The sequence below is a fragment of the Pinus tabuliformis genome, chromosome 1_2, assembly GCF_031772625.1.
Source record: "Pinus tabuliformis cultivar Carrire ecotype Pingquan chromosome 1_2, CPIR1, whole genome shotgun sequence".
NCBI classification, from domain to species: domain Eukaryota; kingdom Viridiplantae; phylum Streptophyta; class Pinopsida; order Pinales; family Pinaceae; genus Pinus; species Pinus tabuliformis.
In genome coordinates this window covers 95,675,739-95,747,827 of record NC_142298.1, presented here as the reverse complement: position 1 = coordinate 95,747,827, position 72,089 = coordinate 95,675,739, and positions in this window count along the sequence as shown.

Here is a 72,089-nt window from a genome sequence, read left to right as displayed (position 1 = left end):
ATGATATACTAATCTACAGCAAGTCTTGGAAGGATCATGTTGAACATGTTGACAAGGTGCTACAACTATTGGAGGAGAAACAATTATATGCAAAAAGATCCAAATGTTTCTTTGGAGTCCAGGAGGTGGAATATTTGGGTCATATTGTATCTCATGAAGGAGTTAAGGTAGACCCTAGCAAAATTAAAGCCATTAAGGAATGGAAAATCCCCACATCCATAAAGCATCTGCGAGGATTTCTTGGGTTGACAGGGTATTATCGCAAGTTTGTTAAGAATTATGGGAGAATAGCAGCACCTCTAACAACATTATTGAAGAAAGATTCATTTTCATGGACTCCGGAAGCAACAAAGGCCTTTGAACATCTTAAAGAGGCAATGTGCCAAGCACCGGTCTTAGCTACACCGGACTTCACAAAAACCTTTATTGTGGAATGTGATGCTTCAGGAAATGGAATTGGTGTTGTTCTAATGCAAGATGAAAGACCCATTGCTTTTGAAAGTCGTCCAATCAAGGGAAAGTTTTTAAGCAAAGCTATTTATGAGAAGGAAATGTTGGCAATACTCCATGCACTTAAGAAATGGCGACCCTACCTAATGGGAAGACACTTCAAGGTAAAAACGGATCATGATAGCCTTAAATACTTTTTAGAACAAAGATTATCCTCTGAAGAGCAACAAAAGTGGGTCACAAAGATGTTGGGTTATGACTTTGAAATCATCTACAAAAAAGGGAAGCAAAATGTGGTGGCAGATGCACTCTCAAGAAAGGATGAGGATGTGGAAGCATTGTTGTGTGCCATTTCTATTATCCAACCAGATTGGATAAACGAAGCAAGGGAGGAATGGAAGAATGACGAAGAAGTGTGGGCACTTATTCGAAAGCTACAACAAGATTCCAGTACTTCTGATACATTTAGCTGGCAAAATGATTCGTTATGGTACAAAGATCGCTTATACCTCTGTAAGAATTCCCAGCTAAAACAAAAGATTCTTATGGAATTGCACACTTCTCCCTTAGGAGGGCACTCAGGATTTTTAAAAACTTACCACAGGGTTAAGAAGGAATTTTTTTGGGATGGCCTTAAATCAGATATTCAAAAGTTTGTGGCGGAATGTTTGGTTTGCCAACAAAATAAAGTTGAAACAATTAAGACACCGGGTCTATTACAACCTTTATCCATTCCAAGCCAACGTTGGGAGGAGGTTTCAATGGATTTTATCACAGGTTTACCCAAGTCTGAGGGAAAGAGTGTCATCATGGTGGTAGTTGACAGACTTACCAAGTATGCACACTTTTGTGCATTATCACATCCATTTAAAGCCAGTACAGTTTCTACTGCATTTATGGAAACAGTTCAAAAGCTACATGGAAACCCAAAGATTATTGTAAGTGACAGAGATCCCATTTTCACTGGAAATTTTTGGACAGAATTATTTTCTTGTCTTGGTACTCAGTTAGCTCATAGCTCATCTTATCATCCTCAATCTGATGGGCAAACTGAGATAGTAAACAAATGTTTGGAAGGATATCTTCGTTGCTTTGTATCTGATAAACAGACACAATGGGTCAAATGGTTGCCTCTGGCTGAATGGTGGTATAACACTTCCTTCCATACAGCAACAAAAATGACCCCATTTATGGCACTTTATGGGTATCAACCACCATCCATCACATCATATTTAAGAGAAAATTCTAAGGTTCAGGCAGTGGAACATCACATCGAACATCAACAACAAGTCCTCCAACTCTTAAAGGATAACCTCGTGTTGGCACAAAATAGAATGAAACAACAGGCAGATCAACATCGCAGTGAAAGAAGTTTTGATGTAGGTGATTGGGTATTCCTACGGCTACAACCATATAAGCAAATGTCCCTAAAGCAAGCTAAGAAGGATAATAAATTATCACCAAAGTATTATGGTCCGTACAAGGTGTTGCAAAAGATTGGTACTATGGCATACAAATTGGAGCTTCCTGCAGCTTCTCGATTGCACCCAGTTTTCCATGTTTCATGTTTAAAGAAGGTTATAGGTGACAAGCTCCCAGTTCAAACAATATTGCCAGAACTTGACGAGGAAGGAAAAATTATATTGGAACCGGAAGCAGTCACAGAAACAAGAACTCGACAGCTACGAAATCGATCAATTTCAGAGTATCTTATCAAGTGGAAGAACTTATCCGCTGAAGATTCCACATGGGAGGATGAGAATTTTATGCAGAAGTATCCAGAACTACTCAAGCGTTGAGGACAACACTTTTTTGAAGGAGAGGGGCATGTTGGGTCCCTATAATACTAGTGATTACCCCATTACTATTGTAGTTATACCCCTTATTTATATTGTTGTGCCCCTATTACCCCCATATTGTTATTTCTGTGCCCCATAGAATCCCTCTATTGTTATTTTTGTGGCTTTATATTATTATTGTTAGGTCGGCTAGATTATATTGTGACTCCTTAGACTCCTATATATAGAAAGGAGGTTTTGTCATTTGTATCATCCAAGAATTGTTCATTTATGTAATGTAAAGGAGGTTGCCCCCTCGAAGAGGCTGAATTCTAAGGCGTTGATCTTTCTTTTCTATCTTTTCTTGATCTGGTTTCATAACACAATGTGTACACAACAGCACATGCACACAACACCATATGTACAACATATACACATCACCACATGCACACAACACCACATGTCAAATTACTGCACAACATCACATGTACACAGCACTAGATGCACAACATGTACGCAACACCATTTGTACACAACACTGCATATGAAACATGTAGATAGAACCATATGTACATCTAGAGACCATGTTGTCTCTACCAAGCAACCTTGCTTCTAGTGTATTTCCACTTTCCATGCATGTTCTAGTGTGCTACAGATGACACTGCTTTCATTATGTTGATGTATCCCTCATCATTACTTGCCGATAACATAAACATAGGCATAGTTGTAAGCACATAATATCAAACCATATCCAGAGGATACTAACCTTATAGATCTATTAGGGCTACTCTTCCCACTTGATTCCTCATACACTAGGAACCTCTTCATGCCCTTCACTTGCATAGGAAATCATTCATCTACAAGCATGATCCCTGATAATGCTGTCAGAGAACGACATACATACATACATACATACACGTAAAAGTTAGAATAAATAAATCATGACCCTTGGAGATTGTCAAACAATGGAATACATACATACATATATAAATATAAATATTAGCATCATCATGATCACAACACAATTACCAATGTTCAACAGATGAAGGTTAAGAGAACTCCCTTTATCTGTGCACAACATGAAAAACATTGAGAATAATAGTTCCCAAGATGGCCAGGGAATTCGATGCCTCAAATCCATTTACTTCACCTTTCTTGTTACCTTTCTCATGACTATCCTGCCACCATTCATTTACCCTAATGGACCCAACTGCTCCAACTAGCTACCATATTCTTTCCTTTAACCTCCATTATACATTCAATGGCTTCATCAGGGTCTTACATTACCTGATGAGTTTCATTAAGCTCTCCCTCAGCTCCATTAAAATTCCACTTTCCTCAACTAATTCCCAATTCCCATAAAACATAAAAACCAAGAACAAGAAACAAAAAAGAATAAAACCAAGAAAAGCCAATGACAATACAACACCACCAATAAAGTGGTATGGCCATGCACCATACATAAACAAAACTGCAAACCATGCATAAGGAAATCACAAGGCATCGAAAACATAAAACTAACCAAAAACAACATGAGCCAATCCCCATGGGTTCCCAATGCTTCCAAGGGAAATCTCAACCTGAGCCTTCTTCAAGATGTCATGGCAATCTCTTTTTCCATGCTACTCTTTGCATCATACTACCATAAACACACAAATGTCAGTGCATAAACAAATATACAATATACTAGTTACCTTCTCTTGTTGTGCCAATAGCACTACCTTATAAATAAACATGTACATATATCATCTCTGAAGGGACTCCAATTCCTTGGTGAATCTAGCCATAATTGGATATCATCGGTTATACCTATCAAATACATGTTCAAGAATATAGAACATACCCACATAATGTCACATAAAATCAAGGTTAAGAAGACTTCGTGTGTTCATTTAAAGCACTCATTGATTTGGAGTTGCAGTTCCCAAACATAGCCAAAGAAATTCTCACCCAATTCCTTCCTTTTACCATTTTCCATGTTGCAATTGAGTCTTATTATGTGTTATCACATCACCCAACTGTCATGCTAATACCAAGCATGTTTCCCTACAACTATTCAAACATGTTAGTCACATGTTCCAAAGATTAAGACATCACATCTACTAATTTGAAATCAACCTTTACTAAGACTAATGTCCATGTCATAATCAACTCACACTCATTAGTCATAATTCTATAACTATCCCCCACTTGCACTCAAGTACATATCAACTATTTCAACACATATTTTGTTAGTACAACAATGTTATAACAACATCATTACTTCATGCAACCTTATAAACACATACTCATATCATGCAATTAATCAAACATTCAAACAATTAGATAAACCAAATAGACAACATAATCAAATTCATACCTCAATGTATCTCAAGAGAGGCTATCAAATATGGACAAGTGAGTCCATATTAGCATGATATAACTCCACAAGAACATCAACTCATACATAAATAAGGTCATGATATCAATAAAAGTAACTAGTTAACATGTTCACGTGATAAACTCATAAATAACTGACATGCATGCATTAAAATCACATTTGCATAGCTCATTCCATATTAGTATGACACAATATCAAAAGTACATCAACTCATACCTGAATATCATAAACATAACCATATATATAAGTTACTCTATATTCCTCAGCTAAAATGACCATAATCATCATGCATATGGCTATAATGCATATAACAACAAGTTACTATCATTCATGACTATCTAATGCATGTGCATATGACCGCATTGATTAACTAACATCTATCATACATTTAATCACAACAATAATATAATAACATGCACATACATACCATAATGTATATAACAACCAATAACCCTCATATCTCCATACCAATCATACAAAATTGTATGACGATATGCTATTACCCCGAGGTCAAGTGTTGCAACCTTGCTCTGATGATTTGCATCTCCTGCATCATATTAGCCATGATATCGGCATCATACATGATAACCTAAACTGTGACACTAAATATATACATGACAACCGTAACCACTACCATGCATGCACATGACCAGCATGCATACATAAAAATCACACCTTGCCCATCCAGTCCAAGTGTTTGAACCATGCTATGATACCAATCTATAATGACCCCTCCCATATTTACCCACTTGAACTAGCATATCAGGGTAAACATGAAATGAGGGATACTATGACATGACCCAACATCCTAAGTACAGGTAAGGAAGTGGAGTCAATAAACTAAAACTTTATTTACCTTCTTCTAGAGAGACGGGACACCTAAGAGAAAAACACCTAGTGCCCAAACTTTGATTTGGAATGCTTTTTTAGTGAACTAGGCTCCCAATCACATGCATGAAAAGGACTCCATGTGGTTTAGGGCCTCCAACCACATGCACAAGCCTACTTGGGTGTGGTTGTCACCCAAATTCTTTAGTTCAGAGGTGTGGTCACGAATTCTAAGCCACCATTTCAGGCTAGCCTTTAGAACACTGCCCAAAACTGAGTGAAAATTTCTAGAATGATAAATAACATCAAGACAAAGTCATTCATACAAAACTTGATCAAATAATTGACCTAACTATGCCTAACCATGACAGTCGTTTCATCAAACATATGGTGAATAGGTTATATATAGGTTATGAATGAATATCTGAACATAATAGTCTGAAACTTATCCAAGAATCATGAAGAAGGTCTAATACCCTCTCATAATAGTTGTAGTAAAATTTGTTAGCTCATGCATTAGTTAACCATTCATCAACTAATCAAAATATATCAAGAGCTATAGCTAGAACTTGTTATGGAACCATGCTTATAACCAACATATAACCAGAATAATAACCATGATAGAACAACCATCAAAGCCACATAATAAAAAGTACAAGTACTTATAGAATACAACAAAAAAGTATCCCTTATTAAAATATGAAAAAACCAACAAAGTCAGGGACTTGCACGTACCACCTGACCATAGATTGAGCTAAACCAAATATTTCTTTCAACCAATCACCCTCGTGCCATATTCCAAGCATGAATGTGGGACTCAATACATAGCCAAGGAGGGCTTCCTGGAGATTAAACCTCCTCCACCCTGAGGCTACCGCGATCCCTCAAAAACCGGTTAAGATAGCACTAAGCCAAAAAGAAGCTTGGATACCTCATAATTTATTCACCATTACCTTGATGGTTTTTCCCATCTCCACCCAACTGTCGAGGTATTGCCAAAGATTAAACCACCTCCACCCAAAAACTTTGGGATTTTTCATGAGACCACCTCATCCGATAATCCAAAGCTCAACCAAATAACAAAACCCAATCACACCATGGCTATTTGGAAATTGTAATGAAAGGCTAAAATCACTCTCACACTCAACGAAATGCATGAAAATGGTAGCAAGAAAACCAAATACAAAAATATGTGTACCATGTATTCACATACTAGCTAAGAAATCACACACGCAACATGTTAGCTCCAAGTCTTCCTATTAAAGTTGTTTGATCCAAACTTCCTTGCTTGTCCTTTCCTTCCCTTGCTTTCCTTGTCTTTCCTTTTATTGTTTACTTTATCGTCTTCATGCTCTTCTCTCCCTTTCCGAAACCAATTCCAAAGAGAATTTGACAAAAGGATTTAAACTAATCCTCATAAGCCTTTTTATCATTGAGGCCTCTATTTTCTTCATTTTCCTCTATTTTTCCTTCAATTTTCCTCTCATACAAATATGTGACATTTCATTTCCATTTTCTCCTATTTTCCTTTATTTTCATAAATAAATGCAAATTAATTCTCTTTCCCTGTTCCAATTTCCTTAGCCATAATAAACTAAAATGACAACCACTAGGATGTTTTTCCTAACGTTCAACCTGGAATACGTGTCCCGTGACCTTAGTCTTACTATTTCACCTTTATTAATGTTATGACATGAATTTTTACCCTAGTGTTGTTACATAGCAGTTTTATGTTGATATCGTGAGCACCATTTTAAACAGTTGAGCAACAATGCCTTGGAGACTTGTTAACAATGTCAGGTCAGGTTATACCATTAGAGAAAATATAAAATTCATAGTAGAGGAAAAAATTAGAATCCTTCTGCCCCTACAAGCGCGAGTAAATGATTTGGAAATGGACCTAACCCCTCTAAATGGTGAGATGTTGTTTAAGCTTTATATTGAGTCATGACACCCACCCAGTGTGTGTTAAAGTTGGTGTCAAAACACAACCAACATCCTAAAACCTATGTAATACCACCCTTACTTCTATTGAGATGGTCTATCAAAATTCATGAGGGTTTTTCAAGGTTCAGATGATGGCCAAAGTCACAATGTTGAGGAAGGTCATTGGGGGTTGAAAATATACATGTTCAATGCAAAATAACACCAATTACAGTCTTTGTTGACTTCTTTCTTATCAAAATGTTGATTGCACGAGAGGTGGTGAGTTTGACCATCGACATAAAAGGAAGGAAAGGAGAGACATTGATTCAATTGATGGTATATAACCACTACACTCCCTACTTCTTCTTACATAAAAAATTAACCCCCCCCCATAATTACTATGAATAGTTATTTGGCCTAATGAATCATGGGCATCGATTCCATTGCGAACATCCCCCTTTCATTAATGTCAAGAGTAGATCAAATTGTAATCCTCTTGTGCCATGTAATTTTATCCTTTGATCATTTTTATTAAATGTGGAAGCTAACATAGAGTGAGAGTTCCTAATCCTAAATCCATAATAGTGTCAGCTAAGACTAATGTGAGGGGCTAGAGAAAGTAGGAATTAGGGTTGCAGTGGGAGCATCATCATGGGCTGGGAGGTCCCAGCTTCATGACAGGATATCAATGCCCCAAAAAAGATAGTATATGTAGGTGTCATACCATTCACGACTCTTAGAAGTGTGGTAGACTCATTGGGACTTAGTAGCTGGCACTCCCATTCCAATAATTGAAATGGATTAGGTGAACCTAGTAAATAACTATACCGCATAGAAGAATGACTTTCATGGCTAGGTTTATGGATTATAGCCCATGGTTTAGGTGTCCCCTAACACAATCTATTGAGTTTCATAAGGGAATTGGATATTAGTGAGTTGTTGGCCAAGAACCATCAAGAACTTTCCAGTGGGGTTTGAAGTTTGAGAACATAATCATCAGTTAGTTGCATCATAGTGGTATCAAAGAAACAGTTACACTCCTTCGTGATTAAGAGAAAAGGAAGGATCATAATATTTGTAGCCAATGAAAGAACTTGAAGATATTGTTGAATAATGAAGGACAAATATTAGTAGCAGAGAGTTGAGAGGGATTAGAATAGAATAGAGAAAATCCCAGTCAAGAAGCATTGCTAGAAGAATTGTTGAAGCAAGTAAAGCAAGATATTTTGTACTCTTAGTGTTGATTGAGACCTACCAAGTAATTTTTTATTTAAATTTTATTTTAAATTTATAAAATAAGTTGTTAATTACAGGTAGTATAAAAAGGAGGGAATTGTGATAAGAACCCTTGCAACAAAGAGAAAGATCTAGCTAAGGTTGGAAAGAGAAGAGGACAAAGAATGTTCTCAAGAAAGGTGAAAATAATCAAATAAGTTCTCAAGAGAGGTGAGAAAATTGAAAAAACTAGAAGATAAGAGGAGGCTCAACAAGTTCCATAATAGGAGAAATTCTAATAACAAAGAGCCAAACCTTGAGGATATAATATTAGCTAGGTGTCTTTAGGAGGTTGGGTTACAACTCACAATGAACATGAAGAAGCTCATGGATAAGGAGAAGGAAATGACTAGGAATAACCATGCTAAGGGTTTAGAGTAAACTCATACTAAGATGAGTGATGAAGAATCTTAAAAAGACATGACTGAGCTAGAGGAAAGGCTCAATCCAATGATTTTTATTCTATAAGAAATTGAGTGTGACGACCAAATATTGGGATGTGATATTAAGAATAAGATCAAATAACTTATTAGGAAGTCGTATGATAGGAAGTTAAGAAATAAATTGAGGCACATGTTGAGAGCTTAGTCGAAAGATGAAGAGCTTAGGGCCTCTGAGTATGAGGAAGAAATGTTTCACTATTGTGAACCATAGTAAGGAGGATCCATTGGGGTAGAGGATGATGAAGTTACTATAAGTTTAGAAAAGTAGGATGATGTAGAGATTAAAAAGCCTCATATTTTTAAAAATAACAAATTATGTATGAGTTTTACAGGTCGAAGGTATGGACAAATTGTCCCAAAACAGGAAGAAAACGTAGAAATTACTTCTCAAGAGTAGAGGCAAGAAGAAATACAATTGTCTCAGAAAGAAAATCAAGGAGAAATATATGCATCGATAACAAATTTAACCTATTGAGTGAAATTACAAGAACTAGTGAGTAAGACAATCTTTTCTTGTATTGATATCTAGAAGAAGAAAATGATCAAGAGAATAAATTGAATGTAATGATGTTTTGGAGAATTTGGTATCTATGGATAAATACTAATTCCCTAGATAAGTAGTTGTATCTAGAACAACAGTTTAAAGTGTTTTGGACTTTTCATATAAGAAATAGATAAGATGACAAGATAAGAAGACATACTCGTAGTTCCACTTTCCTCTCATCTCGCTTTTATCGATCATGTCACTCCTTCCTATACTTAATACGCTTGAGAAGTACCCTGTAAATACAACATAAAACAAAGAAATGATAAAAGCATACGATCTATTGAATATAAGTGAAAGGAATCAGATACAATTCACACATATAAGCATTATGAAACAATACAAACATATGGGAAAAAGGTTCAAACACTTTATTAGATAGGAGAAGGAATTACAACCATTGGTGTTTGATTCAAAGCCATTCCTCTAGCTTGGATCCCATCCACATCACATCAAAATCATGACAAAATTGTAGCATTACAATACTTGATTCAAAGCCATATCTCATAGCAGCATTATCTCCTTATAATTCAACATAATCCAGCCCCTGATCACTTAGATGAGTGGTCAATTTATAGAAAGATGAAGGAGGTTTCATCATCAATGGTGGCATTGAATGGCCTTCCATACTTAGAATTAATTCCATGGAGGAAGGGATGAGAGGATAGGATGCACCTTAACTCATTCCTCATCCATTTTCGAGCTCATAGGAGTTGATAAGTGAGGGAACCTTCTAGATGACTCCAAAAGATAAGAATATTCCCAAAACCCTATGTGAATTTCACTCATTCTCGCCCAACATAGGTGAAAGGAAGCCTAAGTTCTCTGTAGAGCACCCTGGCAGTGGACTCAATTGCTCTACAACGCACCTTTACAAGGGCTTAACTACACTGGACTCTCTATAGGCTATTTCTAGATGTCTTCAAGTCATGAAACTGTCTGGGAAGGAGGCATTCAAAGGGGCGACTTGTTTAGGGCATGAAGAAACTGAAATTAGGGTTTGATGAGCCCTAAAACACTGATTTGGATATTGGGATTTGATGTGCCAAATGGGTCTATAAAAAATGCTCATGAACTTTGAAGAGGTTAACTTACTGGAAAAGTGGATCAGAACATATATATTATTCAATTTCGAACCTAATTACATGTTTGGATATGCTAAGAGAGAGGAGGCGAGGATAAGAATGTCCCATAAAAATGGAATTTTATTCCATTTAATGACATAAGATAATGAAAAAAAAATTAAGTTTCCAGCATATGGCATGAGGGATAGTAGTGGAAATATAGATTTTGAATATGAATTAAAGGTGTTAGAAGAATGGCTAAATCAGTCGAAGATAAAAGATGATGCAAACATGGAGTGTGAAGGAAAAAATATTCATGTTGAAAGGGACTGCTTAGAAGTGATAAACAAAAAGGGTATAAAGGAAGAAGTATTTGACAATGGAGGATTTAAGCTGGACAATAAGGTGGTATTTGTTACCACATAATTTTTGTGAGTATAGCTGCAAGAAAGATTGGTTCAACCAAGATATAGGATAGATACTAAAATCAAGGAATTATGGACGTTGATGAAGAAGGTGCCTAAGGAAAGGTACAATAAAGGAAAGGAGGAAACAAACAAGAGAATATGGTTGGTTCAAAGGTCACACAACAAAAAATAGAAAGAAACAACAACAAATTTGAATAAACCACATATTTGAATGATGAAATTAAATAATTATGGATATTGATGAAGGGGATCTGAGGGAGAGGACAAAGCAAGAAGAAATGGATAGCCAAAAAAAATACAACTAACGGAAGGGATTTTATCAATAGAGCAAGTAAGAAACAACAATATAATATTTGGAAACTTGGAGGATTTAATCCAACAATACTAGCAAGCCAGCAACATCAATGGATCAATGGACAACTGCAACACAAGGTATGAGACCCTGGAGAGTTAAGGAAAATAATATGATAGCTATGTAGGCAACCTAATGGACATTAAAAACATAAAGTTTTGGATCCTAAAGGATGCACCAATCAAGGTACATGACTAGGAGGTCATGAAAAATTTCAACCTACGGATTCTAATGCAAGAGTGTCAACCCATAAATAACCATTTTTTGTTAGACCGAAGGGGGGCATGAAATTTTAAGAAGGGGAAGAAATTCCCCTAAATGTAATTTGTAAGAAAATCTAGAATAAGCAAATTCCATGTAATTACAAGTGTCCATACTCTTTAAGAATCATGGTTTCCAGGTTGTTTTAATCAATTAGTATTTTGACCAAGTTGGCCTTTGTAAACATGAAAAATTCTAGCCTAAGGTGTTAAATTATTTTCTAGAATTAGCACAAGTGTCCAAGAGAATCCTCTTTTTGTTTTAATAAATTTTGTCTACTATCTGTGTGTGTGTGTGTGTGTGTGTGTGTGTGTGTGTGTGTATTTGTGTGTATAGTAAATTTAGAGGACACCTAGGTATTAGAGCTAAAACAACGTGAGGAGTAGAGCTTCAGAAGCTTGGAGAGGGTAGCTTAAGGAGGAGAATGAGAGTTTAAAGAGAGGGCTCATGAAAACCCTTTGTGAATATCTTTCGTTTGGAGCAATAAAATGTGTTTATTTTTATCGACATGTTTTTGCATATGCATTTGTGCACTATTATTCCATATATAGTCCATGTGAGACTTAGAGAAATGAAGGTTTACGAGTCAGATTTTGATATAGTGAGCACCCTATTATAAAGTAAAGTGGTGGTGCCTTGGAGACTAGTTAGTAGTGTCAAGTCAGGTTATGCCAAAAGAGTGAATTTGACATTCAGATCATAGGACTAGAGTAGAATCCTTGTCCCTCAAAAATAGCGAGTGAAAATTATTTGGAATTTGTCGTAACCCATTTAAATGGTGAAATTTTGTTTGAGCTCAATATTGAGTCATGAAACCCACCTAATGTGTGTTTAAAGTTGTAGTCAAAACACAACCAAATATCCTCATACATACATAATACCACCCTGGCCATTTTAGAGAGGGCTTGTCAAGAGTCATGAGAGTTGTTGAGGGTTCACAGGGTGGCCAAAGTTGCACTACAAAGGAAAATTTCTTTGGTTTGACAATATACATATCTAGTGCACATTAACTCCATCGATGGTCACTGGTGGCTTATTGGTTACGAAAATATCAATTGGATGATAGGTGGAAAGTTTAATCACCAACATGAGAGGAGGGATAGTAGAATGTTTTATTCAATTGATGGTGTATAACCATTTCACACCCCCCGCCTACTCAAATGATAGGGGGACCCTCCCTACAATTCATATGAACTGTCGATTGACCCAACACATCATGGCTATCAACTCCATTGCAAACCCGGCTTGATTTTCACCGATGTCATGGGTAAATTCCACAAAATCTACCTACACTATAGAATTGTATGCTTTTATCATGATTGTTAAATTTGAAGGCCCACAATGATAGGGAAGACCTAGTCTCAAGCCCACATTCACGTGAGTATGAAAAATGTGAGGAGATAGAGAAAGAAAGTGTCAGTGCTATAGTGGGAGCATGGTGAACTCCAAGGTCCTGGTTTCATGAAAGGACAATAATCCCTTGACAATGATAGTATATTTTAGTGTCACACCATTGAAAATTTTGTGAAGTGTGGGAGACCCGTCTGGACTCAATAGTTGGCACTCCCAACCCAATAACTGAAATAGATTGGTTGAACCTAGTGGATAACTATGTCGCACAAAAGAATGAATTTCACGTACAAGTTTATGAATTAGAGACCACTATACATAAATCCCTAATTAAAGTGTATTAATTTTTAAGAAGGTCTTGGAGCTTAGTGAGGTGGTTAGCTCAGAAGCACCAAGAAGTTTCTAGTGTGGTTTGAAATCTGAGAATAGAATCCATAGGTGGATGTGTTAGACATTTTGGTGGGTTCCAATTGATAGATATCTCCAATAATATGAAATGATGAAATAAAAAAATATATATTGCCACCTAATATGAAATCAAAATTCTTCAAAATGCATATATTACCATGAAATGGATGGCTGTAGATCTATGCTCAAGGTTATGAACAAACAAACACTTAGTGTGTTTAAGGTGGTGAAGAAACATACACCTAGTGGAAGGAAAATTGTGGCTAAAGAAGAGAAAAGGGAGAAGCATATGTGTTGAAGAAGGAAAAATTGGTTAAGGAAGAGTAAATGGAGTAGGATAGGTGGTGGAGAAGCACATATAAACCAATCTAATTGAAAAGGGAAAGGGGGAATGTAGAAGATGATGTTCTGAGATAAATTTGAACTTTCTATTCTTATATACGATGAATAATATCCAGTTAAGGTTAAATACCAACCATACACCTATTTACTTTTTGTAATTTAATTAATAACCTGGAATCCATCTTTTGAAATAGGCAACATTTATCAATGTAAAAAATACATATTATTTAATATATAAAAATTTAGAAAAATTATTTGTAATACAATAAATTTTTCAAGTATTTTTAATTAACAATATGAAGTTATAAAAATTAATAAAATAAAGTTTAATAGATAAAGTTTGTGAAATTTCATTTATGGCGTAATTTTTTATGTTAATAAAGTCATATTAAGATTGAATATATTTTTTAAAAATAAATTCATTTTTTAAATAAAAGTATTAACTTGAAATTAATCTTCCAGATCCGTCACTTTGAGAATATTTTTGTCGATGTTTCAAACCACCAAGTGTGGCTCATATTTAGGACATGATGATGATGAAAACCTCATCAAGCCTTAGAGAATGAGTAGGGAATGAACCCTAAAATGTAAAACACAAAGTTAAATAACTTTTGACCATGTCCTCTATACTTTTAGTATTCTTCTTGTATTTATTTCCCGTGGCTTAATCATATTATTTTTTTTTAATGAACCACACTAAATTGTTTGAAATGTCGACAAAAATAATCTCAATGTGATGGATCCATAAGATGAATTTTAAGTAAATTGCTATCACAGAAGCCTATGAAATTTATTTATTACAATAATATAATTCAAATATTATAAAGATATGTAAAATCAATCATTAGCAAAGTAATTAATTTAATAAAAATATAAAATCAATTGCTAACCCATTCATATGGTGATGTTTTTTAGAATTCTTTTGAAAAAAAAAAATTATTGCAATTTTAGCAAAGCATCATTTAATAGGAATGTTTTAATTACCCTATATTAAACTATTCTCACCTACTCATACTTGTAAGCCTAGCTTAAAAATTGCTATCTTTCTTAAACATATAAGCTTCCATGTCTTTAAGAAACATTAGCATATAAGCTTCCATGTTTTTAAGAAACATTAGCATTAACAACTTCAAATGGCGACATGATCGTAGAAACATCATCATCTATTAGCCAATTAAGAAAGCTAAAAATTAATGAGCAACAGTATTGCAGCAAGAATCTTGCAACTCCTGCGGCTAACAACTTTACTTTATCATCCTGAGTTTCGTACAAACTTGGAGGTGACAGTGTTGTATACACAAGTAAATGTGATGGGCCTCCTCTTTGTCACTACTAAGCTGGCGATAGACCACTAAGGCTTTTCAAACCAAAATTCTATTCAATTAGAAGGAGCCTCATTACCAATGAGGAAAAGAGAAATCTACAATAAAAGCAATCTTGTCTATTGTGGTAAGGGGAAAGACTGAAATCAAATGCTTAAACACACCATTCTCCTAGCTAATTGCCAAGAGGTTTCTCTTCAAAAGAATGCTAAATTAACATGTATGCAATCCTACTATCCTAGGAATGCAAATTAAAACATCAAACATTCTACTTTTGTGCATGTAAATGAATAAAATAACTCTATTTTTCTTTTTGTATTTTTTGTGTGGGAAAGTGTGAAAGCTAAATTTTTTTAGTGATGTGGCAGGTGGCTTAGGGATGATGGTGAATGGTTAGAAGGATTGGGAGATGAGTAAGGGTCCTTTTATAATTTCCTAGGGGATTTATCCACAATTCGGCCTCAAAACATGCCACTACAGGCCAACCTACAGGATGTTCTAATGTGTTCTACAGGATGTCCTGAATTCCTACAGGATCCCCTGTATCCCTACAAGACACAACCGAGAGAAAAAGGAGGCATGTTGACCCCACAAAAATTTAAAATTTCAAAAAAAAATAATGAAAACATAAAATAGCAAAAAATAAAATAAAATAAAAAAATTAAAATAATGAAAAAACACAAAAAACAAATTGGTAAAAAAAAATTAACAAAACATAGATTAAAATATATATCAAAAACAAAAACATAAAATAAAATAAAATAAAAACAAAAAAAAATCAAACATTGAAAAAATAAAAATAAAAATCAATCATAATAACAAAAAAAAAAAACCTATCAAATAGTGAAAAAATCATATTTAAAAAAAATGGAAAAAAAAACAAATATGTAAACCAGCAAAAGAATTGGGAAAAGAAATAAACTATAAAATTAAGTAGGTAAAAATAGAAAACATTAACAAAAAACTAAAAGGAAAAAAAAAATTGAAAATTAAAAACAAACTAGATTTGAAAGAAAAATGGAAAATTAAGAAAAAAAATTAAAAACTACTAAAATTAAGATTAAAATGTTGATATCAAAGAGATTTAGAACAGTCGGTGAAGGAGCGTGTTGTTAAGGTGCCCCGTACGCAAAGGTCACTGGTTCTAGTCTCGCCGATACCAAAAATCCAGCATGGTTTCTACTGGTGCGGCTCAGGCCGGGTGCGATCCCCGGGTGACTTTGACGGTTTAGATGCCCCTGAGTCGTGGCTTCTCAGCCACAGGATAAACGTGATTTTCAGGATTCCCCCACTTATCAATAAAAAAATAGATTAAAATGTTGATTACTTAGAAAAACAGATATAAAAATATATAAAAAAAGAGACAAAAATGTTAAAAAAAATTTACTTATATAGAAGATTTTTCGGCGTAAATCACATTTAAAAAAACCTTTATCGACGCGTTTCGAACCAACTAGTGTGGTTCATCTTCAGGACAAGTTGAGGAGTCAGATCAAGGCTGTCAATTATATAGGGAGAGCAGATCCTCAAACGGTTAGGCTGACTGGGTTGACCATCAACGGCTATCTAAAACGGCTTAGACTAAAAATAAAATTAAAATATTAATAAGTCAAAGGTAACCAAATAAATAACCCCTTGAAATGCATTAGTTATTCAATTTTAACATATTAATATATTATACTTAGGTTGATAAATTATTCAATCCAACTCATTTATAATTTATTTAATCATATATGTAAAAAGGGGTTTATAGAAAAATATATTATCAAATTTTAATTATTATATTAAGTTAAACCACAAAAGAATTTGGGAAAAAAAACAAAATTAATATATATATATATATATATATATATATATATATATATATATATATATATATCTGTGTATATATATATATATATATATATATATATGTGTATATATATATATATATATATATATATATATATATATATATACACGAGTAAGTAAAAATAGAAAAAAAAATGTTAACAAAAACTAGGAAAAAAATAAAATAAAAAACAAATTAGATTAAAAATAAAATAGAAAATTAACCGAATTTTTTTTAAAAACTAGTAAAATTACTATTAAAAACATTTAAAAAAAAACTAAAAAAACAAAAATAAACTCAAATTATAAAATAAAAATCCTTAAAAAATATGAAAATTTTAAAAAATATGTCTCTTAAAAAAAAAATCATTTTAAACTTATAAAAAAAATATGTGTTTTCGATTTAAAAAATAATAATAATAATTTTTTAAAATTAACTTTCATTGTTTATTTAAAAATAAACAAATAAAAATGTTTAAAATTTAAATTTCTTTTTCAAACAATTTTTTTGTTTGTTTGTTTTTTTTTTTCTTCTTTTAAATAAAAATTATTAAAATTTTTTATTTTTTTAAACAATTTTTCTTTTATTTAAGAAAAAAATTTATTAATTTTTTTTTAAGCATCTTTAATTTTTTTATTTAAAAAAAAAATCATATTAAAAAAAAACAATGGTTCTTTAAAAAAAATAAAAAATAAAAATGCCCACAGCCCCTGTGGTGGCGCGGCCTTGGGTGGAGGGTCTCTATGTAGGCCCTCTGCCCAAGGCTACGCCACCACAGGGGCGGTGGGCATTGGTATTTGTGCAGGCGCTTTGCCGACCGCCACGCCACCATCGAGCGATGGCTGGGTTGTGGGGTGATTCTCAGAATCACCTCACCTTGACCACCACCCAGTGGTGGCCTGGCCATGGGCGAGGGGTCCGCATGCCCGCCCTTTGCCCACGGTCGCACCACCATGGGGGTAGCACGCATTTTTTTTTTAAACCATTGCTTTTTTTCTTAAATATGATTTTTTTTTAAATAAAAAAATTAAAGATGTTTAATTTTTTTTTTTTTTAATATTAATATATATATATATATATATATATATATATATATATATATATATATATTAAATAAAAACAAAATCGTTTAAAAAGAAAGTAAATTTTTTAACAAAATTTTGTTCGAAAAAAAAATGAATTTTGAATATTTTTATTTCTTTGTTTTTAAATAAACATTGAAAGTTTAAATTATTATTTTTTTTTTCTTTTTCTTTTTTTAATTTGAAAAGACATATTTTTTAATAATAATTTGAGTTTATTTTTAGATTTTTAAAATGTTTTTAATATTAATTTTACTAGTTTTTAAATTTGTTTTTGTTAATTTTCTATTTTTTTTATTTTTTTTTAATCGAGTTTGTTTTTAGTTTTTTTCCTAATTTTTGTTAATGCTTTTTTTATTTTTCTATTTTTACTTACTTTTATATATATATATATATATATATATATATATATATATATATATATATATAGATAGATATATTCAAATTCTTTTATGGTTTGTGAGATAATTTTCTATTTTTTTTAACATTCTTTATTTTATTTTTTATTTGTCTTATTATATATATATATTTTTATATTTTTTTCTAGTAATCAACATTTAAAAAAAAAATAACTTGGAAATTAATCATAATTTAAAAAAAATTAGACATAATAAATTTTAAAGTGTGAAAAATAAGTCCTCTAAAAAAAGGTATGCATCAACACGTTGCATCTACACGTTTCAAAATCAACATGAAAATCACTAATATTTAAAAACAAATATTTATATTTGATACATAAGAAAATTTAAAATCTTAAAAATATGTTCCCAACAAAAGGAAGTGTATTCTGCATAACCACTTTTGAAAATTGGGTCACATTTATACTACACCTACGAAACGGGTAGTCATATAGGTTATTTAAAGTGCCAAAAACTATGCTCTAAAAAAATATGTGTGTTCTGCATCGCCCCTTTCCAAAATTACGTCAATTTTTTTCTATCTCTATGAAACAGGTAACAGTATCAGTCCCCATTTCAAAGTTTACGTTGTTCGTTGGAGAAGTATTCTTGAAAATGATGAAATTGGTGAGGATTTTAGTGAAAGAAGGGATTGATCATGGATGGATGAAGTTGGGATGAGGTTGTTGATAGTAAAATCTCTATGTATTGCTAAAATTCTTGCACTGCATGAACCATTGATATTTGTCCATAAATCATGTAAACAAGAAGAATTTCAATTATCTAAGAAAATCAAAATTTCATGAGCTAGATGCCTATTTCATGCATGGGAAAACTTGTAGAATAATATGAAACATTGATGAGATCTAAAGTAAGACTCAAGATAACAGAAATGATAACTAAATCCTATTCTTGAAAACTAGCAAAATGCTGACCTAAGTAACAGAAAACCCTAAATTCCATGAGAAACTAGAATTTTGTCATTTTGGTGCTGCATAGGAGTTCTTTCCTCAAACTATGATCCCTAAAGGGAGGAGTGAGGCAAAATCCACCTACTGACAACTTTTGTGATATTCATTTATCTTTTCCAAGCTATTGCTAAGGTAAGGCACAAATGGAAGCAAAATAATCAAATCTACAACTACTTGCAATGAAATAATTCTAAAGAAAATTCAACCATTAATCTATAAAATCAACTAAGGATACAAATACAAGAAGAGGAACCTTTTCTTCTAGGTTTGGGCCCTAACCCAATATTTTCAGCCCTCTTATTCAACTCAGTGCTAGATCAAGGAAATTCTCATTCTCATTATCAAATAAGAAAATTACATAACAATGTCTTCCACGAGTCTTGAACTTGAAAATGACTAGTGTTTTTATAGAAAAATTTGAATCCGAATGAGGCTCGAGGCCTCTTTATTTATACAACTGAAGTCTCCAATGGCTTCCTTACATCTAGGGAGTCTCGGCTCCCAAACTCGAGATAAACTCGCTCTTTAGCTATCACTTTCTCAACTGCCTTTTGATCTCCATGGCTTGGTTGCTTGTACTCTGAGCTAGTGTGATTGATGGAGGAATATTTGAATGAGTGAGGAGTAAATGAGAAGGATCTACCTCCTACAATCTCTCCTCCTTGTCTCATTCGATTTTAAGCCCTTAATTAGCCAAGATTTCCACGATTATCTCTCAAAAACCTACAATCAAGGCAGATTCGTCCACTAGGCATAATATCTCACTTTGACTCATATCATTAAGTAAAATAAAATCAAAATATGTAATAAATTATCAAAAGAGTTTATTTGAATAAGGTAGGATGTGTATTAAGGTCAATATAGTTACCCAATGACAAGGCTCATCATCACCCCCTATTGAAAGTGTTGCTCATCCTTTGAAAAACTCAATCTATATCCATGTCTTTCATTGCTATAGTGCCCTCCCTAACATCCCATGCTTCTGTTATAGTTTCCTATTCCTGTGCATAAAATCCTAACTTCCTCTCTATCTACTGCCAATGCTTTCTTTCTTCCTCTTCCTTCCTTCCTTCCAACATTCCTAAGAGCAGTGGTGGACTTAGTCTTAAGCCAATCCAATTGACTTTTTGTATTTGGAGAGCTTGCTTGTACATGGGTGTCCTGTTTAGTGCTTCTCTCATTCTTGAGGAGAATGGTACTCCCTAATTTTCAAGTTGTACAGAAAAGTGTTCCATCCCCTTTGGAAAGCTTGCATGTTGTCATCCCATAACACCCTGAACATGTCCTCAAAGTGTGATTGCTTGATTTTGGGAAGCAAGGTACCTAGGTACAAGTTGAGGGCCATTTGAAATCAAGTTATGGGTGTTAATGACAACCATTGGATTTGACTACTCAGCTCTTATCACGAGAGGTTTTGTTTCTTCCCTTCCCATTATTTTCTTCATTTCTACAGCCCTTGCTTCATCATGGTTCATCCATGATGCCAAAGCCATGAACTGTAAGTCACCTAGTTTTGAATTAGGGTCCCATACATTCAGATCTATCAACGCTAAGTTATGTAGGTAGAACTCATACATTTTAGCCATATCCTACAATGTTCTTTGATCGCAAAGATCAATGAATTCGCTATAATCCTGGAAGGGCATAGCGCCTTTATGTGCTAAAGTCTTGATTTGGAATTGAAATCACTATTCCTTAAGGTATAATGCATAGGACTTAGCTGGCATGTTGTACTAGATTGCCTCCAAGGATAGACTGGCCATGGATGCTAATTGATTCTCTCTCTCTTGTAGTTGTCCCCTTAACCATCCATTTTTCCCCTCCAACTAAGTTCTCATCATTACCTCTGTGTCCCTCGGGCTGCTTAGTTCTCTGCCCATCTCTATAACTTTTTCCTCCATGTGACCTATGTCCTCCACTCCTTTGGATTTGGGAATTTGCATCCACCTATGTGTTCTTGCCTTTTATTTCTCAAGCTCAAAGAATAATGGGATAGAAAATTTATGTGGAATGACCCTACTCCCTTCAATGAAATTATAGTAGGAGTCAAGGTTAGGTTGAGGACTAAGTTCCTTCAGCTCTAGATCCTCCTTCTTTGTTTCTTGCTGCATACTTCCTTCTTTGCCCAATTTCTAAGTTTCCTGTAGGATTGCCTCTACTTCCTGTTGGTTCCTTTGTGTCTCTTATAGGTGGCCTTTTCCTTTGGATGAGGCGGATCTAGTGACAGGCCTCCTAACATAAATGATAGGAGACTTGGGAGAGGCTTGTCCTGATGATCCTTCTCCTTGATTTTTCATAAGAGGAGCTACCTTTTCCTGCTATTTAGGTGAGTCTTAAATGACAATAGGAACCTTGGTGGGAGTTTGACGTTTTCCTTGCCACATTATTCTACATTTTCTTTTCCTAAAGTACAATGGAGCTTTTCTCTGTCTCTTCCAGTTTTGTTTGATAGGGGTACTAAGGGAAGTGAGGGCAGCTGTTGCCTCTTTCTCAGTGGGTTCTGGGGATACCCTAGGTGATTCTTCCTTGTCTTATGTCTCCCCTTTTCCATTCTCCTTATCATCTTTGTATTTCTCCTCTTCTTCTCCCTCTTGTTCCTCACTTTGTTCATCATTTTCCTCCTTTACGTCCTCTTTTGTCTCTTCACCACTTTCCTTCTCCTTTTCTTCCTCTTCTTCCTCCTTTCTAGTTTCTTCTTCATCCCTTTCACTGGCAGTGGGGATTTTGTCATACTCAAGGGATTTTATGTCTTCCTATGTATGCATATCCCTGAAATTTGCCCATGTGATAGGGAGTCTGAGGTTTTGGAGGGCATCTTCTATGATAACTCTAATTAATCCATGACAGGCTAGATGTTTATGGTTTCCTTCTTGCACCTTCACACTCATATCTATCACTGATTGAATAAGAAAGTAGGATATGTTGAGTATGTTTTGAGGAGGTGTGTCTGCTCCAAACCTCAACTCTTGGAGAAGCCTAAAATGGTATCCATATACCACACTATACCTTCTTTCACATGATATATATTTTACAAGGTGGTAGTTAATTTCATTCCAAGGATATGGTAGGCTTGCTCTTCTAACTCCATTTTTGTCTTCCATTTCATCCTCTCCTTCTAAGAAGAATTTCTTCTTTGCAATTTGGCTATTACCATTATCTTCCTTTCTCAAAGGCATCCCTAAAGGAAGGGTGGTGATTCTTCCTATGATTTTAGGGGTGAGTTTTATAGAGAGGCCTTTCACCATAATAGTGGCATGGGTCATAGTCAATGGAACGAGGGAGAGAGAAAAATCTCTACCTACTTCATCATCATATCCCCTTAATTTTTCAAAGAGACCCATCCAATTATTCCTTGTGAATATCTCTAGTACAAGAGGGTGTTAATGAATCTTCACTGTGTTGATGGGTTACCTCTTATTAAATCACCCTGTCATTTTTCTCTGATGGATGGAGGTTTGTATATGTTTGATACCAAATTTAATGGATGAGGAATTTCAAATGAAAATTCTATGTATACAATTCCCTTAGACTTCTTGATGAATCCTACTTCCTTGTCACTTCTTGATGAAGCCAACCTTTGTTTTTCACTTTTAAAACTGCTCATTGCCAATCCTGTAGGCATTGTTCTGTATCCTATAGGATCTTGTACGGGCTCCTACACTAGAAAAAAAATGAATTATGCCTTTCCTGTAGACTTCTTGAGGTCCGATAGCAACTTTTCTAGTGTGTAACCTCGAGAATGTGTATGCCTCTATGCATGGGGATCAACATTTATTTCCTCATATGGGTGATTTGATTGGGGTGGTGTGTTGGAAGTCGAGGTACAAATATTTATTTTTGGACCGTTGGTCGCCTACCACATCATTATTCTCCTTACCTCGTAATCAACTGCCACATTGGGCATCCATAGCTTAACCGCTTTTGACCTCATCTCTCCTTTTCCTTGACTTAACTGTTGCCACATGTGTAAGGACTAACTGACTTCTTCTCATTGAGTGAGCGAACATGAACAAGTTAACTAGCCACCTTCGGGTTATAATACCAAATCTTTAACAACTTTTACATGTTTGATCATATTATGTTAATGAGAGAGTGGAAGTGAGATACATACCTGTGGTAATGATTCCTTGATGTTGTTTATCGAAGAGTGAAGTCTATGATGTCTGTTTGTTGCATGTGCTTTTCTCCTCTCTTTTTTTTTTAAATTGTCCTCTGAGGTTTTTCTTTGATGTGTGGGTACTTGGATGGTGATGTTGATGATCTTGATGCTACTACTTATCTTTGGAGGAGCTTATTTGACCTCTAGATCTCCATGCTTGAACCTAACTGCAACCTGTGATTAATTTTTTTGTGGGACAGACTGCTACAATATTTCCTATAGGATGTCCTGTAGCTACCTATCCCTCAAAAAATTTTAATCATTTTTCACTTCTGGATCATGAGGATGGTTGGCATGGGTACATAAGAGTTCTAGGGATTTGTGAATGAGATATATAGCCTTCAGGTGTTGTCCCCTTTTTCTCTGTCTTCATCCTCTTTTCTCTGGGTTTTTTCCTTTGAAAACTGTAATTTTTTGAAACTGACTGTATTAGATGACTACAAGGGTGATCATGGTGGAGATAGGTATGGTGATGAGATGGTGAAGTAGAAATTTATTTTTTTGACATGGGAAGGTCGTCCCCTTGCTCTAGGGTTACTTCCTTTGGGATTCCCATGACACTGTAATTCCTCCAGGATCATCCTATAGGTTTTGAGGGAATTTTATAGGTTTAGAGGAATCCTGTAGAAAACAAAAACCCTTGCCAACTGAGCTAAATGAGTGGAAAAATGAAGGGAATGATGGGATGATGAAGGATAACGAATGGAGAAATAAAAACATGAATTGGATAGGTCCCTTTTGATCCTCTCTTATTGTTCTAATCCTCTTCCTGCTAACCTGCAAACAATATTTTCAAAATTTTTTCTTCTCTTATACATATATACATATAGACACACACACACACACACACACACACACACACAGATATATATATATATATATATATATATATATATATATATATATATATATATATATATATATATAATTTTGTTTTTTTCTCTTTTTGAAAGCAACTAGTCTTCCTCCAAGAGGTTTTCACCCAGAGATCCTTTTATTTCTCTCTTTTTTTTACACCATTGGGCTGCCTCAACAGGTTTTCAACCCAACAGTGGGAATTAGGTGCATCATGGAGGCTTTTACCTGAGTCTCCTTATTTTTTTCTCATTTTTACTTCTTTTTCTTTTTTAGTGACTTGATGAGGTAGAAGTTAAGAATTACTCTGCCACCATCATTGTCTTGATCATACCATCAATGAATTTTTTCTTTGACAATGGCTTCCTGTAAAACTTCACTATCTTCCCATTAACAAGCAAATGAATAGCCTCTGCATCAATTTTTCTAATCTACACTGAACCATTGTCATGACGTTTGTCTATGATATAAGGCCCTAACCATCTAGTCCTTAACATGCCCTTAAAATTGTTGTATCTGGAATCATATAACAAAGCCCAATTGCCCTCTTGAAATTGTTTTTACTTGATGTTCTTATCATGCCAGATCTTCCTCTAAATTTGAGTCACCTCTGTGTGCAGGAGGGACTGCATTCTAAACTCATCTAACTCATTCAGCTAAAGCAATCTTTCTTTTTGTGCACTATTGAGATCTAGATCTAGTTGGGCTGCCATCCTCAATGTATTGTACCCAAATTAAATGACAACAAGGCTTTCTTCCCATAGGCCAACTCATAGGGAGTGAATCTAGTGGTGGTATTCCAGGTGGTGTTGTAGGCCCAAGTGGCCTCAACTAATCTAGTTGCCTAATATTTTCTAATGCTGCTAACCACTTTGGTTTGAACGCCCTTCAGTGCTTGGTTGTTCACCTCCACTTGCCCATTAGCTTGTGGGTGATAAGGAGTGGATGATCATGTTAGATGTAAACTAGATGCCTTGATCAATGACTAGTTCTCTACGGTACCCAAACTTATAAAATACATTTTCTCTTCAGAACTCAGCCACCTTCTCCTCTGTTTCTACCTTGGTTGCCTTGGATTCAACCCACTTGGTCAAATAGTCAATGCACACAATGATGTACTGATTTTTCTTGGATGGAGGATCAATAGTTCCAATGAAATCCATGCCCCACTTGTCAAATGGATCGAAAGTCACTTGAGGTTGTAGAGGAATTTCATCCCTTGGGGTAGTATTTCCCATCGTTTGGCACCGACCACACTGACTAGTATAACTTCTCACATCCTGATGAAGAGTGGGCCAATAATAACCAACTTGTAACATCTTGAATGTTTTCCTCTTCGTTGCAAAGTGACCTACACAAGGCCCATCATTACAGGTCAGAAGGATGTCAAAGACTTCCTCATCCCTGACACATCTTCTCATAATTCAATCCGGGCCTCATTTTAAGAGGTTTCCCCCAATCCAAGTGAATGGGATGCTTTTCCTCACAATCTTGCTTTTATCTTTGGAGGAAAAATTTGGTGGGAACTGTGCAGACACCGAGTGGTTTGCTATGTCAACAAACCATGGAGAGAGAACTAAAATGGATAATAAGTGTTCATCCGATAACTGATGCTCAACCATTCCTTCCTCCTCTGCAGGCAAAGTTAACCTAGATAAAAAATATCCAACACCATTTTCATTGCGAGGCTTATCAACAACAGTTAGATCAAACTACTATAATAAAAGTAACCATCTAATAATCCAAGCACATTAGTTTTATCCATCAAATATTTAATTGCAACATGGTCAGTATGTACAAATTTTTGGTAACCTATAATGTAATGCCTAAATTTGTTCAATGAATTCACAACAGCTAGGAGCTCCTTTTCGGTCATCGTGCAGTTTAGTTTGGCCTTTGATAGATTCTTATTGATGAAGTAAATGGCATAAGGTAACTTTCCATATATCTGGCCTAGATATGCTCCTATGGATTTGAGAGAGGCATTAGCATGTATATGAAAAGGAAGGGCCCAATTTGGGCCTCAAAGAATAGGTGTAGTGGTCAACTTGTCCTTCAAGGTATCCAAGGCGTCTTGATAGCTTTTTGACCATACAAATTTAGAGTCTTTGGCCAACAACCAAAATAAAGGAGAAGGTAACTTGTTGAAGACTTTTATAAGCCTCCGATAGTATCTAGCTAAACCTAGAAAACTTCTGACATCTCTCTGTTTCTGCAGAGGTGTGACACTTTGGATGATGGCTATTTTGTTTGGGTCCACCTACAATCCTTGTTGGGATATTGAATGACCTAGAATAGTCCCTGTAATCATCAAGAATTCAAATTTTTTAGGACTAAGGGATAGGTTCATTTCAATGCATTTTTTCAGCACCTTACCTAAGCTGGACTGAGCCTCCTCCAAATCACACCCATAGGGTGTAAAATCATCCATATAAATTTCTACTACATCATGGACTAGCTGAGCAAAGATACTTAGGACTGCTCTCTGGAAAGTGGCAGGGGAATTTCATAGGCCAAAGGGAAGGGCCTTATAGGTGAAAGTACCCCAAGGACAAGTGAAGGTGGGTTTTACCTAGTCTTCTAGGCTAATTTGGATTTGATTGTACCTACTGAACACATCTAGGAAAGAGAAAAACTTTTTCCTTGCTAGGTCATCTAGCACTTGGTCAAGGAAAGGTAGAGGGAAATGGTCCTTCCTTTTCCTTTGTTTAACTCTCTGTAATCAACACAAATCATCCACTTCCCTTTTTTATTTGGAACCATCACCAAATGAGATACCCACTCACTATTCGAGATAAGTGTAAATGAATCCTACACCTAGCAACTTTTGCAATTATACTTTGGCTATATTGTTGAGAGCTGGATTCATTCTCCTTTGGGGTTGTCAGACTGGTTTTCAACCTTCTTTGATATAAATGTGGCGAGTACACACTGAGGAGTGCACTCCATTCATTTCCTTGTAACTCCAAGAAAAGGCATCTAGATGTTCCTTTAGCATGTTGCAAAACTTTTCTTCTCGGTGTACAAAAAGAGATGGGTTAATTTTCAAAGTTCTCTTAGGGATGAATTCTATGGTTTTGACATGGGTAGGGTTTGAATTAGCTAAGAATAGATCAATCTGATGGTTGTTCTGTGTTCCCTTTACTACATCCTCTAAGGACAAGGTGTCGTGAGTTGGACTTTGGAGTATGTGTTCAATCAAATCATATTCATTTGATTGTCCTTCTTCCATGGATGTTTCTAAGGTATATAGTTGGGCTAAGTAGACTTCATCATCTTCCTCCTCTTCCAGCCATAAAGGTAAGTCATGTTCTATAAATGGCTAAGTAGTAGGGTACAAGACTAACTGCTTGGACATATGCCCATTTTTTGTAGTCATATTTCCAGCCCTGCAGCTAATGGAGGCATCGACAGTGGTTAACCAAGACCTCCCAAGGATGAGGGGGTAACTAGTAAGCTTTGCCATAGGTTGGAGAACTAGGAAATCTACAGAGTACTACCAAAGGTGATAATTTGTTATCCTTCTTAGCTTTCTTGAGGGACATTTGTTTATATTGATGTAGTCATAGGAATACCCAATCACCTACATCAAAACTTCTTTCATTGTGGCGTTGATCTGCCTGCTGTTTCATTCTATTATGTGCCAAGGCGAGGTTATCCTTTAAGGTTTTTAGAACTTGTTGTTGATGCTCGATGTGATCTTCCACTGCTTGATGGATGGTGATGGATGGTGGATGATGTCCATAAAGTGCCATAAATGGGGTCATTTTTTTTGCAGTATGGAAGGAAGTGTTATACCACCATTTAGCAAGAGGAAACCATTTGACCCATTATGTCTATTTATTAGATACAAAGCAATGAATATATCCTTCCAAAAATCTGTTTACTATCTCATTTTTCCCATTAGATTGAGGATGATAAGATGAGCTATGAGCTAACTGAGTACCAAGGCAAGAAAATAATTTTGTCCAAAAATTTCCAGTGAAAATGGGATCTCTATCACATACAATAATCTTTGGGTTTCCATGTAGCTTTTGAATTGTTTCCATAAATGCAGTAGAAATTGTACTCGATTTAAATGGATGTGATAATGCACAAAAGTATGCATACTTGGTACGTCTGTCCACTACCACCATGATAACACTCTTTCCATCAGACTTGGGTAAACTTGTGATAAAATCCATTGAAACCTCCTCCCAACATTGGCTTGGAATGGATAAAGGTTGTAATAGTGATGGAGTCTTAATTGTTTCAACTATATTTTGTTGGCAAACCAAACATTCTGCCACAAACTTTTGAATATCTGATTTAAGGCCATCCCAAATAGAATCCTTCTTAACCCTGTGGTATGTTTTTAGAAATACCAAGTGCCCTCCTAAGGGAGAGGTGTGAAATTCCCTAATAATCTTTTGTTTGAGTTCAAAATTCTTACATAGGTATACCCGATCCTTGACCACAACGAATCATTTTTCCAGATAAATGTATCAAATGTACTGGCATCTTGTTGTATCTTTTGGATGAGTTCCCACATTTCCTCATCATTCTTCCATTCATCGCTTGCTTCATTTATCCAATCTGGTTGGATAATAGAAATTGTGCAATGAAACGCTTCCACATCCTAATCCTTTCTTAAGAGTGCATCTGCCACAACATTTTGCTTCCCTTTTTTGTAGATGATTTCAAAGTCATAACCCAACATCTTTGTGACTCATTTTTTCTGCTCTTCTGAAGATAATCTTCATTCTAAAAAAGTATTTAAGACTAACATGATCTATTTTTACCTTGAAGTATCTTCCCATTAGGTACGGTCGCCATTTCTTAAGTGCACGTAGTATTGCCAACATTTCCTTCTCATAAATAGCTTTCTGTAAATACTTTCCTTTGATTGGACGACTTTCAAAAGCAGTGGTTCTTTCTTCTTGCATTAAACCAACACCGATTCCATTTCCTAAGGCATCACATTCCACAATAAAGGTTTTTGTGAAGTCTGGTGTAGCTAATACTAGTGCTTGGCACATTGCCTTTTTAAGATGTTCAAAGGCCTTTGTTGCTTTTGGAGTCCATGAAAAGGCATCTTTCTTCAATAATGTTGTTAGAGGTGCTGCTATTCTCCCATAATACTTAACAAACTTGCGATAATACCCTATCAACCCAACAAATCATCATAGATTCTTTATGGATGGGGGATTTTCCATTCCTTAATGGTTTTAATTTTTCTAGGGTCTACCTTAACACCTTCATGAGATACAATATGACCCAAATATTCCACCTCTTGTACTCCAAAGAAACATTTGGAGATTTTTGCATATGATTGTTTCTACTCCAATAGTTTTAGCACCATGTCAACATGTTGGACATGATCCTTCTAAGACTTGCTATAGATTAGTATATCATCAAAAAATACTAACAGAAATTTCTATGGAATGGTTTGAAAATGGAATTCATCAAACCTTGAAATGTAGAAGGTGCATTGGTAAGGCCAAAAGGCATGACCAAAAATTCATAATGACCCTCATGAGTTATAAATGTTGTTTTTGGAATGTCTTCAGTCTTCATTCTGATTTGATGATATCTTGAACAAAGATCCAACTTGGTGAAGTAAATTGATCCATGCAATTCATCCAATAATTCATCAATGATAGTAATGTGAAATTTTTTTTTAATAGTGAGCTTGTTGAGCTCCCCATAATCTGGAAACATGCACCATGATCCATCCTTCTTGTGAACTAATACTATTGGAGTAGAGAAAGAACTTTGACTAGGTTGAATTATACCATCCTCTAGCATTTATACAACCATACATTCAATTTCACTCTTTTGGGCATAGGGATATTTGTACGGCTTGATGTTTGGAGGAACACTTCTTTGAATCAAATGAATAGCATGATCATGATCACAATTTGGTGGGAGACCTTTCGGAGTCTCAAATACCTTGGAATGATTGTCCAAGACTTTTTTGAGATCTAGAGAAATAGATGATTTCAATGTGGGAACCTCTAGTGAACGTAAATGTGCAGTTACACCTCATTGTTCCTTCTTTAGAAGCTTTGTCATATTGTTAGAGCTGATTATCTTGCACAGTTTCCCTGCAATACCCCTTAATTCAACTTCCTTTCCTTCCACATAAAATATCATGAAAAGTTCTTGAAAATTAAAAGCTATTGTACCCAAGGATTGTAGTCATTGGAATCCTAGTACAACATAATCACCACCCATTGGAATGGAAAGAAATGGGCTATTAAATACATATTATCCCATGGATAACTTGATATTATGGCACTTTCTAGAGAAATTTATGGTTCCTCCACTTGCAACCATCACTTGACACTCTGGTGCTGGATATAGGAAGAAATTCAAGTCCTTTTCTATCTTACAATGGATAAAAGTATGGGTACTTCCCGAATCAATAAACACTATTACCTTTTTCTTCTTGATATGTCCTTCTATCTTGATAGTTTGAGGAGTGGTAATTCCAACCAATGAATTACAAGATATGGTCAGATTCATTTCTTCTTTATCTAAGGCTTGTTCCTAGGATATATCCTCTTCTTTTGACATTTCTTGTTCCTTTTCTTCCTCCTCTTCACAATCTATGTAGAATAATTTCTTCTCAGCACACTTATGACCTTTAGTGTATTTTCTATCACAACTGTAACAAAGCCCTTTTGCTCTTTTTACTTCCAATTGTTGTGGTGTCAGCCTTGTATGTTGTGGAAGGCTAGGGGTAACAAAACTTCCATCTTTATAGTTGTGAGTGGTAGGCTTCCTGGTTGCCACAATTTTGCTTTCCATTTTTATTTCTAACCTGAATGTCTTCTCCAATGAATCAGGTTCCCAAAGTCGAACCTCATGTTGGATATTATCCTTTAAAGTCCCTATGAACACATCAATCCTATGCTCCTCTGGAATATCTTTTACCCTTATGTTCAATTTTTGGAAGTCCTCAATGTGCTCCATCATTGAACCCTTTTGCTTGAGATTTATCAATTGGCTAAAAAAGGTGTTTCTTTTTTTATCCTCATAATGTGCTATCATTTCTTCTGTAAAAATTTCCAAAGTGACAATTTGTTTACGAGAGCCAAGCCATCGATACCATACAAACTGCTTTGGTTCCAAATATAAAGTTGCAATACTTACCTTTTGTGTGCTTTTCACATTATGGAGATCGAAAAATTGCTCCATCTATAGTATCCATGTTCCGGGATCCTTGCCATCAAACTTCCTCATATCAATTTTTTGAACACGGTGGGTCTTCAATCCAACATTAGATTCTATGAAATCATGATTAACATTTATTTTTTTCTCATCATGTGTTTCCTTTACTACCCTTTCACCATTACTGACCATTTCTTGTAGCAACTTATTCAAATTTATCTTCAATTCTTCCATCTTATTGTCCATGCAATTCATCTTAGCATCCATGCCATTCATCTTAGCTTCCATCTTACCGGCCATGACATCCATCTTAGCTTCCATACCATCCATCTTAGTTTCCCGTTGTCCATCTTAGCTTCCAAGTCATTAATATTAGCTTCTATGCCTTTCTTTAAACTGTCCATCTTAGCTTCTACATCTTTCTTTAAACCATCCATCTTATTTACTGTTACGTTTTGTGCGAGTGAAATTTGTTTCACTTGGTTTCGTAATATTGATATACCATGTTGCATTTCTTCCTCTTCTTCATGAGTCATGCTATAGCTTTCAGGTTGCTTACTAGGTGCTTCCATTCTCTTCCTTTGGGGCATCAATTACCGATAATAATGCTTCACTATGCACTTTGAATTTGTTAAAACTAATTTTTTAAACAAAGCTTATGCAAAAAATTAAAAAATACACACCTTTTTTCACTTGTAGGATCTCGATATTTAATCTGATGTACCTTTGTAATTTTGGATCTCCCAGTTTTGAAATCATGACTTGCAGTATCCCTCTATGTCCTCTTTCCAATTCCACTAGTTTGATAAAAATTGGATTCTCCAAGGAAGAGTTATGCTAAATCTCCCATGGTGACCTAATTATAGACTAGTTCAGTAGAGCAAACTTGTACGCGTGCCACGTGTCACTGTTTCGACCTTAGTACCTGAAACTGATATAGAGAAAACTATAATCCATCCACTTTCTGTAACTTCTTATGAAAATTCAATCTGATGCTTAGAGCGAAAGTTATGACTATTTTGCCAAGGTGACCTATTTGGAATGTAATTCAGGGGTTTCCAAAAACCCTGACTTCCTCAGATTATATCTCTGAAAATATAGCGAGACAAGATCTAAAATTAAGAGCCGAGATTGAAAATGATTTCTTTGCAAATGGGTGTTTTTTTAGCTTCCGAAATGTCGAGAAAAAAATGGTGTAGCGAAAATTCCATGATGACCTGTTTGGAGTAGCGAAACCCTAGAAGTCAAAGCTCTGATACCAAATGTTATGAAACCAGCTCAAAAAAGTGTCTATAGGCTCCTATAGTGCTTGGATTAAAATTATAGGGGATAAACCACCTAGATAGTGGATTGAGAGTCCCATAATTAAGAAATACCCCAACTGGGACTTGGGTGAATTCCTTGAGAAAGCATCCACTTAGATTTTGGATATTTCTTGGGGGTGGTCAATTACAATAAAGTTGTAGTGTAGTGGGCATATGGTTGGGTGTAGAGTATAAGTCCCTTCTCCCATCTTTAGTTGATTTAACTCATCCAAATAAGTATAAATATTTATGCATAGTTGATTTTTGAATGACGAGTCTTGCTTAATATGATACAAATTTAACAAATGCTTCTATATGACTCATGAAAGAATGCTTAAATGTTTGTGTATCCATAGTTGATAGCTACCTGATATGACCATGTCTATATGAATATCTAGTACTATTAATTATGTCGTAGAGCTAAAAAATTATAGAGTATGTCATATGTCGAGTGTTACAAAAATGTTTGTTTAATGCTGAGAATGGTTAGTATATTAATGATGAGATAATTTTGAGGGTCTAAGCACACTTTCATGCATTAATGTAATGTTATGAGATTAATTTTTCAAAGTAGAGCTTTTAGGCTACTTGTGAGAGCATGTAAATTGCATGTCTCCGTAATGGGGAATTGAGAAATTCCTATCTTATGAAAAAAATTGTCTCATATAGAATAGATAATAAGGCTAGATTGCATGAATGTATGTAAATGGCATATGGAACTTCCTGTTTCTTATTCAGGACTAGATGTACTATTTCTCCTTCTAGTACCCAACAATATATCACACTAGCCTTAGGCACTCACTTCCTCATCATGCATGGAATCATTGAGTGGCCCTGTTTTAGTGGCTACAGCCACCCTCCAAAATTTTGCCTTAGCTTCATTTTGGATCCTCCATACTGACCATCCTTAGTAGCATGTCTTGCCTTTCAAGCACATCAACTTCTACTATTTCATAGAGTCTTTTCAGCCTATGCATGAAAGTTTGTTCCACCTCCTTTACAAGTTTCTTTCTAGAATTAGTGTCAATTACTCAATGATTAGCTCCCTCTAGGAATTGCACAATTGTGGAGCGGAACCAACCTTTCCTCTAGAAATTGCACAAACCCAGTTGGAAACCCAACTAGGCTCTAGAATTGTGCAATTCTTCCTCACAGTCTTCCTCTCAAAAATTGTGAGATTCACCCCAGGAAACTGTGTATATTTTCATCCCAGACTCGTAGACCAATGCAAGTGCCTTCAGGTGGAGCAATTCTCTCCGGGACTAAGCAAAACGGATTTCCATGCATGGACTACTCTTCCCAAGGCAACATGCAAAGGAATCCCTTGATTTATGGATCCGTTTTTAGTAGATGTAAGTTACATGCAATGATCATTTCAGAAAACTCTCGCCAAGTTCCGTGTTTCCTAGATTTGTTGCATGCACGTCACAAACTTGATCTTATCAAAACTCATCAACTCGATGTTGTTGGCCCTCAGTTTTGGTCTATTTTTGCTTAGGGAAACCTACTTAATCTTTATATTTTCCATCCATTTTCCATCACATCCATCTCATTTTGATGTATTTTATGCATATTCAGGTGTTTAATTTTAATTTTTCAATTTCTAGAAGTTTTTATGAAAATTGAGTTTTAAGTGCAATTTTGGACTGAATCAGAAATTCCCGTAATAGCTATGTGGATGACATGTTTGCAGGACACTTGGGCTTGAGTTTGATGCATGGATGGACAGCTTGGGAACTAGGACTAAGCTAACTCCACTTGGTTCAGCCAGAACAAGCTTTATTAGGCCCGATCAAGGCTGGTCAAACATGACTAGTCACCAGAAAATCCCTAGGAAATAGGGCAGTTTTGAGATTTTATGGGATTGACCATATTTCTTGGGATGAATTGTATGAGTTTGACTTAGATAGGTGGATATGAGTAGATATGAGTGTTAGAGATAATATAGATCAGTTTGTTTCATTAAACCTCTATTTAAAGCCAAGACTTTTTTGGCTTTTGAAATGGAATTTGTATGTAACTTCTGTATAATTGAAGTTGGGAGCTAATTTGAAGAAATTTTTTCATTTCAATTCGTTGTTCATGCTTGGTTGATTTACTGAAGTTGTTGTAGCTGAGATTTCTTCAAGTGTGCAAGGCAAGGGTGGAGGGCCCCCACACCAAGCTAAGTACACTTCTTGGTTCAATTTTCATAGTTTTCGTAGACTAGTTTTTGTTTCAAATGTATTTAGATGTGTGATGATTTCTGAATGAATATTGGTTTAACTCAAATATACATATGAAGGGACACAAAGGAATTTAAGTTAAATTCCCCTTCTATTTGATCTTGAACTAAAACTGAATTTCATTCTCCATTTCTCATTTGAAGTTATTTCTGCATTTCTGGTTTGAAGCAATGGTGATTGTGATATAGTAGGATTGTGAAGAAGGACAATCTGGACCTCCTTAGTTAGGAGCCTCTTCTTTTACATCTTCTGCATCATAAGCCATTGTTAATTAGTGCTCTTAGATTTATCTTCATGAAAGTAGTATTGTAGGGAAGGGCAACATGGTTCTCCTAAGGTAGGAGCCTCTTCCCTCATATATTACATAAATGAAGTAGAAATTGTTAAAATAGGTTTATATTGGTAATATGTACTTCCTTAATTCTTCAAATTTTATCTTCTAAAATTGATTATATCTGATGTCCATATACAGTGGATTTGCCTCCAAGTTTTACAAAGCTGGATTGATAATTAAATACTTGTGTCAATTTAGTCAATAAATTAGCCCAACATTTTGGTGTTGTTGCTAGGGAGGTAATTATCAGCATATTCAAATAGTAGATAAACAAAAACACTAAAAAAATTTAGCTAGTATACATTTCTCTTAGTTATGTTTCTTTATGCCTAGAAATAGAAATCCTAAAATTAGGTTTCCAAAACAAAACCCCCCAACAAAAACATAAAAAAAAAAAAAAAAAACAAAACTACAAAATCCATTTACACGACAAGATCTAAAAACAATGTTAAAGAATAGGTTACAACACTACTCCATTCTTCAACATTCTTTCTCATCAAGTCCTTATGATCAAATAAATTTTCATGTCCAAAATTTCATTAAAGTATATTTTTCAAATTTGGATGAGTTTACTTATGATCTTGTTACGAAAATGGATGCAATAGAAATTCTCTTATACTTGAGAGAATGAATTATTTTTCTAAAATAGAATAGGATAGAATAGAATAAATAAACAAGTAGAATAAATTCGCAATAAGACTTCCATAAGAAATTTGTTTCAAACAATTTCTTCAAATCATTGTTCAATATTCATTTGAAAGGACTACATGGCAAAATGCAGTAAGAACAAGCTTATTTTGGGTAACCATATAGGATCATTATGAAATCATGTTTCTTTACATACTTCTTGAAATCTAGTTTTTGAATCCATTTTGAAATTCTCAATTTATATCACAAATAAAAATGTGATCAAAATCAAAACTAGGTCTTAAGTGAAATGTTAAGGATAGAGTTAGAACAACCTATATTTGAAGTGTCTAATGGAAACATTTTTATCTGAAATTCATAGGGAAGATATCCCTTGGAATCTAGTTTCCAAATCAATTTGAACCACTTCAATCAGGTATCATATGAAAAAGTAATTCTTGAAATACTAACTGTTTGTCGAAAAATCTGCAAGGTGACAATTCTCGGTCTTGACTGTTCATTGGCATATTTGAAATACCAAATCATCTTCTTTTCAAATATTGTTTATATGGGAGATATATATTCAAGTCTAGTTTAAGACACAATTTTAATCATCCCATTTGGAGGTGAAATGAAAAATTTATGCCACATTTAGTGACTGCATGTCTTCAAAACTATATAGTGAAACTATGCCTCCTAGGTCTGTTCATCACCAATTTTGTGATATCAAACCTAAGAATTTTTAAAATCTGTTTCTGCTGGAAATACAAAAATTAATCTACTTTAATATCCAAGTGGAATCACATTGATCGGATCTTTATCAAAGAAGTTATGCTTCAAATAGTGATTGTTGGTCTAGCTAAAAATTAACAAGCAACACTATCAAACATGACACTCCTTATAATATTTACCATATCATTTTAAACAATTTTGAAAACCTGTTTATACTAGAGGTAGCCATATGAATTCACTTCAACTTGTCTTTGGAATCACTCTAATAGGATATCAAACGAATATTTTGTAAACAAAATACCACTAGGAGGTCTAGGCCGGCCACCATTCCTCAAAGGGGTAAATAAATGCATTTTGTTTGTATATCATATTTGGACTTGTTTTCTAAGCAATGCTTGTAATGATTTACATGTTTATTGAAAGAAGAGAGACTGTACACCTCTCTTCCTCCATCATCTAATGTTGTATTGCAGGCAAGTGTTATGTTTTTGCAGGTCATAAGAAGAATGAAGGAGTGAACTCCATGGATGAAGTAATTTTCAAAAGTCAAATTCATATTCCAGAATATGAATACAAATGTTCAAGTCAAACCAAAGTGAAAATTCCCTGATGTTGAGTTCATTCAATGAAACTCAAACTCTTGAAGCTTGCTCTTCAATGTTGACCAACAACACCAACAAACCCTACAACATGATCGAGATCAAGGCAAAAAGACATGAAGACAATCATTAGAAGAAGTAGTCAAGTTCAGTACCATGTCAAGTCACATCAATCTTCAAAGAAGCCTTTAATATTGAATTCATATTGTTCATGATTTGATCATCATCATTTGTTCATGATTTGAATTCATATTGTTCATCATCCATATTGTATGTTAAGCTCCATGACCAAGCATGTTGAAGTCCAGCCTTACTACTACATCATGACTTCAATATAACCTATTTTCATAAGCTTTCATACTTCCCTACTCCATTACACCCCACCTCCATTCAGAAAAGAAAAAATATATAGAAAAAGATCAAAAATAATAAAGGAGTTTGGTTGTGAAAATCCACGAAGGTGGCACAATACAAACTCGAATTCATGTAGGAAAACCAACTTGTTTGGCCAATATGAATTCTCTATTTTTTTTTACCATTTCTTCAGTTTGAGTTTGCAGGAATCATCCTCCAAAATAAACAAGACTTGAGGACAAGTCTTCCCATCAGCAAGGGGAAAGGTTCACAAAAAGATACTTAGTTGTGCAGCTGAATTGACGATGGAACTTGTATTGTTGGCAGATGGGACCTGAAATATTTTTGAAGTCAATTGTAGAGGGACCTGAAATGTTAACAAACACATGTATATATTGCATAAAAATGTACATGACAGAAGGGACCTCAGTTATCATGAATCAATTGCAGAGGGACCTGAACGACATCAACAATCAATGGACCAGAATCAATGAAGGATGCTAGAATAGGAAGCAGAAATAAATTCTATGTTTCTATCTATCCACGATATTCAAACAAGACAACTTCATCCAATATTGTTAAAAAACAGTAGCATTCATCCAATACTATCAGGGAAGTACAAGTATTGTGAGTACGAAATTTTGCTCTTGCAAATTCAATTTTTTGTAGAAATTTTTAGACTTTGTTAAAATTGAGTTAATACCTGAATGCATATTTATATTCATTACATTTTCCTTCATCCTATATCCATTATTTTATGCCCATTATCCTATATTCTACATTTACCCTATACCTAATCCAATGTACATATGTACATATTTTTCATTCCATAACCCTTATATTCTACATTCCCTTCATATATTCCATATTCATTTCATAACCCTAACCCTAAGTATTTTTCCATAAAGCAAAAGGGATCAAAGTGAGGATTTAAAAAGTTGAACCTGCACAAACAAAGCAAGCATTAGTCCTATGGAAACAATTTTAAACATGACCTAAAAATGGTCATTTTAAAATTAAGGAAATCATTGCAATACATATGGAATATCAAACAAACAAAATTGAAATAATATGATGCAATAAGGTGAAGTTAAAATGGAAAATTGAATACAATATGATGGCAAACCTTATGGAACTATGCAATGATATCAAGCATATGGTAAAGGGTAAGAAAAATCAAACATGCGCATGGAGGTATAAGGTAGGCAGGCTTGCGATCATATGGAAATATAATATGATTTCATAGTATGGCACATAAAAAATAATACTATTAGCAATGTGATAATACGATGGTGTAAGATTGTTATGGTAAGCCAGTGGTAATACATTGAAATTCGATGGAGACAGTCACGGCATATCAATGAAACGATAAGGTGAGACTGGCCAAAAGAACCGACAATTAGCCAATAAGATTTGAAAACAGTCAAGCAATTGAGAAAAAATCCTTTGCTCCTCTCAGAAATATTTTGTTGGTTGCTAAACGCATTTTTTTTTACAGAATAGAAGGATGGCTTCAAAGGTGAATGCAAATAATAAAAACAACACAGTATAAATGGTCCTATTTAGCAGTCAAATGGAGACTATACACGACATAATGGACAAAACAGTGAAAAGGTCAAAACGTTTTGAACAAGCAGAAAAACCCTGTGCGTATTAACAGAGAAGAAAAACGTTTGATGCTCACAACCCTGTGCGTATTAACAGCTCTGCCACTGTTGTAGCTCAGAATCATAAATTTGCTGCCATCACAGCCATTGAGAGGCTCAGGAAAGACGATAGATGCGAGAAGCAAAACGTTTTGACAGCGGAGGATAAAAATAGCTGAGACCGTGGAGAGATACGTAGGTAAATTAATGGAGATAATGCCAAGCCGTAATTTATGCAGAGAATCCCTTAGATTATGCAGTGAAGTCTCAATGAAGGTAAGCATCAAAATTAAAATCGAATCCTAGATTTTATGTTCAAGATCTAGTATGCGTAAAATCCTCTGCCACTTGTAAGAGTTAATCCCGTAAATTCATCAACAGTTAGAGGATTATGCTACCACAAACTACCTTATTGTTTTGAAATGCCCGCAGAAGATTTTAAATTGAAATTGTTTTGCTTAACACGGTGAGTCAACAAATTCCAGAAAATCTGTAGAATGAAGAGGAACACAATTTAATAGCTCAGAAACGTCTTCAAGTCACTGCCAGATATAGAGGAATCGCGCCACTTCTTCAACAGCAGTCAGGTATTTTATAAAATCGCCAAGTTTTCATCTAAAACATAGTGTTTGCATACTGAAGTTGATTGTCTACATGATGACATGGCTGCAGATTAATTACACAATGAATTTGCTTGCATGCATGAGGAGGTAGCTTCAGGTTAACATGTGATTTGTTAACATAGGATAGAAAAATCAAAACAAATCTTGGCCAGGGTGTCTTCACAGATCAAATTTTCCACGAACAGGGTGTCTTATTGAAGTTTGATTGCAAGTTGAGTAATGAAACAAAAAGTTTGAGTGCAGTTTTGAAAACATGGAGTTCGCTGAGCCTAAACGCTACACCTGTACATGTGGACAAACAGTATGATGAAAAAACCGAGTTTCAGTTTGATGCATGAAAAGATTGGTTAATAAAAATAGCGTTTTTTGACTATATTGCGTGGGTTGTGTATTGCAGAGGAGTTTTTTTAAATGTTGCTACAAGGGTTATATTGCAGGCATTATAATGTGCATTTTTGCATAACAGGTATTGTAGATTGCCGAAACAGAGGTGTTTTTACGTGCTTAAAGAGATTGTATTGCGTGAACAGATGAATTCTTAAGTGCTGTCACAGGGGACTGTATTGTTCTCCTTTCATACAATCCTGAGATTAGGTTTGCATAAAGAATTATACAGAGAAAAGTGAATGAAAACTTATGCTAATGGAATCCTGGTTTGCATGATGAATTGTACAGAGAGCAGGGAAAAATATTTCTATTTCAAAGCAACACTAAGTTTTTTTTACAGGGGTGTTTCTTTTCTACAAAGGGTAATGCTTAAAAAATAGTGACTTATTGTTGCACTGAAACAGAAATTAAACAAACATGAAATTCAATTGTTTTTTTAAGAGCATCAGAAAGAGGTAAGCAAGATATTGGAAAAAATTTGAAGAGAAAAAATTGATTTCAAATCAAATGAGCATTCAATCTCAGGAATGCATTTCAATTTTGAAAAGCCATTATTTTTCGTTGCCTTTTTCTGAGTAAAATAAAATGAAATTTGAAAAACGAAAACATGGGTTTTCTTCAAAACGAGCCTAATTACACTCCATGCGAACAATTTTCTCAAGTTCATTTCTATTTCGGGATATTTTTATGGTTCTTTCAACCTCTATTTCGTAAATTTCCTGAAAAAAATGCTGAAGTCAACTTTGAGCTTAATGGCCCCCCTGGTTTGGTTAATGGAAGACCATATGATGGTGGATGGACTGAAAAAAAACATGAATTATGTTGCAAATATGGAATCATTGTTGGATGTAGATCAGTATATGACATTCTGTGAAAAGGAGGGACTCTGGTCATTAAGCAACAACTTCTCTCTTTGAGGAGTCATAATGATTTTTGAAAGTCCTTGTTTTAGTGGGTTAGAATCCAAAATTAAAGAATATTGAATTGGGAATGCTTTTCTGAGAAGAGTTTGTTAAAATCTCTGAAGGCAAAATAAGATTTTATTTGCAAAAGCAGAGAGGATTAAAATTCAATTTTTGAAACAGGTATGGTTTTGATTTTTAAAGTTTGAAGGCATAGATATCCTTTTTATAGGTAGCTTCATCTTCAAAGGGATAGAGTCACAGGTACATTAGTACACCAGTCAGCATACAGAGGCAGAAGATCAATGAGACAATGACAAGCATGAGGACATGCTTGAAGATCAGCAAGGGGGAGATGTTGGCCCTCAGTTTTGGTCTATTTTTGCTTAGGGAAACCTACTTAATATTTATATTTTCCATCCATTTTCCATCACACCCATCTCATTTTGATGTATTTTATGCATATTCCCGTGTTTAATTTTAATTTTTCAATTTCTAGAAGTTTTTATGAAAATTGAGTTTCAAGTGCAATTTGGACTGAATAAAAAATTCCCGTAATAGCTATGTGGATGACATGTTTGCAGGACACTTGGGCTCGAGTTTGATGCGTGGATGGACAGCTTGGGAACTAGGACTAAGCTAACTCCACTTGGTTCGGCTAGAACAAGCTTTATTAGGCCCGGTCAAGGTTGGTCAAACATGACTAGTCACCAGAAAATCCCTAGGAAATAGGGCAGTTTTCATATTTTATGGGATTGACCATATTTATTGGGATGAATTGGATGAGTTCGACTTAGATAGGTGGATATGAGTAGATATGAGTGTTAGAGATAATATAGATCAATTTGTTTCATTAAACCTCTATTTAAAGCCAAGACTTTTATGGCTTTTGAAATGGAATTTGTATGTAACTTCTGTATAATTGAAGTTGGGAGCTAATTTAAAGAACCTGTTTCATTTCAATTTGTTGTTCATGCTTGGTTGATTTACTGAATTTTTTGTAGCTGAGATTTCTTCAAGTGCGCAAGGCAAGGGTGGAGGGCCCCCACACCAAGCTAAGTACACTTCTTGGTTCAATTTTCATAGTTTTCATAAACTAGTTTTTATTTCAAATGTATTTAGATGTGTGATGATTGTTGAATTAATATTGGCTTAATTCAAATCTACATATGAAGGGACACAAAGGAATTTAAGTTAAATTCCCCTTCTATTTGATCTTGAACTAAAACTGAATTTCATTCTCCATTTCTCATTTCAAGTTATTTCTGCATTTCTGGTTTGAAGCAATGGTGATTGTGATATAGTAGGATTGTGAAGAAGGACAATCTAGACCTCCTTAGTTAGGAGCCTCTTCTTTTACATCTTTTGCATCATAAGCCATTGTTAATTAGCGCTCTTAGATTTATCTTCATGAAAGTAGTATTGTAGGGAAGGGCAACCTGGTTCTCCTAAGGCAGGAGCCTCTTCCCTCATATATTACATAAATGAAGTAGAAATTGTTAAAATAGGTTTATATTTGTAATATGTACTTCCTTAATTCTTCAAATTTTATCTTCTAAACTTGATTATATCTAAAGTCCATATATAGTGGATTTGCCTCCAAGTTTTACAATCCCGGATTGATAATTAAATACTTGAGTTAATTTAGTCAATAAATTAGCCCAACAGATGCTACAAAACTCATTCCTCACATCAACCTTGCATCTTTGACATCCCACATGGCATCTAAGAGTTGTCGGCACATTCAACTCAGGTATTTCGAGGTACGCTCACCTTTCATGTCTTGTGCTGCATTTTTGTTTCTTTTTGTGTTTCTCTTTGTGTGAGTGTTGTCTGTTTGATTTTAGTGAGTTCTTATTGTCATTTTGATGTATGTTAGCTTGTAGAAGCACCATTTGAGTTTTCGCTCGCATCTCACTATTTTCGCATGCATGACATTGTTTTTTCAATGACAATTGTCATTACAATGACTCACTTCACACGCATGCATGCATCCCATTTTCTGAATCATGCACTTACTATTTGCATGCATAATCATACACTCTTGTTTGCACTCATCCTCATCATGCATTCAGACTTCTCATGTTTTCAATCACCTGTCAGATGGTCCAGGCTGCCTTGGCTGTGATCGTGCCTTGCCTGGCTAGCACTGTGCATTTCCAGAAGCGAAGGCTCTAGCTTCCCTCTAGAAATCGCACAATACTGGCCCAACATTGAGCTTCAGGCTTGCATTATGCAATTCTTGGAGGAAGTGTCTGACTGGCACGAGAAACTGCACAATGTAGTTGGCTGGTTGCATGTCACTGCTGATTGAAATTGTGCATTGCATAGTTTCAGTCCTTAGAAGGCCAGGTTGGACTGTGCATTCCACAATTCCAGTTGTCAATCAGCCTCCCGACAACTCAAACTATGCCTTGCACAGTTTTGGTAGTCAGTCTCCAGCCTCCCACTGAAAATTACAAAATCCTTACATACAGCCACACAGGTATGTTGCATGTTAGTCCTCCAGCTTGTTTTGGTTTTCTACTAACAGATTGCTTGTCATGAGTGTTTCTACGTCTCTAGGTATCACATGTGTTCTTCTACCTCTCAGTAGCACATGCACAATGTCCTCCAGGAGAGCAGAGGTGAAGACACCATTCAGAGCTTACTTGGGGATGCATCTGAGAAAATGTCTATGAACTTTCCTATCCATAACGACATCAAGTTGTTCATGGACAAGGAAATCAAGATGAATAGTAATGACATCACAATGAGAAGCATGATTAGCAGTAGCAAAAGGTAGCACACCTGCACACGATGAATGGAAGAGGAAGGTTGTTGACAACATAGAGGCAAAGCAATGATGCAAGTTTAGAGAAGGTCCACTCATGACGAAAACAACTTTGGAAATTGAGGCTATGAGCTGATGGCATGGCATGAATATCATGCAAAGGAAAAGAGAGAAATAGAGAAGGATTTGCATGTGCTGAAGGAAGCTAAAGGAAGAGCATGATGTGCATAGACAAGAGAATGAGTTGCAGTAGGAACAGGTAGAGTAGGGGGCACACCATGCACAGACGGATGAAACTATGCCCCTACAAGTTATAGATCCATACTAGTAGTTGGCACGGAGTAGAAAAGGTGAGAAGTGTTGTTGATCGCATGCAAGGGAATTTAGTAGCATTTATGTCATTGTGCACACGCATGCGATCCCACCCATTTGACACATTCATTGAGGTGGGGACAAGAAGCAAGTTTGACTGGAGTTGAACATGTACTTCCACAAGTTGATGTGCATGGTCACCAACACACACTAGGAGATCAACACAAACACCATGCATCAATATGTTTCCGGTCTAGCCACCCTCATGACGATGATGTGCATGTTATCAAGCGAGTTGGATAGAGGGGCCATATCAGTGTATGTAGATGCAATGGAGGCAAGAGTTTTCTTTCAGTAGTATGTCACCATTGGCCACACGAACACCATCAAGAACGACCAAGCTTGGCATCAATTCCCCACCGTCGACGATCATGAGGATTTCAAGGAGTTGATCTCACCATAACAGTCTGAGCGTTAGCGATGTCTTACTTGGCTTGCTCAAGCCATTTTGTCTCACATGGGTACATGTGCAAATTGTACGTAACATCTTGTCAAGTGTAAGTTCAAGTGTCGATAGTTGAATGTAACAGTCATAGAGTAGTTGAAGAGTCATGAGGGTAGATGGATGGTCACAAAGGGGAATGACAAGGGTCACCCCACCCTTTGCTATAAATAGTCCGTCATAACTTATTGTAAAGACTTTTGGTCAGCCAAGCTTCCAATAGGAGTATTTTAGAAAAGCTTGGACAATATTATAACGAGCCATGGCTTCTCCACCATGAAGAGCTACTATATCGCTTTGGAGGAGCTGGTGGTAGTGACTGTAATGTTTCGTTGTCTAAACTAGTGGTTGGTCATGGTTTTATTGTATGACTGGAACTTTCACTTCTTAATATAAAAGATCTAGCACGTTTCATGCATATGTCATATTGTATTTCAGCTATCTTGTTTACTCTAAATGATATATGTATCTGTTTGCTTACACATGCATGTGTAGCTATTTTCTATATATGTATGTACGAATCTTGTTGAAATGTGTTGTTAGTTTAACCATTACTTTGGATTGATAACATACTTGCCTTCCAGTTTGTGATGCATATTTCCTTGTGGGTTGCCTTCTTAACTTTATGCTTTCATAGGTTTCCAAGGGGTGCACTCACCTCACCCTCTATGCGGTAGAACCATTCATGCACCTTCCTTGACTTGTTGCATATGTCACACCCTTGCTACCAATAGTGACATCTTACTTGCCTCTGTGCACAAAAATGGTCAAGGAGATATGACACGAACCACTACTGGGACTCCTACACCAAATTGTCTGAGGTCTAGTTTGGACTTGTTACTAGGGAGATCCCCTTACATGTTGGCGGGTCTAGCACTGTCAACATTTTGGTGCTAGAAGAAATGCCGGATGACAAGCTTAGTCATCACAGTTATTTTTGAATATCTACATATCTATCATGGCTAACTATAGAGTTTCTCTTCTGGAGTGTATGTCTTATGGAAATGACTCCAATATATCAGAAAATCTCTCAGATAACTTCTCACATAAAACATACCATGATGGAGGCTACATAGCCTTGGTTAAGCATGTAGTGGGCATTGTAGGCTCATGTGAAAGATGTGGAATCTTTGAAGAATACATGACCTGCATTTTATTCATCTACACGCTTCAAGGGAACCTAATGCACTAGTGTGCCACACTTCCTTCATTCACTTTAACCGTAAAACTCTCGACAAAGAAATTCTGGAATTACGAAAAGAAGATGATGATTCCGAAGATAAAATTGATTGGGAATTTTTTGATGGAAGATTTGAGTATCTTCTTCGCATATCCCAAAATCTACAATTCTTGAAATCATTCTAATCCCACTTAGCACACTTCGATAATAGAGCTGCACAATCACAGGTAGGCACAGTTGCTGTCACAAGTGATTTTCCACCTTCATGTCATCAAAAAACTCCACAACTGTAGAATGATGTGGGAGATTATGCACATACATCTATTGAACTATAACATCCTCCCACCCCTTTTTCTCTTGATATCTGTGCAGATTTGGCTTGAAAGCCTGTTGGTTGTCACATGGACTGTTGAGGCACTTCAGCGTGAGCCGATGGTTATCTTAGGCCCTTATTGTCCTGAGCTTGGTTTCGCTTCTGATCAGGAAATAGTTGAAATATGCAAGGTCCCTCATCACTCTCTGCTTTGCATTCAAGATCAATCTAAAACCCATATTTCACTTCATCCACTCGAACTACACAATCCCATCACTCATGCATTGGAGGAATATTACACAGAAAGCACACTTGCACAACGTAAGTGGTCTACGTTTTTCATGTTTTATGGCATGTCCAGTCAAGAGAATGCATACACTCAACATTTGCACGCAGTGTAGCACACAACGGTGGGAACTCCATAGAGTGCATGTCATGCACTTTCACTCATTTTTGTTCTGTGGACGCTTGTAAGCTCGGAGTGTGTATGCCTTCATCGTTATATCTTTCATGCTTGCTAGTTTGTGCAACTATGATTTTCATGAACCATGCCTTTGCCAACATGGGTCAACCAATGTGCCGGTGGCTCCATTTTAAGTATCACTTCACGTAAGACAACCCATGCACTGATAGCTTAGGAGTAGGAGTAGTTTTCTTCGATGCATGTTTGCTTCTTTATTTGTGTGTTTTCTTGCTTGCTTATTTGTTTTCTTACTCGCTTTGCATATGCATTTTCTTCTGCTTCTTGCTTTGCATTTTGTTTGGTTTTCTTGTTTATGTTTGTAGGTTAGTTTCGCATGGACCGTGTGTGACTCTTGAAATAAGTTGGGTGAAGTACAAGAGGACATGTAAAACTATCAATAATTGGTTATCTGTCATCATGCCTCTTATGTAAGAACATGTTGTCTTCAGTCCATGATACATCAATGGAAAATATGTACTCTTTGAAGTAAAGCCTGGTGAAAACACAATGCTTGCACGTGAACTAGTATCACCCGCTCTATTCGGTTGTTTTTGGGTTAATCCTTGTCACCTTAGTCAAGTAGAGTAAGGTGAGGGGGAAAACCTTATCAAGCATGCTAGAGGTATATATAAACTACTTCTTTGAAGGAACAACCTCTTATACTTTCAATAAGTTAGGATCCCTCTTCTGCCTTTTAAATGAATAAGTGTTATGCATAATTATGAAAATGAAAAAAAGATAAAAATGGAAAAGTGAAAAATTTCAAAAAAATGAAAAATGAATAAGGTGAAAGGAGAGAAAGGCTTCCTACATAGAGAGGTGATGCAAGTAACTTCGCCAAGGTATTGACCAGGCTTGTTGGTAGTGGCATGATGCTTATGTTCCTACGTGACTCCATCGGGGTACTTTCCAGGCCTGCTAGTAGTGAAGAAACACCGAAGACGAAACTAAAATTATTAAGGTCAGAAGGCCTATGAATCAATACACCCCTCATCCCCAATTGAAGAAACTATGTTGGCTTGGCTTGGAATGAGTTTCGATCGACCAAGGGCTTGGTAGATGCTACATCTTACAATCAAGAAAGTGTGGAAACCAATATGAATAGAGAACTGAACAATACTTCCAAAGGTGTTAGACTAGCTTTTCATGAACAAGGTCCATTTAGAGAGATAGATTTCTACTAGTAGCATGTCTTGCACTGTAAGCACATCATCTTTCGCTATTTCATAAATTCTTGTCAGCCTATGCATGCAAGTTTGTTACACCTCCTTCACAAGCTTCTTTCCAGACTTAGTGTCAGTTGTTGGTTGAGAAGCTCCCTCTAGGAATTGCATAATTCTGGAGGGGAACCAGATTTCCCTCCATAAATTATGCAAACCGAGCTGGAAAACCAGCTGGGCTCCAGAATTGCCCAATTATTCCTAACATTCTTCCTCTCAAAAATTGTGAGATTCACCCTAGGAAAACTACTCAGCCCATAAATTGTGCAACTCTAGGTAGGAGTCACCTTCTTCTCTTAGAAATTATGTAGTCCCTCTGGGACATCTAGCCCAACAACTAGCAGAAATTGAGCAATTCAGTCAGGCAGCCTACTGGGCTCAGAAATTGTGCAATACAGTCAGAAAGGCTTCCTTGAGAAAATTTTCCAATTTGACCCTGGATAGCTACTCAGACCAGAAATTGTCCAATCCTGGGAGACAATCACCTGTTCCTCCCAGAAATTGTGTAATCCCTCTGGGACAACAATCTCTGCTCAGCCCATAAATTGTGGAGATTTTCATCCCAGGCTCGCAGACCGATGCATGTGCCTTCAGGTTGACTGGTTCCCTCTAGGATTGAGCAAAAATGATTTTCATGCATGGACTTCTTTTCCCAAGGCAACATGCAAAGTCATCCCTTGATTTAGGGATCAACTTTTAGCAGCTGGAGGTTACATTCAAGGATCATTTCAGAAACCTCCCGTTAAATGTCGCTTTTCTTAGATTTGTGGCATTCGTGTGACAAATTCGATCTTATCAAAACTCATCAACCAGACGTTGCAGAGCTCATTCCTCACATCGACCTTGCGGCTCTTACATACAACATGGCATCTAGGAGTTGTCAGCACATTCAACTCAATTTTTTCAGGATAAGCCCACTTTTCATGTTTTTCACTGTGTTTTTGATGCTTTTTGTGTTTCTCTTTGTGTGAGTGTTGTATTTTTGATTTCAGTGAGTGTTTTTTGTCATTTTGATGTATGTTATCTTGTAGAATCACCATTTCAGTTTTCGTTCACATCTCACTGTTGTCACATGCATGGATTGTTTTTTCACTGAAGGTATTCATTGCACTGACTCGCTTCACACACATGCATGCATCCCATTTTCTGAATCTTGTGCTTATTGTTTGCATGCAAAATCATCCACTCTTTTTTTCACTCATCTTCATCATGCATTAAAAATTCTCATGTTTTCAGTCACCCGTCGACTAGTCTAGGCTGCCTTGGCCTGGATCATGCCTTGCTTGGCTAGCACTACACATTTCCGGAAGTGAAGGCTCTTCTCTCCCTCCAAAAATTGTGCAAGACTAGCCCAACACTAACCTCCAGGATTGCATTGTGCAATTCTTGGAGGCAGTACCCCGCTGGCCCCAGAAACTGCACAATGTAGTATGCGGGTTGCATGTCATTGCCGATTGAAATTGCGCATTGCTCGGTTTCAGTCCTCAGCCGGCTAGGCTGGACTATGCATTGTGTAGTTCCAATAGTCAGCTAGCCTCCTAACAGCCTGGACTGTGCCTTACACAATTTGTTTAGTCAGTCTCCAGCCTCAAGATGAAAATTGTGCAATCTTCACAGACAACCACACAAGTATGTTGCATGTTAGTCCTCCAGTTTTTTTTGGTTTTCGACTGACCTATTTCTTGTCACGAGTGTTGCTATGTCTCTAGGTATCACAAGTTTTCTTCTACCTATCAGTAGCATAGACATAATGGCTTGAAGGAAAGCAGAGTTGAGGACACCATTCAGAGCACACTTGGGGATGTAGTCGGGAAATTGTCTATGAACTTGTCTATCAACGAAGACATCAAGTTGTTCATCGACAAGGATATCAATATGGATGAAAATGACATTATACTGAGTAGCACCATCAACAGCAACAAAAGGAAACACACCTGCACGTGAAAAATACAAGAGGAAGGTTGTTGACAACATAGAGGCAGAGCAAAGATTCAAGTTCAAAGTAGATACACTCATGATGAAAACAATTTTGGAGATTGAGGCTATGCGGTGACAGCGCAACACGAAGATTGCACGAAGGCAGAGAGAGAAACAGAGAAGGAGTTGCATGTGCTGAAGTAGAAAATCAAGGAAGAATAGAAGATGAACAGATAAGAGAATGAGTTGCAGCAGGGACATGTACAACAAGGTGCACAACATGCGCAGACAAATGAAATTGTGCTCGTACAAGTTATAGATCCATCCTAGTAGCTGGCATGGAGCATACAAGGTGAGCAGTGATGTTGATCACATGCAAGGGAATTCAGGAGCATGCATGTCATTGTGCACATGCATGTGATCTCACCCATTTGACACAATCACAAAGGTGAAGACAAGAAGCAAGTCTGATTGGCGCTGAACATCAAATTCGATAAGTTGATACACATGGTCACCGGGACACACTGGGAGATCAACACACACACTATGCATCATTATTTTTCTGGTCCATCCAACCCTCAAGACGACGATGTGAATGATATAAAATGAGTTGGATAAAGGGGGCATATCAACGCACGTCGATGCAATAGAGGCAAGAGTTCGCTTTCAGTAGGATGTCACTTTTGAGCACACAGACACCATCACATATGACCAAGCTTGGCATTTGTTTGCCACCATCAACCATCACAAGGATGTCGAAGATTTAGTGTCACCACAATGTTCCAAGCGTTAATAATTTCTTGCATGGCTTTCACAAGCCATTTTTTCTCACATGGGTACATATGCAAATTGTATGTAATATCTTTTCAAGTGGAACTTCAAGTGTTGATAGTTGAATGTAACAGTCATAGAGTAGTTGAAGAGTCATGAGGGTAAATTAACAGTCACAAAGGGGAGTGTCAAGGGCAACCCCACCCTTTGCCATGAATAGTCCCTCATAACTCATTGTAAAGGCTTTTTGTCATCGAAGCCTCCAATAGGATTATCTTAGAGACAACTTGGATAGTATTGTAATGAGCCTTGGCTTCTCCACTATGCCGAGCTAGTATATCTCTTTGGAGGAGTAGGTGACAGTGATAGTAACGTTCCGCTATCAGAGCTAGTGGTTGGTCATGGTTGTATTGTATGAGTGGAACTTTCACTTCTTAATATAATAGAGCCAACACATTCCATGCATATGTCATATTGTATTTCAGCTATCTTGTTTACTCTAAATGATATATGTATCTGTTTGCTAAAGCATTCATGTGTAGCTATTTTCTATATGTGCATGTATGAAAGTTATTTAAATGTGTTGTTAGTTTAACCATCACTTTGGATTCCTAGCTTACTCTCCTTTCAGTTTGTGATGCATCTTTGCTCGTGTGTTCCCTTCTTAACTTCGTGCTTTCACAGGTTTCCAAGGGGCTCACTCACCTCAACTTCTATGTACTAGACCCATTCGTTCACCTTCCTTGACTAGCTACATATGTCACACCCTTGCTATTAACAAGGACATATTACTTTCATCTACACACAATCACAGTCAAGGCAATGCTACACGACCCTCTACTGGGACTCCTACACCAAACGATCTGAGTTCTAGTTGGGATTTCTTACCACGGAGATCCCCTCACATGTTGGTAGGTACAGCACCCTCAACAGTCCCATAGGAACCTACTTAAAAAATATTAGTGCAAACATCCCTCGATTGACCTCTACTATGTTTTTCTTCAATTTGCCACAAACCCTTATTTTGTTTTCTCAATGGTCCCGATACCAAGAGATGGAACTAAAGGTAATGGGAATTTTTCCATGGTCAAGCCTACCAAATAGCATGTACACTAGATGGACAATTCTCAACACACATACAACACCCTAATAACCCAAAGGATCGAGATGATAGATAAAGATGGGAAGTTCCACGTTCATTGACTAAACCATATGGAATATTGTTAACGTGATCATATTTAACAACCAATTATTTTAAACTGTGTGATTGCAACATTGTGCCAAATATATGGCCTAGCATAATCATGGGGCTCCTTTTTCTATCGTACATTATCACTTGGGGGGTGGGCACAAATGAAACTTCTTGGATTAATCCTACGATACTTGTATCACCTTGATCTATTGTGGGACCCCCTATCTAGTTTAGTAAACTAGGTATACACCCCACAACCCTTCTTGCCCCCCTTGGATCCACCTTTGCTTTTTGACATTTAGAGACCTTTCTTGCAGAAACCACTTTGGTTTTTAGGAACATTGATCTAAAAATAATGAACATTAATAGTAAACAAAGGTCCACCACGGGGGGCCTAGGTGGAATTTGGAGCACTAATACTGTGCTACCTCATAATCGCTCACCATCCATCACCTAGTCTTGGATCTTACTAATGAAGGGTGTCATCACACTAGCGTGACATGATGTGGGTATTTGGACACCTTTTGAATTATCTCTCAGAAAAATGTATAACAATGTTCAAAAATGGACAATCAATCAGGTAAAGACCCTATGGGATTTACGTTTGAGATGTAATGGAAGCTACATAAGAACCTGAGAAGAAGTGGAACCTTATTGCTGACAAAGAAGTTCGAGGTGAACTATGTGTGGATGCCACATGGAGAGTCTCGTGATAATGTGGCAATGATTTTATATTACACACTTCCCACTCTCCATCTGTTGTGTTTATCCCTGGGCACTTCCTCGATGTAAATAGTAATGGAAATGGACTAGTGGTGGCCATTATCATGGAAAAGTTTGTTTGTCAGGATTGTAAACCAATGAGACCATCCTATCTCATTAGATTTACATTCTAAACCCTATTTCATGATTGACATGGTGATGACACAAGAGTCAAGTAGGAGCCACATGGATCCAACCTTGCAATTTCATGTTGATGTGCCTCTTTCTGATTGGAGAAACTTAAAATAGGCATACAATTCAACATAGGAGTCAGATTGAAATAAAAATTATATCAACATAAATCTCTCAACAACCAAGACATGATGGTGCTGTGAGAAATTAATTACATAAAATTTGTTAAAGGGGGGTATTTGGAACCCCATCTTGAAGACAAACTTTGTATTTCAGGTCAAGTCAATAAGTAGCACCTTCGTTAGCCTAAGATAGGAAAAAAGGCGAGGAGGGAGTGTGACAAAGTGGTATTAAAGAAAAGGTTCAACGTTATCCCTGAAAGTGCTCAGAGACATGTACATAGGATAAACACTTAATCTAATATTTTAATTGCTATATACTCATGAGCACTAATTTAGACTTACAACTGATATGATTGTTGGCTTGGAAAATTGAAAATACATTATTTTGTTTTCTAACTTTCATATTAATATGGTATTTTATTTTACAATCAGTCTCAAACCAAAAATTTTATTGCAAATATACGAAGGTCATCAGTAAATATTTTGTGTTTGATTTAACTAATAACCATTTGTGTGTAATAATATAGAGAGATAACTATAAATATAAGAATGCATAAATTCTAGAAAGAAATAGAGGAATGAGAAGTAGAATGGTATAGTAAATCACAAATAGATGCCTTCATAATCATGAAGAGGAGTTAGTAGGGAATAATTCAAAGGAAAAATCCCCTCGTTGGATGGACACTCTCAAGAGTTTGAGATTTGAAGTGAGAAGTTGCAAGGAAAATAATGAATAGATTTGTAGAGCACAAGAAAGGAAGGCAAAGATGAAGGAAGTGATTTTGAAGAGCTTATCAGACCGATAGAGGTAAAAGCAACATTATCTTGGTGCTAGCTATCTAGGCAGGTACAAGTCCAAGCTAGATCCATTATAGTTCCAAAAGAAAATATTGGAGACCAATAGGGTAGAAGGAAGAAAGTAAAGGAAAATGAAAAAAGCAAGCAAGTAAAGATAGAATGAGATGATAAATCCCACTCGACACTTGAAAAAGAGTTCCAAGTATCATGACCAGTCGATGGGTACTACAACTAGAAGTCACCATCATCAAAGGAAAAGTGGGAAGGTCTCAGTGTTAGAAGAGTTCAAGAAAGAAAAAACCCTTATCTTCGATGGAGAAATAAAGAAGGTTATTGAGGTAAAATATTTGTTGTTGGGAATGAAGTAATACTTTATAGTGCTTAGTACTCTAAAAACATGAAGGCCAAAGTATCCATTTTCATCTTGAAGGGGAAAGTTGACATATAGTGAGAGGATTCGAGAAATGTTAAGGATATTACAAAGTATAACTGTCATGGAAAAATTTTGCGAAATATTTATGGGAGAAGTAATTTTGTGAGAGGCACTATGATAGGATGGTTAAAAGATTCCATGAGCATAAGCTAAGGTCGTTTACTACTGATGAAACTGACATATTTTTGGAGCTATCAAGGTATGTGCTATATATCACAGAAGAGAAGGCAAGGATTAAAAAGTACCTCAATGGGTTACCGCAAGAATATGAATATAGGATTGATTTTGATGAATGAAGAACAATAGAGAACACCATTCTAAAGGAAAAATATTTCTATGAGTAGTCCAAACACAAAGCTAAGTTCAAAAAAAACTGAAAAGAGAGATATAAGATAAGATCTAAGGGTAAGGGGCCAAATCCTTAGGATGTAAGAAATGAGGGAGGAAAGTGAAATTCACCACCCCTACTAAGAATGAGTATCAACAGAAATCCACCCCTACTAATATAAATTGGCCAACTAAACTAGCAAGAGAAGAGGTGTAGAGGGCTAGGAAATGGCCTCAGTAGTGTTGGATGTATGGAGAGAACCATCTTCAGAGAGACTTTCCTCAACAACAAAAGAATGACACAAAGTTGTATATTGTGTGAGAGGCAATGATAACGAATGATGGGGCTTATACTATACCATGAATTTTCACAACATTGGGCAATTGGTAGGAACAACATGAAGCTTTAGTAATCAAGATACAAGGTATGTTATTTAACCAAGCAGTTTCAGTTTTGATTGATCCAAGTTCTAATTTCATTTATATTAGCCAAAAGTTTGTGGAGAAATGTGTGCTTTGTAAAAATAAAACAATTATAAGTTGTGGTTGGTTCAACAGGCCACATGAACCAAAAGATGGTTGGTAGGCATGGTGGAATCATGTCTTGCAACAATAAGTGGCATGCCTACTTTAACTAATCTAAAACTTTTGTTGGAATTATAGCTAGTGTGTTGGCCTTGATGTCAACCTAGATGTTTGACTTGGATGATGATTTGGATACTTGGACTCTATCACCATATTCAAGTGCACGATCAATGTGTCAATTTGTACATGGAATGATGTGTCATCTTATGTAACACATGATGGATGGAAATATAAATATGTTTATATCCAAAGGCTATTTGTTGCTTTATTATTATTTTGCTAGTGATTATGTTATTTAGGAAAATATATGACATGTTCAAGGGGAGATACTCACATGCTCCCACTAGCTCATTGTTGACATTATGGTTTCGACATTGGTTTATTCCAGACTATTGATCTGTTGTTTGGTTGTGATGAGTTATGCATCTATTTTTATCGGTATTAGTGATAAAGGTTTGCACATGTTTAGGGGGAGAATATCCTATGATTCCAATCGTTTATTATTTCCATTATCATTTATTACTTATCTGATATGATCTATGGCTAATACTATTGTGATCAGTCTTCATATACTAGTTCTTCGATACATTACTTACCCAATTGGAAGATAAATGTTGTTATGTCATGTTGATGTTGATTTATATTAATTTCATTAATGTCATTGGTTGGTATTCTTACTGGTGATTGGCAGTTAGGATGCTTCTATCTCTATTATTGTTGGTTGGTATGTTTATTTTACACTACATCGTTATGAATATTCCAGATGCTCCTAATGATTTTCACTATGTCATGATTTTTATTTGTTTCTAACGATGCTTCAAAGCCCCACTATGTAGATGTATTACATAGTCAACATGTATTGTACTGAAATTTGTTAATGGATGTCATTTAATAATACTACATATGCATCTTTATTGTTCCATTATTCACTCATGTTCATTGGATGCCAAATTTATGTTGAAGTAAGCTTTGATTCCTAGAGTCAATGGAGAAGACGTATATATTAGTAATTTATAAATAGCCATGTATCTTCTACATCAATATTCCTACATTTATGTCATATCGCTAGAGGGTACAGTATATGCTCAGGGGGAGCATGGTTAGTTGAGCTCTTTGCTTCTCTTTAGAAGATTATACTTATAGTGTTTCACATGTCAAGGAGAGTACTTCTCTCATCTTGGCTCTACCCTTTTCCCTTGATGTCGAAGGGGCAAAGAGGACTTGTTGTTTTGTAGGAGGTTGTCATCAAGTCAAAACGGGGATATTTTTGTCATTATGGCTAATGCGTTGGCCTTGATATCAACCTAGATGTTTAACTTGGATGTTGAATTAGATACCTAGATTATATCACCATGTTTAAGTGTAGGATTAATGTGTCAATTTCTGTACAGATTGATGTGTCATGCAAGATTTACTGAAATATAATTTTGTTTATATGAAAGGGTTATTGTTTATTGATCATAACTTGTTTGTATGACTTCATGGAATGTTTGATGGTCAACATTTGTAGTGCAGAGTGCAAGAAGAGATATAGGACTACAAAAGCTTGCTAAGACAATGTAGAGGCTACAAGCAAGTGTAGAGGTGTTGAAGAGTAGGAGGAAGGAGTGTGCTAACATCCTGGACCGAAAAGAGAATATTTTCCCTATTTTAATACTGAGCCGTAGGGAGAAAGGCTCAACATTGTGGTTGGAAGCCTTCAACCATAAGGAATCATATGTTAATAGGGCAACTAGAAGACTTCAACCGCATCAGATCCTATATTAACAGGGCGACTTTAGCTATGAATTCCCTTTATCATTCATGCAACCATGTCTATAGGTGGTGAAAAATAAAAACCATGAGAGAAACCAAGGTTTATCCCATGGATTTGTGTGCTCAAGATGGATTTGATATAATAGATATTATTGACCTCAAATTTCTTCCTATAGTATTTTAGGGATCAAAGGATATAAATAGAAGAGAAAGGAGGAGCATTGGGTGTGTATTCAATGATTTCTTTTGTGATTTATCTTGAGTAGGTGCACAGTAGGATATGAGGAAGCTCATATATTTCTGTAGATGGTATATTTGAATGAGGGTTAATGACTTGCTTGATTTGTCATATATAGCGTGTGATTTACAAGAGTTATATAGAGTGACGTTTTGTTTAATCTATAGATATGATGTATTGAATGTCTATTGTTGATTCAACAGTATGATGCAAGTCCTTCTAGTATTCTAAAATATTTGGAGGTGAAGATTTTATGCATTAAAATGTTAGATCTATCTTATGTAATTACATTGGTTTTATTGTAGTGAACAATATGTTATGTTTGACAAAGTTTTATGCAGAAATTAGTGGCATGGATGAACACTGTATGTAGTAATAGAAGCGTGTAGGCTTGATATGATTAACTGGCCTTATTTGTCTATAGTGAAATATAGAGATTGAATATCATATCTTTGATACATTTCATGATCAATAAATTTCTATGACTCGTCACAAACACGAAAAGTTATATATTGTATTTGTGTCTTCATTACAAAAAGTGTATATGTAGATTTATAGTTTTGCTTGAATAAATGTCTATGCAGGGGAGATGAATATTTTGCATGTTCTTTGTATGGAGGTTTGTTACAGAGGCTAAGAGATATATTTATGACCATGATTATTTTGCTTATTATCTTGCAAAAAGATTTCCATTATTGAATGCATGGTTTATATTTATGGTTGATGAAAGAATATGCTTACTTCATGTTGATGGTGTTGAGAAATCTAGGGGCAACAAGTGTAGGTGATTTCTCTTACTTGATAATTGTTTGTGATGTGTTTTTACTTCATTTCATTAGATTATTCTTTATCATGATTGTTATTAGTATTCACTATCATGATACAACTACCAAATAACAAATAACAATGAGACAAAGGACACAAGACATAGATGATTAGCAAAGGCCAAGACCTCTCCAAGCTTGAGAGGAAAACAAATCAGAGTTATTCTTCTTATAGAAACTTCAATTGAAAAATTCCAAGACCTAGACCCTTGACCAACAAACCCTCTAAGACCAAGTCAAATCTTCTTTGGATGTACTTCTTCTTCTTCAACTCTATGCTAGTCAAACCTGTGCCACAACTTCAAATTTTGACCCTAACTCATAATTTCAGCTAGCTATTGGACACCTACAATTTTGGATGCTTCTACAGAAACCCTAGGTCACACTAGTGTCTATAATATTGATATATTTTCCTCCTTTTTACTTTGCTTGTCCTTGATTTATTTTCTTCACAATCTAACTTGCTAAATAACATCTATTTCATCCAAAACTTTGACTCCTATGTGATGTCTGTAACTCAGTATTCTCAGCGCAAGATGATGTCCTTACCTTCACACATGTGGAGGAATTTTGCCCAAAATAGATCAAAATTACTTTGATTTTATTCTTCTTTTTAATCTCCTTCTCTTTTCTTGTTTTATGTATTCTTTCTTCACCTAGATCGAAATTATTGTTGCTTGATGAGTGTATACTTGAATGAGGCTGAGTCGTCCCTTATATAGGCTTCTAAACTTATCTAATACATTGACATGTCTCCTTAGGTAGGCTGATCATCTCTTTTCTAGGTAAACTTGATCATAAGCACTTGACAAGGTGTTCGAGGGTTATTTGACTTGACTTTCAATTAAATAAATTTTCCTAAAATATGTAACATGCCCATAAGGGTTATTCATACATGAAAATGACTATTTTGACTTTATAGACTCAATGACGAATCTTGGAAGCTATGAATGGGAGCTTGACCTGAAATAAATTTCCCTTAAGCATGAAACACATGCATCAAGAAATATATTAATAAGTTTATTTTTCTCTTTTAATTGAATACATAAAATCAAAATTACATATGCCATTATCAAGACCAAACCTAGTTAAATATTTTAACAGATGGAAGTTGTTTCAATATTGAAATGAGAGTATGAGGTTACTGATAGATTTCAAAGATATAGTGATTGAAAGAAAAGTCTTCACTCATCAAGGAAGGTGTAGTATATTGGTTGAGTTATTAGGGTTTGACAGAAATGATTACATTGATGTATTTATCTTAAATTTTATATTATAGTTATGATGCATATACATTTCACATTTGAATCTCATAATGAGTGAGATTCATATGACTTGAAAGATTCCTTTTCTAGAGTGCAATGACTTAAATGATGACTATGGTTTTGGAAGAAAGTTCTTGGGGGTTTGTTGCTTGAATTGTTGATAAAGTGCTTGTATATTGGACAAAGACTGATGATGCAGGTTGTCTCTTACAAGTGAAGTTGACATTGTTGTTTTTCCTCCTATATTGAGTTTGTTATAGGAGTACACTTATTGGGTTTCCTACTAGTGACCTTTGATTGATACTGACACAACTATTATGATCTTTACATGTTTTTGATAGTTCAAAGAATTTGTATTTGTTGACATGTTGACTGAGATATATGAGATAGAATTGGCTAATGCTATAGTGACACAGGTGTTGTGACTTTTTTGGACAAATATCGTATATGTTGTTGGTGTAACAACCCAATGAAAAGTTCATGTAATAAAAGTTAATAAAGGAAAAATAAGACCACGGTTAAGGGAGACTTATTCCAAGGTGAATGTTGGGAAGATATATCCCAGTGGGAATCATTGGATGTGTGTTTTGGCTAAGGAAATTTGGCAAAGCCTAACGCAAAGGAATTAAAAGGAAAAAAGGAATTTTGGCACATTTATTTATGAAACTAAAGGAAATTAGGAGAAACGTAAGGTGAAAGGTCACAAGTTGCATTTGAGGAGGAAATTGAAGGAAAATAATGGAAAATGAAGAAAATAGAGGCCTCATTCATAAAAGGGCGCCTGAGGATCAGTTGGTAACCTTTTGTCAATTCAAGTATGTATCTCTCTCATTTCCCTCTCTCTCTCTCTCACTCTTGGTCAATTAAAATTTTCTTGGTGAACACTAGGTTGGAGCAAAGGAAAGGGAAAGCAAGGAAGGAAAGGAAAAGAAAGCAAGGATGAAGGAAAGGAGAGTAGTACTCGAGCAGCTTCAGCAGGAATACTTGTAGGTAACCATTCTCATGTGTCATTTCCTAGCTAATTTGGACATGCATGGCTTTGCATATTGGTGTACAGTTCTCTTGCTGTCCGTGACATTGTTTTGTTGCGTTACGATAGTGTATTTCAGCCAAACCTAGCCTTTTTATGGATGCCATGGTATGTTGGGATGATATTTGAGCTTTTGATCTTTGGAATTGCTAGATGGATTTCAGAATCTGGGGTAGAAGTGGTCTCAAGGTTCATTCCCAAAGGCCTTGGAATCCCTTAACCAGTTTTGGTAGGATACATGGTAAATCTTGAGGGAGCAGTCTCAGTTTAGGGTCTAGTGATCCATGTTTGGATTAAGGTAAAGCTTGAGAGACAAGGGGATGGAAAATTACTAAAGGACAGTGATGGATTCTAGATGGCATTCCATCCTTGGTTTGGTTGTGATCGAAGCACCGATTTTGGTGTGATCACGGTCTTATGACTCTGGAGGTGTTTGAACCTCTAGATTCCCTTTGTTCTTCTTGGATTAGTTGTTCTATGAGATCTCACATTCATGTTTGGAATATGGCACAAGGGAGATTAGATGAAAGAGAGATTTATTTCAACCATGTTTATGGTTGGGTGGTACGTGGAAGTTTCGAACCTAGATGAATTTTCCTATGATTAAGAAGAGATAAGTTCTCTTACTTTTGCATTGATTTGTATGTGGATTTAATGGTTGTCATATCTTTGATATTTATATGGTTTTATGTGGGTTATAAGCATGGTTGAATGACTAGTTTACGTCATGCTCATTTCATATATTTACTTGTAACTATTAAATGGATGGGTGCGATACCTAATTGATGATGTAGTAGTTCAATTGAGAAGGAGGTGATTCTTCTCGTTATGTTTCATAAGTTATTTCAGTAATTTATGCTCTGCCTTGTATCCTAGACTTGTAGGTTACATTCATGCCAAGTCTTTGACATAATGTTAGTCTCAGTTGGGGATGCTCAGACCTAGTCCTGAGGGTGATTTTTTATTGATCAACATTATTATCATATTTTTAATGACTTTTGGAAGTTTCAACAAGTTTCGGGCAGATCCTAGGATTCTGGGATAGAAAAGTGGCTTAAGTCTTGGGGTTTCTGGCACAGACCTAGAAGTTTTGGTCCATAGTTGTGGGCAAGCAAGCCTGTGAGAGAAACTTTATGTTTCTAGTCACTCCCTTTCCCATAGCATGATAGCAACTATAGCCTAAAAACCATAGAATAGTAGTGGGAGATAGGGACAATCTATCTGAGTGGTTGACTTGCCTCTTGAGGGTTCTGATGATGATGTTGGATGGTTGTATGTGATGTTCTCTAAATTCCACTTCCTTAAGGTGAGATAGGAGGTTGAATCTAATCATAGTAGCATCTCTCTTCATGTTTACCCTGGTTGGCATGGCTACTTTCGCTAGACATGGGAGGGGCTATTACAGATTGGTATGAGAGCATGGTTGTGCTCTCTTTGGGTCATATCTTCTTCTACAGATATGGGTGAATGTGTTTGTCATGCATGGATGTCAGTTGCATGTGTGGCTCTTACACTTGCGTTCCATGTGCTTGTTGTACTGCAATATATTTATCATGGTAGTAGTAAGGTTATCATGAATAACTTGATGTCTCTTTTATGGAATGTATCATCATGAGTATATGATCGGTTATACAATTATATGCAGCTTGATTACATCCTTGTACGTTGGGTTGCATTCTTTCTTATTTGATTACATGCATCAGTCTCGTAGGTTGATTAGAAAAATTGATCCCTTATGTTCGACTACATGTAGTTACCCATATGTGTAGTTGATTAGGCATTACTTATGCAGGTGGATAGTTGCATGAGGAAATGTGTATATTGGAGTAATGGTTATTGTCATGCATGAGGTCATAGCATGCATTGTTAATATGGCCTTACATTGATGACTAGACCCTAGTTAGTATGATGGTTATGAGTTGTTGCACTTATTGATATATGTCTATATGTTATTATGGTTATGTTGTACATGCATCACACTAGCTTGATGATCTTGCAGACAAGGTATCCTTCCTAAGTTATGATAAACTATGTTTATTTATGGTGATTTGGTTTAACTGACATAATATGCCTTGGAGGAAAGAGATCAATTGGCTAGGAAGGTGGGAGACTACATAGAATCTCCCTATGAATCAGATGGGTAGCGTGGTGTGGGGAACTCTTTTGACTTGGAAAACACATTGAGAAACATGAAGTAAGAAATAAGGAGTTGCAAAGAAGACAATAAAAAAATCATGTAGGCACAAGAGAAACAAGCAAAGGTGAACACGATATTACTTTAGAGTTTTCCATATTTATAGTGATAGGGACCTCTTTGGATCATCCATGGACATGAGGACATAACTAATGGGGTATATGGAAACATCTCTCAAAGTAGAGATAGGTCAGATAGATCTGACACTATCAGTGATGGAAGGATGTTGGACACTCCGGATAGGAGGGGTCATAGACACAGTTAGTACTTTAGTTGTTGTTCTGATAGACATCATGATCATGATCATTATCATCTGTATAGGAGGAATGATAGGGGATACTTTCCAGATGAGTTCAAGAAGGCAAAGACACCTACATTTGATGGAGAGATGAATAAATTGCAAGATGTATAGGCTTGGTTAGTTGGCATGAAGAAATTCTTTAGATTGCATGATTACTCAGACAACATGAAAGCAAGGATGCCCCTTTTCAGTCTCAAAGGTAAAGTGAATATTTGGTGGGAAGACGTGAATAATTTTAAGGACATACATGAGGATGATTTGACTTGGCATGCATTTGAATGTCTCTTCAAGAAGAAGTACTTGTATGAGAGGTATTATGATGATAAAGCTAGGGAGTTTTATGAGTTGTGGATGGGTTCTATGATAGACGAGGAGTATAGTAGCATATTTTTGGAGCTGTTGAGATATGTGCCTTACCTCAGAGAGGAGAAGGTGAAGGTTTAGAGATTTATTAGTGGATTTCCAATTGCATACAAAGACCATATTTAGTGGAACGAGCCTAGAATGTTAGAGGATGTCATCTGAAAGTTGAAGCATTGTTGATCTGAAGCATCACTTGAAGAGAAATGAAAAAACCAAAGGAAAATGGCCACTAAAGCGAGGAAGAAATCAAGATGAAAGTGAGAAAGTTGATGCAGTTCCTTACAAGAGATTCAATACAACTGAGAATGGACATGGAGAGCAGCAAGTTAGAGGTGGTGGTAGGGAACCATTGCAGTGTTGGATATGTGGTAAGGATCATTGTAAGAGGGAGTTTTTGCAGTACCAAAGTTGTGGTAGACCCTAGATCTATAGTGCTTAGGAGGCACATACAAATGGTGATGTTGGTCATAGCACTCTTCAGCTTTATGTAGCTATGGACAATATGTAGGTCAATCATTATGAATCGATCATTGAGATGGACGGTAAGCTTTGTGATCAAGTTGTTCCTATTTTGATCGATCCTTGATCAAACTATAGTTATATTAATCCCGACCTGGTGGATAAGTGTTGTTTAAGAAAGGAAGCGCATGTAGAATCTTAGTTGGTAGAGTTGGATATAGGTACGAAGAAGCGAGTTCACGATTGGGTAAGAGCTTCTGCACTTGAATTATATGGTTATGCCTACAAAAATGCATTTGAATGTATTTCCATTGGGGTTATATAGTATGATTTTGGGTATGGATTGGTTATACCTTCACAAAATGAAAATGGATTGCTTCAACACACCCATTGAGTGTGTGGATGATATTTGGGAAAAGAGGACATCCTAGGGACAGAAGAAGCCTACATCAGTGAGGATGGTTACTGCTATGCAGGCTAAGTGTAGTTGCAGAAAAGGTTGTGTGATGTTTGAAGTACACATTTCTAGTGACAAGGGTAAGGAGGTTGAGGATGTATATGTGTTGAGAAAGTACCCCATTTTGCAATAGTTTCAGGATGTATTCCTTGAGGACATTACAAAGTTTCCACCTCATAGGGAGGTACAATTTTCTATTGATTTAGTGCAAGGGGTAGCTCTAGCATCGAAAGCATATTATAGGATGAGAAAAAATGAGTTGGTAGATTTGCGAAAGGAATGTTGGACAAAGGATACATCAAACCATTTGTATCATCTTGGGGTGCACCATTGTTGTGCATAAAGAAGAAATATGGTACTCTCAGATTATGCATTGATTACAAGAAATTGAATAAGTTAATGATCAAGAATAGGTACCCTTTGTAGAGGATTGATGATTTGTTTGAACAATTGAAGGGAAAAATAGTGTTCTATAAGATCAACTTGAGATTAGAATAATGTTAGAAAATTATATATTACAAAGAAATGGAACACATAAAATATTGTAGAAATATAAACATAGAAAACACATAAAACACATAAAACAAGAGAGACATAGATATACAACCTACATCAGATCTTTTGTAATTCACTCTTCGCTCTCACACAATCTCCTCTCTCTTTCTCACTCAGAATACAGATCTACATAGATGCAATAATATTCCCTCATATATAGCAAGGGTTTCCTTCTAGGGAAAAAAACCCTAAATTAAACATAACTTTTACCATCAAATCTCTGCCTAATGAACGACCCAGATTGACTATGAAATTACAACATGTTACAAGGAAATTTTACATCTATTTTTAGCTTCGAGGGCACTTCCCCTGATCCCTCGTGGGGGGGGTCCCAAAGATTGCACCCACCCCCACTTGGATCCCCCTTGCAGTGAAAATATTATAGGTGTTGTTGTTGCCACATTACAAACTAGAGTCTAATGCAGTGATACCTATGAATATGAAGATAATCAGGCTCCACACCCAACAATCTCCCACATGGAGAATGATTATAGCAACTCCACCGCTGCTTAATTTGCTAGAAAATGACTCCACTTTCGACCTAGTTGTTTCTTATCTTCTTCATCATACTTGGAGACCAATTGAAACTAAGAAGAATCTCAATTTCTCCATGGTTACAAATTTTATTAAAATATTTGCAGGATTCTGGCTAGTATGTACCCTTTCCAGTTTCAACTGTCCATCTTGTAACACTGACCATATGAGTCTTGGAATGAAATGCATAGTTATTTGCAAGATGTATAACACTCTGGATATCATTGTATAGCCTATCCAATTCCTGCTTCTTACACAATTCATCTAGAAACCTTTGTAACCAAATCATTTCTTTAGTAGCCTCTATAGCAGTGACATACTCTGCTTTCATTTTTGAGAGTGCAGTAACACTTTGCACTTTTGAAACCCAACTGACAATTGTTCCACCTACAGTAAACACATACCCTGTTGTACTCGTCCTGTTATCTCTATCACCCACCATATTTGCATCAACATATCCCTGTAGAGCAATGTTTAAACCACCAAAGCATAATGCTTGATTTGTGGTACCCCTCAAATACCTGAGATCCACTTCACCACCATCCAATGTTCTTTTCCTGGATTATTCGTGTACCTACTTACAACTCCCAGTGCATGTGCAATGTCTAGCCTTATGCAGACCATTGTATACATTAACCTTCCAACTGCTGATGCATATGGAACTTTAGACATATAAGCCATTTCTTCTTGAATCTTGGGACACATCTCCGCACTTAGTTTGAAATGGCTAGCCAAAGGTATACTAACTAGTTTTTCATTTTTCATATTAAATATTTTCAACACCTTTTCTATGTACTCACTCTGAGACAATGTTAATTTTTGTTTCTTCCTTTCTCTAGTTATTCTCATACCAAGGATTTATTTTGCAACACCCAAATCCTTTATTGCAAATGAGTTCGCCAATTTTCTTTTGAGCACATTTATATCTTGCATGTTAGAACTTGCAACAAGAATGTCATCTACATATGATAACAATATAATATAGTTGCCATCATTGTGCCTTTTGAGACAAACATAATGATCAGAGTGACATCTAGTATAACCTTGTTGGGACATAAACCTGTCAAAATTTAGATACCACTACCTTGGAGCCTGTTTTAAGCCATACAAGATCTTCTTCACTGAACATTAGTTTCTCCTTCCCTTTTACCTCATATCCTTATGGTTGCTACATATATATCTCTTCCTCTAGATCCCCATGGAGAAGGGTTGTATTTACATCTAACTGCTCAAGATGAAAATCTTTTAACTCCTACTAGAATTAAAATAGTTTTGATTGAAGACATTTTAACAACAGGAGCAAATATCTCATCAAAATCTATACCCTTTTCCTGTGCAAACCACTTCACCATAAGTCTAGATTTATACTTTTTTCTACCTCCATCTTCTTCCTTAAACCTGTAAACCCATTTATTCTGTAATTTTGTTTTACCTATAGGAAACTTTACTAAGTCTCAAGTATGGTTATGTGCTAAGGAGTCCATCTCTTCTTTCATGGCTTGCTCCCACTCCTTCCTTGTTTCTACCTGCACTACTTCTTCATAACATTCTGGTTCACTAGAATAAGTCAACAATACATAATATAATGAAGGAGAGTATCGTTTAGGGGTCTACTTATCCTAGAAGATATTCTAACACAACTTTCAAATGTTTGAGGTGCTTGTTGTTATTGTTGTTGTTTTGGTTGTTGATGATTATGATTTTCAGGCACCATCACTTTTTTTTGTGATCTCATCAAGAACTGTGTATTCTCTGTTTTCTTTTACCTGTTTCCTTTCTTACAACTAATCTTTATACAAAACCTTTTCTTTGAATATGACATCTTTGATTCTAATGATTTTATATTTTTCATAATCATAAAAGCAATAACCAAAATCATTAACACCATATCCAATAAAGGTACATTTCTTTGATTTCGCCTCAATCTTTGTTCTATTTTCTTTATTAATGTGGACAAAGGCTTCACAACCAAAATTATTTAAAAATGAGTAGTTTACCTTTTTACCCGCCCATGCCTCCTCTAAAATACCACCATTGAAAGAAATTAAAGGCCTTTTGATTATTAGATAAACAATAGTATCTACAGTATTTGACCAAAATTGTAGAGGTAATCCTACATGCAATATCATGCACCTTACATGCTCCATGATTGTCTTGTTCATTCTTTCTGACACACCATTTTCTTCTGGTGTTACTAGAACTATCTTCTCTCTGCGATTCCATTATCTGAATAGTATCTATCAAACTCTTTGCTGCAATATTCACCTCCATTATCTAATCCGAGACACTTCAACCTTTTTCCTGTCTCATTTTCAACCAAAGCTTTCCATTTCTTGAAAGTATCAAATACATCAGATTTATTTCGAATACAATAAATACAGGTTTTTCTGGTTTCATCACCAATAAAAGTAACATAATAATGAGAGAAATCGAGAGATGATACCTGAGAAGGTCCCCGTACATATGTATGCACAAGCTCTAATTTTTCACTCTTCTTTTCCTTCCCAACTCTGAGGAATTTGACTCTCTTCTGTTTTCCATAACACAATTCTCACAGTATTTTAAATCATCATACTTCAAAACTGGCAACAAATTTATTGAGTGAAGAATCTACATCCCCTTCTCACTCATATGCCCAAGTTGATGATGCCACAATGTCGTATATTCTCTTGTAGAGGTTAAAGCATTAACAAAACTAGATATACCATTGCATAAATACAATGTACTAACCTTTTCTCCTTTTTCTATTACCGAGTATCCTTTAGTGACCTTCCAGGTTTTATCTATAAAGGTAGTCACACAGCCTTCACCTCGCAACTGCCCTGTTGAGATTATATTTTTCTTTAGATCTAGAACATGCCTTACCTCCTTCAATAGCCATTGATTTCCTTTTCGCTGTTTTATGAAAGCTATACTTATTCCAATGATTTTGCAGGGTTTATCATCACCCAATCGAACCTATCCAAAATCTCCTTGAACATAATCATCAAAATGTTTCCTATTAGGTGTGGCATGGAATGAGGCCCATGAATCTACCACCCAGCCATCAATAATATTTTCTATTGAAACATTCAAAGCATCTTGCAACACATCACTTGTCACATTAACTTCATGATTGTTTTCTTGTTCTATGCCTCCTTCTTTTCCCTTCCGAGACTTGTAGTCTTTCTTCATGTGTCCTTTCTTCCCACATTTCTAGCACACTATCCCCAATCTGGACTTGGATCTATCTTTCCTTCATTTACTATGATATCCTGGGTTGTTTCCTCTTTCAATTTTTCTTCCCCTAGTCTTTGGAGTCAAAGCATTACCTGATGTCTCACCAGAGCTTTTTCATCACTTTTCCTCACTAAGGACTGCACTGACAACATCATAAAAAATTTAAGTACTAGATCTAGAGATAGAGTTACTAATGGCCATAAATAAACCATTCCAACTTTCTAGAAATGAGCACAGAAATAACAGAGCCCTAACTTCATCATCAAAAGTTACCCCTACAAAACTTAACTGACTAGTAATTGTATTAAATTCATTTAAATTATCAGCAATAGATCCACCTTCTAACATCTTCATACCAAACAAGCACTTCATAAGAAATACCTTATTTGAGGATGAGGGTTTTTCATATAGTTTGACCAATGCCGACATTAAACCCTCCGTTGTCATTTTCTTTGAAATATTAAAGGCTACTGATGCCACTAGGCATAGCTATATTGTTCTAAGTGCCCTTCTATTGATAATACCCCATTTTGTGTCTGTCATACTCATTAGGTTCTTTGTCTTTCTGCTAAATGATTGGTACATATATTTCCGGTACAAATAACTTTCCATCTACATCTTTCACAACTGGTAGTTTTGGCTGTTAATTTTTTCGACCCTAGACCTACCATATTTTGCCATCTCACCCACTCAAACCAAGAACCCTTCTCTCCTATGAGTTTATCATCCAAATAGACCTTCAGCCCTGATACCATTTGTTAGGAAATTATATATTACAGAGAAATGGAACACATAAAATATTGTAGAAATATAAACATAGAAAACACAGAAAACAGGAGAGACACAGATATACGTGGTTCACCCAATTTGGGCTACGTCCATGGAGAAATAGCCAGTCCTTCCTTTTATATTATCCAAAAAAGTGAAGAGATACAATCTACATCAGATCCACTATAATTCCATCTTCGCTCTCACACAATCTTCTCTCTCTTTCTCACTTAGAATACATATCTACATATACGCAATACAATTCCCTCATATATAGCGAGGGGTTGCATTCTAGGGGAAAAAATACCTACATTAAACATAACTTCTAGCATAAGATCTCTACCTAATGAATGGCCCAAATTGACTATGAAATTACAACATTTTACAAGGCAATTTTACATCTATTTTTAGCTTCAGGGGCAGTGCCACTGATCCCCTACCAGGGAGCGGGGCTCCCAAAGATCGTCGCCACCACCCCTTGGACCCCCTTTGTAGCACAAATATTATGGGTGATGTTTCCACCACATTATGAACTAGGGTCCAATGCAGTGATACCTTTGAATATGAATATGTTGGGAATAGAATCTATTAAAGGGCGGTTTTGAGGCTAAAAGCCCATGTTTGAGTCAAATTTTGTACTAAAATAATACTCCACATTTTGTGGTTGTTGAGTATGTAGGTTTCAAAAACTCATAAAGGGTTGTCCGCCCTTAGTTTTGTAAAGTAAAGTCACTTGCAAGAGATCTACCCATGGTCCGCGGACCATGGGATTATATAAAAAGAGCTAAGCTCTAAGTGGTTTTAAAGACACACAAAATAAGAGAGTGATAACTCTGAAGTAAGAAATCTAAGTTTTGGGTCATAACATAGGTAGAGGCTCTGCACTTGAGTTCACAGAGGCCTAGGGTGGAATTCCGCAGGTGAGTGCATGAACCCCTAAAGTTGTGTGCGTAGGGTGGTTAGAGTTTGTAATCACTTGGAAGATATTAATAAAGAGAAGTATTATGCAATTTTTATGTCTTTGTTTAGATTAATGCATCTTGTCATTCCATGTATGAATTTCCTTTACAATGCTTATATGGTGCGTGGATGTGTATAATTATGCTGGATATCTAAACGCATATAAGAATATTTTTTTATGCAATACTAACTGTAAGTATATAATAAGATAAGACTCTCAAGATAACTTGACAATTTGAGCGATACACTACCTTAGTAGCACGAGCGCATCTGAATCGAAGGTAAATTGTACCCTTTCATGGAGGTATTAAATGACAAAATGTAGGGCTCATCTGGCAAGCCCTAGAGCAAAGTGACCTGTGCGAAGTTGGGAATAGAAGAAATAAAATGACATCGTGACCATCTCAGGGTGTAGAAACTTGGTTCCAGCATACCCCCATACTGCTTCAGGTGAGACTTCAATCCATGCTTTGCGGGCTAATGTCGAAAGGGCCAATAGTATAGGGATTTGTTTGGCTTATTAGCGTTCAACCTGGGTTAGGTCCCCTCAATCCAACAAATGGTTCCGTTGCTGGGATCGAAATCTGCATAAGGGATGTGTGATGTTGTATTACTGGAATCCGACTAAGAAAGAGATTGGAGAGTGGTTGGATAGGAAGATCCACAAATTCGTGGTGCAGGAGAAAAAAACCCATGACTAACAAAGGAATAGTCGTTGGACAGGTACCTGTATATAGAGATCCACGAGATATTTTTCTGCTCCTTTCCGACTGAGCTATACGAGTGGATCGCGAAGCTAGTAGATAGCCAAGGAAGGTGGAAACTTGATGATCCTATTGTGTGGACCCTGGTGCTAGTGTGAGGGTTGGAATCATTGGAGGATAAGATCACCCGTGTTGTTGATCACTGGCTCAATCACATCGTAGGAGGATTTGTAACTGAATTTGCGGTCGACATCTCAGTCAGCTACAGTGAGGTGGAGTGACACTTTTTCAAAGGACTGTGAGGTAAGTACGTGAAATCTTTGAATACATAGATTAAAATTCTATTGTGCAAAAAAAGGGTTATGCAACTACCTTGATGTTTGGGGCTACGTGAAGTGGAAAACTTACAGAAACGAAGGAAAAAAGGGTCCTGAATATAGTCTGTTGATTTCACCTCTGTGAGGTGATGAAGAAGAAACAACATAGGTTTCTCTGTGAAGTGCTATTCAGTTAATAAGGAAAGGATTCCCACGAATACCAACTCCACACACACCACCTCCAACTTCAACACCATCGCCTGCGACTTCACCCATACCACCTCTACCTACACCACAATTCAGTATGGCAAGTTCAATGAAGCTACCTTTATTCAAAGGCTTGGGGAATGACGACAAGGACCAATTCTAGTTCGTTGTAAAAGTTGTTTGGGAAGCTTAGGGCATTATAGATGACAACATGAAAAAGAAGACATCGGTTAGTGCTCTACAGGATTGCATGCTAACCTAGCAGATCAAGTATGACAATGATAACCCAAATGTTGGAGTAGCAGACATGCGACAACACTGAATAGAGAATTCAATAGGACTAAATCTGAAGCACAGTTGATTATAGGGTTCAAAGAAATTGGGATGCAACTAGGCGAGATGCCTTGGGAACTAGATCAGAGGTTGAAGTGTATAATCCATGAAATTAACATGAACATAACAGACGAACGACATCATGAGTGGCTTGTGGCTTCACTCCTGCCACATGTAAGAATTGCGCTATCGTAGCAGAAGATAACAAATCAGGTAGAGACCTTGGAGATCGCACTGAGGCTACATGAAACACTGATGCAGGATCCAAATCTAGGGGTTCAACAGATCCATGAGTAGTTGAAAAATCTTTGCCTTCAAATGCAAAGCTTGAAACAGGACATAACAGTTTGACCAAAGGTGCATGAAGAGGTATGGTGTTTGAAATGCAAGGGCCAAGGGCATGAAAAAGACCATTTCTCGATCTTTGAAACTACTTGGTAGGAGGAGGGCCAATGCCCTTAGGGCCAAA